The following is a 60948-nucleotide window of genomic DNA, read 5'->3' on the forward strand; positions in this document are numbered from 1 at the left end:
CAATATATACTTCTGCTTTAGATGAGTCTGTAAAGATTCTAGTAAGAATATTTTGATGCTTGAAGAGAAGAGTACCTAGCCAGTCTGTAATTTTAACAACAATGAAAGGTGTTTAAACTAAGAAGCACTGAACAGTGCAGTTTCTCTCTCTTGAAAACAATCCTTACTAGGGAAAAGAGGAAACCCAAGCCAAGACATGGAAGCCACATAAGTCCTTTTCTCTTTCCCCAAGGAGATGTGCCTGTGCTTTGCTGACCAGAGCAGATAGTATCATTCAGTTTCATTTCCAGACCAGTCCTTGAGTTTTCTGTGTAATGATAAGTTGTTTCACCTGTATGTGCTTTAGGAATTGCTGTTGTGCAAATAAGGTCTGAATATTCAGAGAGTTACAGTGCTAAAAGTGTGGAGCAACCTTAACACTTTGTCTTGTAATGAATGCTTTGCTTAAAAAGATCTACATATCAGTATAAACACAATAGGCCACACACTTCTAATTAGACATGGAAGGATGATACACAATATTTAGAATTATCTTTGCCTTATTTGGATAAAAGTATCCTCCACTTGGAGGGTATTATCTTTCTAACTTGAAATTCTTGTTGGGACAAGATCTATAACCCTTAATATTTGGCCCTGGGCAAGAGAGGACTCTAGGCAGATGTTGCCTTCACATCTGGAATCTTAGCAGGAATGGTAACAGCATCCTACCCTGATCACTGGAGCTGAAGCATCTGAACCGTGACAGGTGTTCTGCAAAAACTTATCTGAGATTTCAAAGGAGAAGTGGGCAAGCTCTGCCTCTTCTTTGTAATTTTGGAGCCTCCATGCATCTTCTTCTAGACCCGTGAATGTCAAAACACTCTGAAAAATCATATGCTAAGCCTGGGCTTACAAGCAAAATTGTCATTCGTACTTTCCCATCTTCTGCAGCAAGACTAGAATGAGAGACATGAGTGGAATTCAGACCTATGACCTTCCAAATATTCACAATGAATCCGCTTTGAAGGCAGCATTCACTTCAATCTCAGGACCACTTTTCTTGTCTTTGGTGAGACAGAACTACTAAAATAAGATGGTTAGAATGCCTTTCCATGTACCAACATAAACCACAAACACTTTCACACAGTTCTGTAACATCCATCTGACATCCAATCTACTTTTTGCTATGGTTTTAAACAAACTGAGAGGCTTATAAAGCTAGTCTAAGTCTCATGTGAATATTTATTATTCTAAACATCACCCAGTTATTTCATGCTTTGCTGGGGGCAGGTGAAATAGAAATGTTTCCTTTTTATAGCTACAACTTTGTCTTTCATTACATCATTAAAATGCATTGGAATTCAGCTTCTCTTCTTTCAAGACTTTAAAAAATAGTGAAGGAGGAAGGAGACAAAAGTTGGTGTTACATACCTTTCTAATATGCTGTTATTTGCAATGGTTTTAGAATGAAAAATAAGTAAAGATAATTTTAAGGGGGAAAATTACATACAAATAATTTTGCATATACTAACTGATTAACACATATTCACATGAGTTAGAGAAATAATCCTGTTTTATTTTAGACAAAAATAAGTTGCTTTATGCCACTCATACTAGGGGAATTTCTGTCTTTAAAAATAGGATTTTTGTCTTTTTGCAGGCATTTCCAGGTGGTCACATTCTTCCTTCATAATTGTCGTATGTGATACTTTTCTGATGCTCTTCAGCTATCTTCAAACATTGGATAATTTAAAATGGTGAAAAGATGGTGATGTTCTTTGAAACCTTGATTCCTGCACAGCCATGTATATACTACCCCAAATCCTTAAAAATCTGAATCAGCTTGTGGTAGACATGTATGGTACTCTGAAGTATATATCTGACCATTGTGTTGAGACTGAAGATTTCCAAAAACATAGTTGAGCTTTGAAAATCTGTGAAGATATTTGGAAATGTGGAAAAGTGCAGATACTCTACTAGTCAGGATGAGAAGAGAGCTATGTATGGATTAATGATGCACTAAGTGGTAGTCTATTCCATTAAAATCTTACTGGCAGAATAAAAGAATAGAGGATTAACTTGAACTATGAAGCTAATTTAATATAAGAAGAGAAAAATACCTTTCCTTAGTGTTTTATGAGTTTAAAGTCTGCCTGTAGCTTAACTGACATTGAAAGTTAGGCTTTCCTCGTACTACAAATAAAATGTTGCTGCAGTTATGCATGAGTACTTCCACTGAACTAACTCCAGATGAATCCGAGTTCTCTGTGAAAATCAGAAGGAATATATGTTGACATAATTCACAGTAAACATGGGTACTTATTTGGAACTCAGAAAGTTTTGGCCTAAGGAACTTAAAAGTAAGAAGAAGTGCTATTTTCTTTATTTAGCTTCTTCAGCCCACATTTTATTTTCCATTTTTCCCTCCATACTTAAAATCTATATGGGCATGATCCAGAGGTTGAAAGAAGCTATAAGAAAAGAGCCTGCAGTAGTTCTTACTGTAGATCAAAGGTACGCTACTGCTCTGAGAAGTATACTTTGTTGTGTTTAAACAGGGCAAAAGAATTCCAATTCAATTCCAATTTCAAGACTTCCGTGATCAGTATGTAAATGTTTTAATACACAGTCTTATCTTGGACAGAAGTTAAAAGGAAAACTGATGTTTTAAACTTACAGCAGACAGTTTACCCAGCTTTATAGTTAAGATGTAAAACACTGCCTAATGAAGTTAATATAATGAAGTTTATTTTAACATTTGTAAATAAAATCACCTCCAAATCTTGATTCTTGAGGACAGAGAAACTAAAAGCAGCAGCTCAGTGATGCTCATTTGCTGATTAAGTTTTAGAGAAAATAGTGACATGATTTTGAAGTGATCTGACTTGCACTGTTGGTACTGTGCACAATAAACCTGATTCAGGCACCACCCTTGAAGATGAGTTATGCAGCTCACTGGAAGTGGTCTGCATGGTAATGCCTTCAGCTCTAAGTGGTCAGTTATGCTCCTGAGACTTGCAAATCTTCGTTCAAAATCTGAAAAGTTTTGGCTTAAACCACAAAGAACGAGGGAAGTATGTAATCTGCTAAAATAAAACATTATTATAAATTCCAAGGTAATTATCCTACCTTGGAAAACATTAAATTAAAGCCCTCCCCCAAATTCACACAAACATAATCTGTCAGCATCATTCTTTGCTTGTCAAGGCTTTACATAGTGAAAACGCACAGATCATCTGAAATCAGGTCAGTTTGGTACTCTGAAAATGGTTTTAGGTTACATGATCATGATGAAATGAAATAATCAAAATTAAAATTGAAAAACATAAACCAAGTCTATTAAAGGAGAAGCAAATATATGTTACATATACATTTATTATATATACATGTGTATGCATATTACATGCAAATAAACTTTGCTAATATCAAAGATCATCAACTAGTACATCTCTTTTCTATTACTTCAATATCTAACAGAAAGACAATAAGATGAGCAGAAAGCAGAAAGCAGAAATATCTACTGATGATTTATTGATAGGTGAGATTCATTAGTCCCTACAAACACCATAAAAGTTGTAGATGAAATGGATGTAGCAAAGGAAGTTATGCTTACAGCAGTAAGAGCCCTATGAATGATAAATAAACCCCATGAACAACAATGAAACTCAAGAAGTAAAATTATACTGTGAAATAAATAGACTTTTTTTTAAATACCTTTTTTTCAGTAAAACAGATCTCAAGAAAGTTAAGAAATTTGTTTTGAAAAGTTATATTTTATTTCATTGTATTCCTTTTGGAGCCAGCTGCTTATGCTTGTAAGAAGGTAAGGAAGTTTGGTTTTAATAGCAACCAGACAGTAAGACGAGAAAGTTACCTTCCTCAGAATTCTCTCCAATCTTTCTTTTCCCAGAAACTGCTTAGGAAATGTCTTTATTACTCCTGGACTCTTACTTACATATGCACAGGAGAGAAGACTGTTGTAACAACATAATGTAGAAAATACTTTGTCTCAGGATAGGCAAATGACTGCTACTCATGTCCACCTCATCTGGTACAGCTTGGGGCACTGTGATTAAGTAGATTTTGAAACATCATTTTCAGGGACTGGTTCTGGCACACAAGCAATAAAGTAGTATTGCACTTAGCATAATTCTTTAAGGTAGTAACTTAAATCTAAGAGTAGGGGGAAAAAAAATCCAGCCTAAAAGGGTGGGCATGATAAAGATCTGGATGTTTGAATATAAAACATCCCATAACTATTTTTAAGATGCAGATTCCCTGCCATCATTGCAATAAAATGCTATTTGAATCACTTCTGCCATTGTGCCAGAAACGTTGACAAGCTTGGTATAAAGGGATTGTATGATGAACCAGGCACTAATGTCAGTGCGGAGCTTTCTTACTCCCTCTGACAGCTGTGAGGGCCTTGGCAAGGTCCACCTCCTGGACTTAAGAAAAGGAGCAACGCTGCCACCATTGCTACTTATCATAAATGAAGGCATACAGACAGTATTACTAGAGGGTCAGGGGGGGATGAACAGAAATAAAAAGGATGGAGAGAATGTGTAAGGCTGGACACCATTACTGCACTGAGAAATGATTATTCAGATATCCACTGGCTCTGGAGAAAGCAAGTAGAGTACTCTGTGGGTATTATTCTTATCCCATTCCTTGCCCTTGGTGATTATATATAGAGTCAGTTATCCAGAAGTGGCTTTCAAGCTGTGTCACTCTTGTCCACTCCTTCCCTACAGGATTCTCATATAGCTTGTGTGGTATGTGATGGATACATGGGCTACAGGAGACTGCTAGTTTGCAGCCCACAGACATGCTGAGACACACTAACAAGACTTGGTCTTGTTTTTATATTTGCTGATGATGGAATGTTTATCCTGTTGTCATGTTACTGTCCTCTAGTAACTGCAGTTTATTGTTTGTACTGTTGCTGACAGAAGAAGGATGACAGAACAGCAAGCAAAGGAAAAGAGTAACTGTGGGGTTCTCTTTCATGGGAGTGAGGAAGTGGTCCTTCTTCCATCCTGATGCTTCATGCTCCCTTTTAGTAGGTTGCTATATTGTCCTTAGAGATAAACATAGAAGTGAAACTCTTGCATCTGCTCCTTTTTTATTTGTAAATCTATAGCTTGCAGTGGAGAAAAGCTTCAATTGTTTATTAACAGCTGTGCTTATGCCCTGTAATTTGTCTCACAGAACAGAAGGAATAATAAACACGTAAGCTCAAAGATATAACTGGCAGAAGTGGTAGAAGTAGGTTGATTATTGGTAGGTAGAAGTTATTGCTGGTGTCTTAAGTCTGAAATGGTACAGCTGCTTTACCCTGGAGAGAGAAGAGGTAGTGGTGCTTATAAAAGATGCAACTGCTGATCAGGGTGAAATCTATGTTGCTAACCAAGCATATAAGAAAAAGACCTGACAGCAACAATAATTTTTGTATCTCTTCACAAGTGACGTACAAGAAGAGATTTAACAGGTCTTGCTCATTACTGTACTTCCTTTGAGCTAGGGTTCACTGAAAACACAAAAATATTAAATCCACCAGCTTTGTGCCAGCCCTGTGGTAATTAAAAATATTTGTTACCTAGTTACTGTTGGGAAGAACTGAGTAATGAAAAGATGGTGATTTATTCAAGACAAATCCTCTCTAGCACAATTAGGAAGAATATCCAAATTAAACACCAAAGTATCAGTATTTTAAGGACTACATGAGGTCACAAATTGAACTGATTTTAGTATCTAATGCAGGATGTAAAAACAAATCACACATAAAAAAGACAAAAAAATTACAAAAAAATTGCTCATATGAACCTCATGGGGTTTGATGAGGACAAGAACAAGGCCCTGTACCTGGGTAGGGGCAATCTCTGCTCTCATTACAGGCTGGGAGATCATGCAATAGAGATCAGCCCTGTGGAAAGGAACTTGGGGGTTACTAGTGGACAAAAAGCTAGACATGAACCAACAGTGTATGTTGCAGCCCAGAGGGCTGGTCACATCCTGAGCTGCATCAAAAGAAGCCTAGCCAGCAGATTGAGAGAGGTGTTTCTGCCCCTCTCTTCTGCCCCAGTGAGACCTTACATGGAGTACTGTGTCCAGCTCTGGAGCCCTTGATATAAGAACATGTAACTGTTAGAGAGGGTCCAGAGGAATGCCACAAAGATGATCTGAGGGCTGGAGCACCTCTCCTGCCAGGACAGGTTGAGAGAGTAGGGGTTGTTCAGCCTGGATAAGAAAAAGCTCCAGGGACACCATATGAACAGCCTTCCAGTGGCTGAAGAGGTCCTACAGAAAGACCAGGGAGGGACTTTTTACAAGGGTGTGGAGCAATAAGACGAAGGGCAGTGGTCTTAAACTACAGCAGGGTAGATTTAGATTAGGCATTAGGAAGAAGTACTTTACTATGAGGGTGGTGAAACCCTGGAAGAGCTTGCCCAGAGAGGTGGTGGAAGACTCATCCCTGGAGACATTCAAGGTCAGTGTTGATGGGGCTCTGAGCAACCTAATCTAGTTAAAGATGTCCCTACTCATTGCAGGGCAGTTGGACTAGACGACCTTTAATGATCCCTTCCAAGCCAATGCATTCTGTGATTCTAAAAAATCAAGGCCACAGATAGGCTTCCACTTCAAAAGGACTGCAATTGCTGATTGTTTCATTCCTTGTCTGTCTTTCATACTTAAATTGCAAACTCTTTGAGATTGCTTGACTTCCTCCATTATGCAGAGGAATAAATAGGAAGGGATTATGACATTCGAGCAGGTTTACTTTCCCTTTTTCATAATGGAAAGAATTAAGATCAAGGTGGGGATACATTTTTCTACACCGAAGAACAAGACAGGAATAATCTAGTCTGTATACAGTATTTAAAGCATTTTTTGCATGTTTAGTCAAGACCAGAAGCTATGGACTGTGTTATCTCTCATATTTATTCTGTTTGTGAATAATGATGCCTACGTTATATATTCAGGGGTATGGCAGATTCATATCTCTAGCATGTTGAAAATCGTTGGTTATTCATGACACTATTACAGGTTTTGTGCAACTAGGAAACTCCTTGGCTTGCAAAAATTTAGTGTGCTCCCAAACAGAAGTCTCTTTGTGTACATTAGCTGATGTTCCAAATGTTGCATGATGCTAATTTGAGGCCAAAGGCTTCTGTTTCGTAACAAATCTTGGGTGCAGCTCCTTATGTCTGAGGAGAAATAGGCCCGCTGAAAACTGCTACAAGTCTCAAGTTACCCTCCAGAACTGCATTGTAGCTAGACTGAGAAATAAGATGTGCAAGTTGTAACAGTATCTTTCTGAGTTCTACAGTAAGTTTTGTGTTGTACGGTCAAGTCAACTCATGCGGGTTAACTGCAAAATAATTTTTAAGTGCAGATCACAAGAAAACATAGATGTCCATCAGGATGTTTAACTGCTGATTTCAGAATTTAGAACTACTAGCAGAGCCTCTATATTATGCATAAATCCATGCTGCGTGCAGGCATTGCATTACCTAGCATTCTGGAGTAAGGCATGGCAATGCTGTGTTGTTCTGGTCAAGGCAGAGTGGAGAAACATCCATCTGAAGCATTAAGGTGAATGTAAGGATAATAGGTAAAATGTAATTTATTGGAGTTAGAATTCAGCCATTAATCAGAGAATAAACAGCCCCAATAAGGCATGCCATGTTATCTTTAATAACTAAATGGTGAGGTTTTTCCGCTTCTCATCTTATCCAAAAGTAACTCAAAACCTTGAAAGTGCTGGCCTTGCTCAAGCAGCGAAGTTGTCCCTTAACAAGAATGGTGACAGCACTGGTCTGCATTTAATTATTTTTCACACTGGTGCCTCCCAGAGTCCTTCACTTTCATATTTTGCCCTGTTTTAGTTGCTTTTCAAAACTATTTCACCTCAGTGCACATGCACATTCCTCAGACCCCATTGCCACTGACATTTCCCCTTGAATTTCCCAAGTTTCCTTCTCCTTTAAGGCTTGTTGGAGCTTTGGCACTGTGAGAGAGGTGTCCCTTAAGACTCTGTCAGACCAAAAGGATGTGTATGCACTGAAGTGTTTAGTAAATTCCTAAATTTGGGTTGATTTTTTTTTTCTTTACAGTACTTCAAAAGCATAGGAGGTTTCCTCTGTGAGTGGGATTTTATGGCAGGGAGGATTATTTTTAAAAGATGCAATTGTGCACCGTTTGTTGTTTTTCTTCCTACAGAAGACTGGAACATTCTGTGTAACATGAAGGTTACACTGCCAACAACTGGTAATAGTTTAGTAACATCCTCACTTTGACAATAAGGCTTGGTTTAGGAATTTTCCAGAGAACTGTCCCTAATTTACAGTAAAGGCTTTAAATAAATGTCAAATACTATCTTTATGAAATTCAGTATTAATTTATCTTTACATGTACACCCCTCAGCTGCACATTACAAGAGGATATTTAGATGACCTGCTTATCCCAGAGGTACCCTATTTACAAGGGGACAATGAATGCAGCTGACTTTCTCACAACATCCTTTACTGAAACATAAGGGTATAGAATCATAGAATCAAATTTGGGTTGGAATTCAGCCATTAATCAGAGAATAAACAGCCTCAATAAGGCATGCCATGTAATCTTCAATAACTAAATGGTGAGTTTTTTCCACTCTCATCTTATCCAGAAGTAACTCAAAACTTAAAAGTCATCTTTACCTCCCTGTAGTAAGCAGGGACAATTCTCAACTAGATCACGTTGCTCAGAGCCTTGTCAAGCCTTATCTTGAGTATCTCCAGGGATGAGGCTTCAACTCTCTCCCTGGGCAACCATTTCTCCACTACCCTCATGGTAAAAAATTTTTCCCTAACATCCAGTCTAAATCTACTGTTCTTTAATTAAAAGCCACTGCCCCTTGTCCTATCACTACAGGCCCTTGCAAACAGTCCATCTCCAGACTTCCTGCAGGCCTCCTTCAGGTACTGAGAGGTCGATATTAGGTCTTCCCAGAGCCTTCTCTTCTCCAGGCTGAACAACCCCAGCTCCCTCACTCAGCCTGTCTTTGTAGGAGAGATGTTGCAGCCCCCTGATCATTTTCCCAGCCCTCCTCTGGACCTGCTCCATCAGTAGCATAGGGTACATTGCATAGTGCAAGGCAGCTGATATGGTAAATGGCCAGGTCACCCAAGTGATACATTCAGTAAGAACTTGAGGCCATGTGCATACTGATACTATTCCATGATTATATGGAGCACCATTCAAAACTATTTGAAAGCTTCTTGGGGCTTTGCTTGTGCATATCCAGAGGGACAGAAGTCCTTCTAAGCTGCTTGTTACATCCTTCAGCAAAGACCTTACACCTCAGCAGCTGATAATGTATGTAAGGCAAGGAAGAATCTGCTGCTTGTAGGAGGACTGTCTCACTCAACCAGTGCTTCAGATCAGGGCAGTGATCCCGGTAAAGGGCCCATACTAATAATCAAGTGTGACAAGTCCTTAATAAATCCCAAAAGGGTTTTTTTTTTCTGTTTAGAATAGCATAGTTGAGATGGTTAAGTTAATGTTACACTTGAGCAATTCATACCAATTTCTGAGAAATAAGCATAATATACTCAGCTTTTAACCAACTTCTGCTGTATCCAAAATCAGACCGTCCTCAAAACAGCGTGACATGTATAGCTACATTTAGTTTCCCTTTCCTCATCTCATATTAAATCAGCATTCAAAGAGGTAGGCTTGTTTAAGGGCAGCAAAACGGCAGATTTCTGACAGCATTATATGTCCTTCTGGCAGAATTCTAAGGCCCTTCCCTGCAGGTCGGGGACTGAAAGCAAAACCACCCAGTTGTGGTCGAGTGGAAAGCTAGACCGAAAGTAAATTTTACTTCGACCTCCCCAAGGTTGTGGTCATGTGATGTCTCCTGCCTCTCCTCTCTCTCTCTCTCTCTCTCAGTCTCTTGGGAAACAGCCGCCGCTGTAGGTGTGTGTGGCAGGCGGGATCCCAGCTGGATGTGTGTACGTGCGCTCGCAGGGACTCGGGTGCGCTCCGACGAGACGCCAGCGCTTCTCAGTAGTTACAGACATGGAAAAGTATCCGCGGACGGCTGAAGCGGCGCCTGTCCAGTGAGGGCAGCCGGCAGAAGGACGCCTGAAGGCTGCGGGCAGCGATGTGCATTAATTTCTTACTAAACCCAGCAAGGAATGAGCAGGTAAGCTCGGGCACGGCAGCGATTTTCCGGCTGCTCTCTGCAGCGCAGGGGGCAGCACCGCAGGCACGCACCCGCGCCTCGCCCCTCGGCCGGCTCCCGGGGAGAACGCTGCCTGGGGAAGTTCTGGGGGTGCCGGGGGGAGGGGGCAGACAGCGAGAGTGCTGCGAGCTAGGGCGGAGCCGGCCCGAGTTTCGCGAACGGCTTCCCCGCCTCTCAGCTCCCCACCGGCCAGCGGCTGACCCGCGCCGCGGAGCGGTCGAACCCCCGCTGCTCTTCCACACGTGGGAACGGCGGTGTGGGGGCGGGGTCGCCCTCACCGGGCGCGGCGCGGCCCGGCCCGGCCCGTCTGTGCCCGGGAGGCCTGACCTGGCCCCGTCCGGCCCGGCGCGGCCCGGCCCCTGGCGAGCGGGCGCAGCTCCCACCAACCGCCAACACCTGCGCAGGGGTGGGGGCCGGGGCGCCTCGAGGCCCCGCCCCGCTGCACCTATGGGCGGCCGTCCCTCCCCGTGTATCCCCCGCCACCAATCCGCGCCTGCCTCCCGCCCCCTCCCTACGCTGTTTGCGCAGACAGCGCCGTTTCCTTAGCGGGTCGGAGAGCTGCCTGCCTACGATCTTCTGGAGCCCGATGTGACCCGCTAGAGAAAATGGCGGCGGCGGCGGGGAATCGCGCCTCATCGTCGGGATTATCCTCGGGCAGCGGCGCGGAGGCGGCCGCCGCCGCCGCCGCCTGCGGGAGCCTGAAGTGCGACACGGCCGCGGGGAGCGTCGCTGGGAGTGGCGGGGGGCTCCTGCGGGAGGCGGGTGGCGGCGGCTGCAGGGAGCAGCGCTCTGACTGGAGACGGAAGCAGCTGCGCAAAGTGCGGAGCGTGGAGCTGGACCGGCTGCCCGAGGCGCCCCTCTTCCTCTCCGCCGCTCCGACCGCATCCTCCTGCTCCTCTCCGGAGCCCCCCGATACGCTGCTGCTCCATTATCTGCCCGGGCCGCCACGGTCCAGCCCTGCCAGCCCGGCTGCCTCTCCCAGCCGCTGTGCCGAGCTCCTGGAGGCGCTGCCGGCGAGGAGTCCGGCCGGGACCGACACTGCCGTGGAGCGGAGGATGGAACAGTCTCCCCCCGCGAGGTGAGGGGAACTAACAGTGGTCGACTCCGGGGGCTGCGGGTGACAGCGCCGGTGACAGAGCTGTTCATGCGGGGAGGTCTCGGAGTGGGCTCCGGCGCCCCGTTCTCCCCTCGTGGGCGCTTGGCCACCGCCTGGCCGCGGGCCGGTAGCGGATGCGGGGGCGGCAGGAGTTGCCCGCGGCGCGCAGCGCTCAGGCGCGGTGAGCAGCACTCCCTTCTGTCTTCCCCTGGGGTGCGGGAACCCCAGGTACGTGGGTGCAGGAAGTGTGGCCACTGGGCCGGGCCGTCCTGCCGGCCTCTCTCCCGCAGCTGTCAGCGGCGCGGGGCTGCGCGGGGCCCAGCAGCCGTCGCCGGTGGAGCGGGTTGGGGCTGCGCGGGGGCGAGCCGCGGGGAGTAGGGAGGCTGACGTGTGTTTGTGAGTGGTTTAACTTGTTCTGGAGTCCGTAAAGGCTTGGAAGTAAGAGTTCGGGGTGGTGGCGGGGGCCGGATGTGTCAGCCATTGGGTCCCGGGGCCAGCCGAGCCTGTTGGCTCGTACCGCGGCTCTGCGGAGCCGGGGCAGGGTGCGGACTGCTCCGTACTTCAGGCGGCTGCTGTGCTCCTCCGCCTGGTGCTCACCCAGTCCCTGGCCTCCCACCGCACTGTTTCTGCGGTCTGCTAAACAGAAATGACTGTGCTTTAATTATTTAAAAAAAAAAAAAAAAAAAAAAAAGCAAAAAAACAAAACTACTTCCGAAATCTTAATTCCGACTTGCGGCATCGTGATATTGCAGAACTGATTTCTTCAGCTCTTGGCAAGGGAAGGAAAACGCTTTCAAGCATAAATGCCTTCTTTTTATCTAAGGGAAAGTAATTTTATGATGGCTCAGTCTAAATGATACAGTTCAGTGGTCTCATTTAGTGCCGTGGTGTTCGTAGCCCACATTTGCTGTTTGTATGGTTTGCTTGATAAGTCCATTTTCTTGAGGTTTCCGGGAAACGATATTACTGCATATTTGATACCTGTGGAAGTATTCAGGATGAAAGCAAACTCTAGTCCATGGTGAATCAGTTCAAGCACTTCAGAGCTGGTACTTCAGCTTTAATGTGCACTTGCTAGTCAGTGTGTGTGTGAGAAGGCCCTGCAGTAGTGAGAAATTCTGATGTGAAGTTGGCAGTTTAATACGGATTTCTCATAGGTTTCAAAGGATGTGGACTAAGCAGTTTAAAGACTGCTTTAGTCTGCTTTTTTATTAGTATCCAAGAACCTTACAGTTTGTCTGGCTAGTTCCAGTTTGGACACATTACTAGTGTATCCTTTTCAGTTTTGTCTTGTATCAATTACACTCAAAGGATATTTTTTTAAAGGTTGACTTACTATGGAGCTACTGTAATAACTGTTTTCTAGACTAATGTCATGTTTATATGAATTCTCTGCAGGTCAGGTGGGTTTTATTCTATTTCTAGAGCAGTGTAAAAATTCTTGGTATAGACTGGTTGTAACAGGTAAGAAATGCCTCTTAGAGAAAACTAAGTGGGAAATGTGTAGTGCTTTGGGTAGGTGAAAATAATGTATGAGTTTTAGCTTGTAACTTGTCTTATTATGTCTCCTAGTGATGTCTTTATCAAGTAATTAAATGCTAATGTACTGTAATTTGTAACCAGTTTCATGGCTTTCAGAGAAAATACAGAATTGGTGTTAGAACATGTTTAAAACACTTCAGTCTCATGGTGATACCAAGTGGGAGTTAGAATAAGTATTAGAGATTCAGGCAGGTCAACATATGTTGTATCAATGCTGAAAAACTGAGTCCACCCTTGTTAGTCAATCCTACAGCAGCAATGACATAGCAGCTGTGGAATTTTTTCCTTTCACATGGACAGTTTTGCTTACTTTTAAGTACCTGCATTTGGACAAGTCAGTGTTTTGGGTGTGTGTACAAGTTAAAGCCTTTCTAAATGCACTGACATTTGACTAGGAATGTTAACAAATCATAGAAAATACTAAATGCCAAGTGCTTTTCTCTTCAGTATTTTAGTGAGCTAGTCTGCTTTGAATTTATCATAAATACAGTTGAAAACACATTACAACTTTAATAGTGATCGTTCTTTAGAAATATCCTATAAATGCGTGTGTACAGTATCTCAGCAATTCTGTATATTGTGTTACCGGTAAACAGATGAAGCACTACTTTGTCAGGCCATATCAAGAATTAAAAACATCTCTCCTTTTTGTAATATTAATTGACTTGGGGAAGTTAGTTTGTATGTAACAGTAGGTTACACATTAAAGGTGTGCATGCAGCTTTTGCCCAGACAATTTAAGGGGCAAACCTGCTCAAAATAATGTGTTATATGTAAGTATTCCAGTCTGGTTTTATATACAGTAGTTTCCTGTAAGAATCTACTGCTAGTTAAAAGATTCTGTGCTTGTTCCAAAGTGCCCCTACAGTCTCTCTGATATTACAGTAACTTTCTTTTTCAATAGATTTTCTGTTTATACTGGAAGACCTGTATGGGCTTCAGAAAGAAGCCAAGAAGGGAAATTGATTCTGCTTTTAAGTCCTGAATGTAAATACTACCTTTTTTCTTAGTATCTCAAGTATTCTGTTTGGGGTAAGGGGTAATGGGTGTAAATTGGAGCATAGGAGGTTCAAGTTGAATATTCGAAAAAATTTTTTTACTGTAAGGGTGACAGAGCCCTGGAACAGGCTGCCCAGGGGGGTCATGGAGTCTCCTTCACTGGAGACATTCAAAACCCGCCTGGACACGTTCCTATGCGAAGTGCTCTAGGTGGCCCTGCTCTGGCAGGGGGAGCTGGACTAGATGATCTTTCGAGGTCCCTTCCAACCCCAAGGATTCTATGATTCTATGATTCAAGCCTGTAGAGCAAATATTCTCACTAAAAGCTACTAACATCTGTAAGGTATCTTTTTTATTTCACTGTAAGCGGAGAAGAGAGTTTCTATTAGGAAATGCAGCTACAGTGTAAAGCACTTGGACCTTTTATCCCATAAAAGTATATTGATTTGGCTTATATAGGAAGATCTACACAGTGAGATAACAGTAGTATTATTTTTTGTAACTTGAGAGAAATACGTGAAAGCAACACACACCTCCTTCTCTCCAACCTTAACAGTTTTCTTGGTGTAGGCGATTACTGTATCACTAAGTACAGCGTTAGTTATGCTGCTATAACTGTCTTCTTTTTAAAAATGAAAAGCAGAAAATGCTGTAATTAATTACTTCTGCATACAGTAACTCTGTACTATGTGACTTGCCTGAAAATCCAGTGTCTGAAAGTGTGCTAGGTATGACAGACTTGGCAGATATTTCAGCTGCAAGACAATCTTTGTTGATATTTATACTGTATTTTCTGCAGTTGCTGTTTGACACCTGCTAGAGACACCAAAGAGACATTGTGAAGCTCAACTTCTGGCTCTCTGTACAAGTGTACTTGTAAAAACCTGTCAGTTTTAACTCTGTTTATCAACTGTAGTACCTTTGACTTTCAAAGGACCTGAGTACTTTAACAGAGCACTGGACTGTGCAGTGGAGTGGGTACAGAGGAGAGCATGTACAGTGGAAGCACAGCATGGCCAAGGCTTAACTTGCTTTTTCTTACTATGACCTTTTTATTTAAATTGCGGTAACTTTCTGGTTTTGTAGTAAAAAAGTAGCTAAGGTTAAAAATATGGCTTAATTTTGACATTGGCTATTCTTAGCTACACTAAAATTAAGTTTTATGTGTTTTAACCAAGTCTGTAGTGCTGGATATTTTTAACAGGCTGCTTAAAGAAGCCACTAAATTTTCTGCTTCCAGTTTGAGCTGGGTACTACTGTAGGATAAAAGTCACTTTCTACCTCTTCTGGGCTCTGTGGCTTGAGAGTGCTTACCCTCTCTACCATGTCTGATTCTTATCAGTCTTAGTTATTGCAAGTGGTAGGGTTCTGCTTAAATGGTCTGATCTGGTATGGCAGTTTCTTTGTTCCTATGCAAAGTAAATTGATTGTAACTAACTGATCTGGAGCACCCTGTCTCATTGGATTTGCTGGTACTAAAGGTTCAGTCTTCACTGCCACTCAGTGGAGTCTAAGCACTGCTCAGTGTAATACAGGTGTGTAGATGCCTTATGCAAAGGTTGAATGCGTGGAGTCGGAGATATGAAGATAATTTTTTTCCTTTCATGATGGATTTGAACTTTATCTTTCAGTATGCTCAAGTGTTTGTTGTCATTTAAAGGTGATGGTGCATGAGGTCGGAATAGAAACAAGCAGCTGGGGGTTGGGTGACTGTGGGAATGCTTCTATTGGCTTTTGCTAGCTTCCATTATTGGTGAAACTTGGCTTAAGCTCATCTAAAATAGAAATCATACATTGCCACATAGCTTTAAACAAACTTGTAAATACAGTTTTAAGCAGCAGTGGTGAATTAAAGAACAGATCAGGTTTGAGTTTCTAATGCTAATGGTGTTCTCAGAGGATTCTCTGCAAAGACCCGAGCATTGTTTTATTTTACTTTTTACCTGTTCTGCTCTCACTTAAAATTCTAGAATTAGAGCTCATTCTTTTCCTTGAGGCAAACTGGACTGAAAGCCTCTAAGAGAGCTTCATTACTTGTCTCTAGGTGACTAGGAGAACGAGGTTAAGTGGAAAGTTGCTTTCTGTTGCTTCCCTCTCTTTTTATCTTTACCCGGAGGCTGAGAGTGTTGCCTGCAGGATAGTTCCGATTTCCTGTCTCACCATGCTGCAGAACTGGAGAATCCTGCTCAGTAGTGAATAGTCTTGATGAGGTTTTTTTCCTGCAAGAGAGGTTTAGGGTTTGGATTTTTGTTTGGGGTCTTTTTGTTTCTTGGTTTGTGGGGTCTGTTTTTTTTTAATTTTGGTTGGACTTTGGTTTTTTGTTTGTTTTGCTTGTTTTTTAGAATCTTAGAATAATTCCAGGTTGGAAGGGACTGAAAGGATTACTTGGTCCAACCATTGCATATAAAATGGAGGGTTTGGGATTTTGTTGGAGTTGTATGGTAGATTTTTTTAATATTTGTTGGAACTTGGCTGAAAAATGTCCTAAAAAACCAAGCAGCTTTATATACTTGATAGCTAAGAGTTATTTAGAATTGTTTACCTTCTGTCTGGAAAAATATTAAAGTTTTGAAATTATCTTCTTAAAAGCTGATATAGTCATAATTTTGCTCACAAATATCTGCTTTTTTGGTGGTGCTCAGCATCTGGTTAGCAATTTAAAGGTGTTCACAGAAAGTTGCTTGTTATTATCGCCTTGAAACTTAGAGTGTCACTGAGTATTTCTCTGTCTCTGCTGTGAGATTAAACTGGAATTTCAGTCAGTCTGACTTTGTTTCACACTGTCTTCCCATATTTTGTGCACCTGAAGTGTACACTGTTCACAGCATCAATGGAAATATTACATAATACTGTTCTTGTCTGTCTTGTTCTAGTATTCTAATGTGTAATGGAATGGCTTCTGGTATGCTTATTAAATCACAGAATCACAGAATATTTAGGTTGGAAGAGACCTCCAACCAAGATCATACAGTCCACCACAGTCAACTACTAAACCATGTCCATGAGGACCAGGCCCAAATGTCTCTTCAATTCTTACCTAGTAATTCTCACCAATACAGTTCACACTGGTGTTGATGCTGCGGTTTCTTATAACTTACGCAGGGTCACAGTGGCTGGTGGGAGCAAACTGGAAAACTAGTTGTCTGCTAGACCATAGTGGCAGATGACCAAATAGGCAGACTACATCTGACATTCTGTTTTCTGAGGTTTTTTTTCCATCCTCCTCTGAGGACCCAGTCATTTTGCTTTTGAGCAAACCAAAACGAGTCTTTGCTCAGCTGTCAGCAATGGTGGCCAGGTCCTTTTGTGAGCAGGTACTTGGCCCTTAAAGGAATACAACTAATACTTGGTTGTTTTGGTCCACAGATAATGCATTTCACTTATTTCTCTCAAATATCATCTTGCACCTTGAGGATTTCTTCTGTCCTGCATAACTGTCATGCTTGTATCTTCAGAATTGTTCCTTTTGAATTCTGAAAGTGCTTGGTGTAACTATTCTAAGTTTTGAAGGAAAAATAATCTAATATGTTATGCCACACAGAGAAACAGTTTTGGGATGTTTTTTAAAATAAATAGTAGATATTAGCTTATTAGCTCCCACTCTGTTGCCACTAAATGGCTGCAGAATTTTATTTTATTAATTCTTTGTATTCTTTAAAAGGGATGCTTCAGAGCTCAGTGAATAATAGGGTCTCCTCCTTATCTTCAGGTAATATTTAAATGTTCTGCATCTGGAGAGGCATACAAAGTGCAGATACCTCAAATGTGTGGTGAAACTTGCAATGATCTCCACTTTGCCGTACATGTAGATTTTACTGAGCTTATCTGAGTAATATGCTCCAGTAGGCAAGTGTGTGTTTGTTACCATGGTTAAGACAGTACTCTAAGTGCTTTGAATTATGACAGTACCTTGATTTCTGACTGCTGAAAATATACTTTGAAAAATCATGTGTAGTCAGTGTCAGTTTTTTTTGTTTTGTTTTTTTATTTTTCCCATGTTTTCAGACTCAGAGTTGCTAGGTATAAGACCAATATTCTTGTAATTCATCTCTTGTAACAAAAGTTTTAACTTTACCACCATTAGTCAGAATTTTAAGTGTTCCCTTAATGTAAATGACTCTATAAATTCATAACCTATGACTAAATAGTTTGCTCAATGTAAGAAAGTATTCCAGTTGTAGCTAGCATGGAAGCTCATCTTAAAACTGGAAACATTTTTAAAACTTTGCAAAGGACGTCTCACATTGAGGATCTGTATCGCTTATTAATTTTGCTGAATTGTTCTTAAAAACAAAAAAAAGGTGATAGCACCTGTAGTTGTGTAAAGTTCTTGGGCAGTTCAGACTTGAGTTAGAGATACGAGCAGCTGGTTTTCAAATAGAGCGGAGCTGGATGGAACATCTCTTGAAACTGTATTAATGTGTAAATTTATTTTTAACAAGTTATTTCAATTACGTTTGCCTACAGTTCCAGAAAATGAGCTTTTCTATAAATACAGAGCAGACATTAATTTGTTAAATGCAGAACTTACAGTTAAAACCTGTTTCTAATGAACAGCTTGGTACAGTAGGTTTCCTTTCTCTTGTCTGGATGTGCCAGGACACGGGGGTTTCTGTTGGATAAATGTGGAAACTTCTTCACTGCCCCGTGAAGTGGGGCTTCTATCTGCCTGCCCTGACCTGCAGGCTGCTGACCTCAGGCAAGGCTTGGTAACCATCAGAACTATCTTGCTCTTTGAACATCCAGGTTTTAGGCCAGGGTCTCCTATACTGGTACATAAGGCTTCACACAGGCTTGTACATGCCTTCTTCCTAAGTAGTAACTGTTGGCAAAGTGTTTGGCTTAGGTAATACAGAATTGCTGTGGTGGGTTACAGTGGATATTATGAGTGCCTATTGTTTTTAGGTTTTGCTGCAGATCAGGATGGCTCTATTCAGAGTTATTGTTGTCACTCGTATCAACCACGTTGTTGATAGTGAAGGATTCAATTCTTTAAAAAAACAATACAAAACCTTTTCTATGCATAAGTACTTCAATGACCAGTAGTTCAAAGTGACTTGGGAATGGAAAACATAGGGAAAATGGTTTAAAAGGATCAGATCAGTCAAAAAATCACAAATAAGAAAGGGTTTTCTTGTATCTGGGAGCTCGGCATTTCAGCCCTGAAGAATTTCTCAGGCCAAACTTTTTTCTGTCCACAAAGAATGAGAAGTCAGGGTTTGCAGACTGCACTCTTAAGCTCTCCTGCAATTTCTGGGTTTTTTTTTCTGCATCATGTGGCCCTCAGCTGCATAAATCTTGTTATGGGACTAGCAAGATGGACCATCTCAGGTGCTCCAAGCAGGGGGTGTCTCTAGTGCTTGGAAAAAAGGACGCAAGATCTGGTAGCGTTATGGACTGCCAAGACCTCCTGGTTTTAACAGAATCTCCACATACAAATATGTGTTTCAGTTTACATAAAGTTTAGCACTCAAGTTACTTCTGCCTAGGCCATGCTGATAGTGTTTTGGAACATGCCAAGTTGTGAATTAATCTAAAAATGGTGAGTTACTGTCATGATTAAAATTCCAATTCAAAGGATGCAATAGTGAAAACTGTCAAAAGTGGGAATGTAATTATTTTCCCTTTTTAATTTTTTTCTTCAATATACTTAGGACCTTGTTAACTGTAAATACCTATACTGAAGGAGCCGTAAGGTTTTGAAAGAATACTAAGTTTGCTTCGTCTGTTTTACTGGGAAATAATTCAGCTCTCTTTCAATTAATGTCTGTAATGGAAGGACAACTGAGCAAACTCACCTTCTCCAGTTACCATCAGTACAAAGCATATATGAAGTTGGAGATTGTGGAGCAAAAAGGGCTACAGATGTCCTTGATTTATGCAGTTAGTACATAGATAAACTGGGCTGAAAGAATGCCCAATGCAGGTGGAGGGCTGATTTGTAGTATTGCAGCATTTTCAGCTTTGTGAAACATTGTTAACTATCCAAAAGAGGTCTCCTGGTTATACTAGTTTGCAGCAGCTGTGCTTTGTCTCCCCTCTGTTGGGAGGACTTGTCCGGTGTTAGAGGACCAGGTACCTTCAGGAAGGACAGGCTCTTTTTCCATTTAGTATTTTTGGTTAATCTCAGGGCAAGAAGACACCATTACTTCTGGATTGCAAAACATTTTCTTATGCAGTAAGCATGACACATTAATTTTTGGTAGAGGTAAAAGCAAACCTATGGATTTTACCCTGAATAAATTTTTAAAACTTTTTTTCTTGCTTGGAGCCACAAATAATTAGCATGTAACATTAAGTGTAGTCAAAGCTTTCGTTATGGTTAAAATTGGGCAAGATTTTGGCATTTGTCAGTCTTGCATATTAAATCTCTCCTCAAGTTCATTTACAGTAATTTTTGGAAAATAAGAAATACTATGTAGAGCTTGCTCTTTTCCTCCCTGAGTTACCTTGAGACAACCAACACGTCACTTTCTCTCCTGATGGCTCAGTGTCCACTTCATTGCATTGTCTGCATTTTGGTACCTAAACGGAAATGGGAAATGAGACAATATCAGTCTAGCACTGTTAACTCCCTTTCCATGTTCACATAAATGGCATGTTTTTATAACTGGGAGGGGGTTAATCTGGCTCTCACAAAGGAAGTGGTTCATGCAGCTTGTTCTTACCATGGTGACTTTTGATAAGGATTTGTTGGGTTTCTGTATACTTACTTGCAATCACTACAGTAATCTGTAATTACAAGACTTAAAATGCTTACGTCACTCAGTTTAACTATATTAGTCCTTCAGAAGCTGCAAATGGGCAGACAGGGTATTAGAATTGAGAGCTGTGCTATTCAGTATTCATACAGAAGCTTGCTTATAGTTTTTTTGTAGCTGCATATCTAATGCTTAGCCTGGACATATTAAGCAAGTACATGGGAAGACTGCCTTCGGAAAGTGATGACCTTCCTTTGTATACTGTATCTGAATATTCATGTAATATTTTTTGTTAGAAATATGAGTGAAGCTGACTATGTAAAGACCTTTAGTTTTCTAGGGTAGGATTATGTGATGGTGTCCTGTGCAGTCCAGACCAAAGTCAGCTTAGTTCCTAACTCCATTTCAAAGTTGTTTATTTTCTGATACCTGTGTGGGCTTGGGCCACTGTCACACTAGTCACAAATTCCCTGGCAGTGTAGTGTAGCAATTAATTCAGTGGGTCTTGAAGCCTTCACCTTCTAGTTCACAGCCAGGTCCTTCCAGAACCTAGTATGAGATTAATCTCTTGACATATGTATTTCCACAAAGTCAATTAGTAAGACAGAAGAGCATGACTTGTTCCAAGTGCAGACTTTCCCACAGCTGTAGCTCTACCAGCATTAGCAGGAAACTAGTTTTGTGATTTCATAGTGATTTGAAAAGCACTTAGGTACCTATTTAAATAACTGAGATTGAATTTTCAGTTACTGTCCCATTTTTGAGTTGCTGCTATGTGATACAAACCCTCGTTTCTAAGAAGTAAAATGAGTCTGACATCTTGGTGATCACAAATTCTTGAATAATCTTTGAATATTTTATTCAGATTTAATAAGGAATTTATCTGTGTTAAAGAAATGTTTTTCGCATCCTCTTTTCTTAGAAATTTGTCTTTTAAAAGTAATTAAGAATAGGGTGCTTTTATTGACCTTAAAATTGACATATTACAGATGTGTTTCAATTCAGTAAACTCAAAGGATCACGCATTGATTTGATACAAGATTCCATTTGTCATATCTCGCTATCTGGCAATTCTACTTATCTAGAGCACTTCCCAGAGCTGCAAGAGTTGTGGAAGTTTTCCCCCACTTTTTTTGTTCTTTCAAAGTAAACCTTCAATTGTGTAGCAAAATAGAGAAAATGAAATTGGATTATGCATTTGTAATAATCATACAAATTCAGGAATAGTTTTCTTACTATTTCGTGTTAACACAAGTTGTTTTTACCTAAAACCAGAGGAGTCATAACACAGCAGGGTGGTCACAAATGGAAATGTAAACCCCCACAGCTGCCAGGATGGTCAGACTGCTTGGCAGTAACCAGTTTAATTTGTTGCTGTTATATTGTTTCATAGGCACAAAGGTTTCTTGGTAGCAGCCCGGGAATTATTTCAGATTCAGTTGTTGTGGTTGATTTCCTTTGGGTGAAAGATATTTCCTCTGTAACCACGGGGATAATTTCCTCTTTAAGTTGGTTCAGTGAAACTTTGCACTCATTCCCTATGTTCTTATGATTGTTTCATGACTAGAGTAGGTATTACTGCTTCAAGTCACAGTCCTAGCTTGTATTTCATATTTTTTAAATGCATTGCTAAAAAACCCAAACAACTAAAGCAACACTCTGCACTAGGTTATCATTGATCTTTATAAGAATTCTGATTTTAAATTCTCAAAGATTTTGTAAGTGTGAACAACAAGCAGCTTACTGAGATGACTATTTCCGCAAAAAAACATTTGTGAAATTTTTGGAGGAAAGCTTTACAGATTTGATCTTTCCAAGTAAGAATTAATGTTCTTGAACAAAAATACCTCTTAATTATGATTTCACTTAATTTTAAGTAGGACACTTATGGCTGCTTACAAAAAAATGTCAGTTTAAAAACTGTCTTATTTTTTCCTTTTGAATCAAGTAATTAGTTGCTCACTCTTTGTACAAGACTCATTAGACCAATACACAAAGACCCTAGACCTGTGCAAGTTTAGATTTTCACAGTGTGAAAATACTGTAACCTGAGTGTACAGAGACTTAAAGAAATCACTTGTAAAGAAGTGAGTTGTGCTTCATAAAATTCAAACATCAAAGAATGATTCAGTGTTTTGTGCCTTAGTTACATGCTGTTACTTGAATAGGATCACAAGCCACACCAAAACATTTAGCTAGCAACTTTTTTCCCCTATGCAGTTGGATTATCATTCATTGCAGTCCCATTTTCCTCACTGGTCATCTTTTTGTAAAGTAATTGTCATATACCTTAATCAGTGCTTCTTAAATACTCGAGTTTCAGAACACAGTCTTGATTTCTATTGTTGTTTTCTTGATTGATACACTTATGTCTGAAATGCTCATGCAGAAAAACCCACTTGAGTTACTCCATTTTCTTTTAAATATCAGTTAATGGGTCTGAATTTCTGTTGTTGGTATTTGATTTGTGCTTTCTGAAGGTGAACAAAGCTTCTGTTCTTTGCTCCTTTCTGTTTCTTTACTGTGCCCCTCTGCTTATGCAGAAAGTGAAGGTTGGATTTTAAATACAGCTGAAATATAGAAATGCTTAAATGTGAAGTCTAAATTTGGTAACAGCTCTGGGAGGTCTGTAATTTGTTTTAGAAAACCAAATTGTTTCTACGGACACTTCATATGACTTGGAAGGCTTTTGTATTGTGAAAGCAGGGAGGAGAGTAATCCAGAAAAGCAGTAACTTTGAGTTACTGCTGAACAGCAGTAACAGTTTTTAACCTTCTTTTTCAGAAATGCAATGCCCTCTTTTTCGGTGGGAACAAATTAACAGAAAAACAGGTTTATCAACCAGTTTGCTCAAAGTGATACGGTTTACTCTGGATTTTTTTTATCATTAAGTGCACAAAACTAAATATTATTTGCATTATCAATTTGAAGTTGAAAGTGGTTAAGAGTCTTCCAGGAATAGTCCCAAAATTTTACTTTTCTCAAAATTTGGAATTTGCTTTAGATGGCATTTGTTGAATGGTTTTGAAGAGAGACTATCTGGCTTTTATCCACCAATTTGAAAATTAATAAGGATTTTTAGGGTCATCATTTTAATGGACCAGAAATTATTGTTGCATGAAGAAATTATAATATGGTTTAATAAGAATGCAAGATTCAGTTGGTATTAGTTTAACTTTCTCTTAGACCACTGAAATAAAACAACCTGTAAAAACTCTAAACCAGATTGAGACACTTGTATGCGCATCTGCATTTAGTGCCTTCCTAATTTTAGGGCATTGTGGCGTTCAAAACTACTGGAGAATCTTTTTAAGAAACTGGTAAAAATTGAAGTTAAAGCTTGCTACAGGAACATATGCATTAGTTTCTGAAATTCCTGTTAAAATGAAAGAAATGTGTCCAAATGGTGAATTTAGTGTTGAGATGTGACTGAAGAACTCTCTTCTGGGTTAGCTCTGAAGTGTAATGGTAAATTTTGCAAACAATCAGGCTTTTGGACCCCTTTTTAAGAGAAAATGGTTGCTCAGGCAGCCTCAAAACTTGTAGCCTGTGTTTGTGTCTGACAGTGGAGTCCGGAGAGGAAAAGAGGCCTTGGCTTTACTGAAACTCTGGACTTGCCTTTGCTGCATGCTTATGTATATCAAGTATGCATCAGGTATTTTCCATTAATTGTTCTTCACTGAACTGAACAGCAGGGTGAAAGTTAAGGGAAAAATATTTCTGTAATAAAGGTTTGCATTATACTTGGAGAAGTGGATTTCTGATTTTTGGCTTTTTTCTGAAAGCATGGACACCCAATGCTAATTTAAATAGAGCTTTTCTTGCAGGAACAAAAATATGTAGTTGACTTTCAAATATAAGATGTTGACACACGTTTTCTTCCTTAATTACACCCGTGCCTGGGTATAATACTGTTTAAAACCCCTCTAATTTCTAAATTATTTTTTAATAGTGACTACTACCAAGGGGGACCTGAAAAGCACTTAGATGTATCATTTTCTGGGATATTTTGTTAAGGTTTTAGAAACCTAGAGATTCTAGAATTACGCAATTTTCATTGCTAATCTTAACCTGCAAATTGGGTTGGTATTTTCATCAGATGACCATTTACTTTACATTTCACATACAAGCTATAAAAGGTGTCTTATGTATACTGGCATAAAAACGCCATGCAGGATTTGCCATGAAGTGGAAAAACTGGAAGATGCTTTTAAAGAGTAATGGCTTAAAAAAAATGGGAACTAGATATGTAAATTCTAATCTAAATGTGTTTTACAGATTCAATCTAGTATTTGCTCCTTTTAAAAAAAATCTTTGAAGCTTCATTCCAAATAAATGGGGAAAAAAATTGAAGCAGATACCTTTCACTACCAGTTGGTGGCAAAATTTTGGACCTAGCAGTGGTAAGGATGTCTTTCAGGTGCTGGTTTCACAACTGAAATATTGATGAGTACTGCACTTCTAGCTCATGGGAAGGGGGAATAGTGTAATAGTTAGGATAGTATGTCAAAATTGCCTGTGTTAGAAATTAATTCACAAAAATGTCTCAATAGTGCCCAAGGATATTTTTCCAGATTGTGCAGAAAATCAGAAAAGAAAACCAGCACTTCAGTCACCTGTTTCAATTTGGTTTATTGCTTATAATAAGCAAGGCGTTCACTGTCAAGGTAAAGTGCTTCTGTGGCACAAATAGCAGTTATGAGATGCTTAAATACATGGAATAATGTGTAAGGAAAGAATGGATTTGTTGGCTTTGAGTTGGTTCAGGGTTGTTTGTGGTTTTTTTTTTTCAAGTATTGATGGGATGATAGAGATACCGGAGTGATTTCTTTTAACTTCCTTTGATATTGTTTCAAAGTCTTGTTTGTGATTTTTGTTTGTTTGTTTTTGTTGTGTTTACTGGATTTAGCATAAGCTGTTCCCTTCCTTGATAAGATCCAATTGTTTGATTGATTTGTGGGGCTGTCACGAATTCCAGTATAGCTCTAATGTCTTCAGATGGCAACCTATAAATCTGTTTCAGTATGTTTTACACTAGAAGCTTGGCTTTTAATGATCAATTTTCAAAACAAGTGAATCTTGTATGGATATGATTGTACTGAGTATATGAGACTAGAAAAAATTCAAACAAGAACTGTTCCACCCCCACACCACCACTCCAACCTCACACTTGCTGGACTTGAGCATTCTACTAAACTAGGCATAGGTATTTTGGGCAGCTGTTTCAATACACTTGAACTCTGCTGCCTTTTTTAAGGGAGAAAAACCATGGATATTTTGAGTAAATGGAAATAAAACCTCCAGATAACTAACTTATTTCACACATTCACATTGATTGTAGTTTTTGTTGGCAATACTTTTGACCACGGACTAGATGTCTTGCTCTGCTTTCTTCTTGGTAAGAACCTCTTAAAGTAATGCTGTTTTGTGGACACGACTACCTCTTTTGCTTATTGGGCCCTGGACTGAGGAGGGAGAATCGTACCTCCTATGGATAAGAGAGATCCATAGCCTGTGGGTATGTAAGTAGTTTACTATGTAATGCTCTTCTAAACTGGAGCTGTTAAGTTACAGATAGAACAACCACTACTACTTAACAGTAATATCTCCCAAGTAGCTAATGTTTTCTTTACTGTACCACTTTCAACTGGATGAATTATCTGTAAATTAAAAAAGATTTCTTCTTTTAAGAGAATTATTCTTCTGTTAAGAGAATTATTTTGAGATAAGTATTTGCATTCATTTGTACCTGTATTACAGCTCTCCCTTAAAAAATAATGATCTGAGTTTTTGCTTCTTGATGAACTTTTGTAACTACTACTGTGAAAGTCTTCTGAGGTTGCTTGCAGATAACAAGTATCTTTTACTATTAACATACCTAATGCAGCTGAATTTTTAGCGGATGGTGAGTTTGCTGCAGAGGATGCAAAGTAACCAGTCCAGTGGGTAAAGAACAATCCTGATCAGTGTATTCTGCAGTGTAAGGAAACAAAGTCCTGATCTCCAGCAAAACACTTCCTTTTGAGTTCTACCAGTTCTATTGTGGTAAAATTTTTTCTTACTTAAAGGCAGTGTCTAAGGAGAAGCTGAATTGTGACAGATTGTATTATAAGTGCAGTTGTGTGCTGATCATACCTATTATGTTTATTTAACCTTATATACTTTAAATTGAGTAAACTGTGTTCTACTGTGTTCTGTGCTGTTCAGAGCAATTCAGTGCAAAAGTAATCTAAGACTGTCACACATTTTGCTTTTTGTAGCTGTTGAAACAAACATCTGTATTTCTGCATTGTCCAACTTCGATGGTTTTTTGAATGTAACAACTTGTAGAAAAGGAATTGTTTCCTAAACCATGCTCTGCTGCTAGAATAGCACTTGAAAATAAATTTCCGTTTTCCAGAATCTGCCTCCAATTAATGGAGTTTCACAGAGACTTCTGTCTGCTACCACAGGATGGAGAAGGGTTTCTTAGCCAGAAAAGAGAAACTGAAAGCATGCAGCCAGTTTCTGCAAACAATTTTTTTCCATCTCCACTTGTGGAAGGGAAGGAGTCCTTATGAAGGAGTCCATTCTTTAACTTCCATTTGTATCTGTCTTTGTTTTCATGCTCTGTTGGGGCAAAGTGTAACTTAAATGTGTGTATGTGGATTATGGTCTTTTTTAGTATTTGTATCAGAGAGCATGAGAATGCATCTTTACTGGCTAATATTTGGTCTTGTTCTGTCTAGGCCATGGAAAGAAATTGCCTTTTTTGTTGTTGATGCCTTCAGCAATTTTAGGTTGTCTTTTGTTTTTGTTTGTCTGTAGTTTGGCTTCTCACTTTCCTTCAAACCATTTTCAGCATGCTGTTGAAACACTATCAACATCTGGGTACAGTACTCTGTCCCTGTCTGCCTGTTAAATGTTGGAAAAGTGACAGTCATTTTGGTAGCTTGGCAAAGCAGGAAATTATACACTTCTAATGCTTTGTCAAAAACTTCAATGCCTAGAGCAGGAGGAACTGCTGTGATATCTAAAAGTGTTCCAAGATATAAGCATGCAGTATTTCTGTGGGGAAACTGACTTAGCAACACTTTTTTTGGTAGTTAGTAGTGATTGGTAATAGGTATGCCCTACAAGTGATTTTTAAAAAATTTTTTAAATTTTTTTTTAGGAAGCCTGAGTGCAATCAGACCTTATGTCTGAAAGTTCCTTGAAAGTATAGTTACCTCAGGGAAGGTCTCCATGAAATGGAACTTGCCTTCCTTAGGCTCCTTTTCTGGAATGCATGTCTGTGGTAAAACTGACAGAGCTGTTTGTTGAATGTCTACTTTATTCCTTTCATTCTACTTTAGCTTCTTTTAGGATTTTACCATACACCATAGTTCTGCAGTTTCTCATTCTCTCTTCTCCAAAATGTCAGGGTGGTTATTTGGGATCTTCCAGCTGCCAGTTTGATTTGGATGAAACTTACTGAATATGCATTTTATAGCAATATTAGATGTCCTTCTTTTGTTTCTCTGCCTCCTTGTCTATCTCTCTAAAGGCAAAAGAAGTTTTAAGGAAAGCTAAGGTAGTAGATTATTTGTATTGCTAGAAAAATACTGTCTTTGTAACTCATACTGTATATTGGAGTCTGTAGTTTGCTTTATTTGGAGAAAAAAATACTTGTTTTGTAATTTAAGTATGGTTGTATATAATGTAATTTCTGTTGTAAGATTTTTTTGAACACTGAATGGGATTTCTTGTAGCATTCTTGTTTTAATGCTGGCAGTGTGACATGTAGGCAAGGACATGGAATGCCTGCTATTTATGAAAGCCAAAGATGTAAGAAACTTATTAAAAACCTAGCCTGGGCTTTATGGATCAATTAGTTTTCTCAGTACTCAAGAGAATACCTGAGTATGCTATTCCCTTTTGACATATCTAGAGGAGCATATTTGAAGATTACAACTTCTTAAAGATTCTGAAACAAGATTAAAACAAACTGGGAAGATGAAGGTATGCGTGTTTTTATGGGAGTTCTTTTCTAAGCTACTGTATTTCTGGGTCTTCAATTTTTGTATTTTCTAACCGTGTTTTTTTTCTCTGACTTATGTTTGTAGACAAAGGTGGTGTATTGATGGGAATAAATAAGCATCTTGGTCCATTTAATTTGAGGTGCCTTTGGTTTCTTGATTGCAGTGTGCATACAAATCACAAGGTGAAAACTTACAATCAGTTAAAAATGTATTGGGCAAATCCATGCGGAGGCATGCTCCTGAAGCCACATGTTGCTGGTGAACATAGAGAAGAATCTAGGGGGAGGAGCTTCTCAGATTTTTCCTGTAGTTTTACCACAGCATGCACAGTGACGCTATTGATACTGAGCTAGGAGGCCTTCTGGTTTGGTATTATAAAGATGCTCTTAGAGGGAGGAAGGTCCTAGTGGAGAGAGAGACGACACATCTGGAAACATTGTGAATGCACAGAGCCTACAGTTGCCTTTGAGCTCTATTCTTATATTTGTCTCCAGGCATACTGCCATGCTTCCTTGTTGTCCTGAAAAAATAGTGTTGTTCCTACCATAAATAGGAGACTGTTAAAAACTCTAACTCTATGTTTAAAACTTTTTATTGAGAGAGATATAAGTAAAGCAGCGTGCTGCAGCACACTGGGTGGCCGGGGAGCCGTAGCCCCACCACCGGCTCGCAAGCTCGATAAAATAAAACCGGTTCTTTTATACTTTTCATAAAGCCCTTCCCCTTAGTCTCTTATCAGTTTATCATTGGTTTTCGTTTTGCGGGCTTTCCCAGCACTGGTTCTTGCTTCGCGGGCTTCGCTCTGGTGCTGAGGGGCATGGTCACGTGACGTCCCTGTTTGGCGGGCCCCTGCGGTCGGCCCCTCCTCCCGTTTTTCTGGCGTTTCTTCCTTGTAAGTACGCTTAAACATACACCCCAAAACAACAGGATACAACATGCTATCTCAACAAACTGACCAAACAAACATTATTAAATTGAAAGATACACTCAACAAAACAAAAAATAAAAAAATAAAAAAAATAAAAAAAATAAACCCTTATTTTTCGCAGAGACAAATGAAATAGTTATTTTGCGGGACTAACTTCTTGAACAGACATACAATAGAAGTAGTAGTAATTGCTTTCATAGTGTTAAGCTTTCCAGTACGTCTCTTCCATGGCTGCAGTTAGTAAGCCCAGCTATCTTACTGACTAAATTCAGGTTGAAGGAAAAAAAGCTAAATATTTTGGGGGCTATAGTTCCTACTTCTGTAGCTTCATTTTAATAATAAAACTTTATTCGTTGTATGAAACTGTGGTCTCTGGTGGGGTAAATCCCATTGCTGCTTGTGTACTGTGAAGATGGGAGTCTTAAAAGACTGACCAAAGAAATGACATCCTTTGTATGTTTCTGCAGAATTGTTTCAGGACCATGTTATTAGTTGGATTGGAGATGTAATCTAGTTATACAGGTTTACATAGTTTGCTGTCCAACTTCAAGTTCCAAAATGTGTGGGATTTTTTTTATATTTAATTTTATTTTTTAAAGTGAAATCTACATCAGTGGGGAGCAATAGAATAATAATGTGGGGAACAGAAACTCCTCAAACTGGCATTGCTGCTGGGAGAACAGAGTATGAACTGTTTCAACAGGTTGCCTACCCAAGTTAGGGTAGCTTCTGGCCTGTTTTTCGTCTGTAGTGGCACATCTAGCTGTTTATTCACAGTCTAGGTATTTAAATTATGTTTCTAGGGTTGTTATCACTCTAATTTTAATATTAGTACTTGACCTAAGAGTATTCTAGCAACAAATTCAAGATCTTACTTGCATATAAATATTCTATGGGATCTTTGATTCTTATTTTTTAAATACTCAGTGTATTTTGATGCTTAAAAACATCCTAATGTATAAAACTCCAGTGTTTATGATTAGGATTTAGATCTATAATCAAGCTGAAAAACTTAAAGGACCTACAGCAGCAGTAACTTGGCTTTTCTTTAATGGATATGATAGATGGGGGGGTGATAAATGAAATTTGAATGTCTTCCTTAAAGGCACTTGTTTTCTTTTTTTTCCAGCTCTGGAAAAGTATTTTAAGCTTCTGCTTGTCACTCCTTAAATTTTTGAAAGCTGCTTAGTAGGGAAACAAAACTTTAAAATTTTACTTTTTGTGTGTTGTCCCATGGAATAAATTTTCCATAAGCTTTTTGAACCATCAGTTTTACAGATGCTCTATAGCACCTTCAGTTTGATAGCCCTCACTGGGTTTAAATTAGTTTTTAAAGTCTACATTATAAAGCTAAATTAACTTAGTATCTCTGTCGCATAACTGCTAATAGATTTGAAGATTGTGGAACTTGGAGCTGATTTATGGTGCTAAAAAATACAGTATTTCCGATCAGTTTCATGATCTAGTTCATCTCTGGCCAATACAGTAGTCTTTAGTGTCCAGTTTCTCTTTTGAGTACGTACTTTAGTTGGAAGATTAAGAATAAAATTGTAAGCTTTACCTGCTTTTTTGTTTGGTTGGTTGGTTGGTTTTTGGTTTTTTTTTAGTTTAGCATTTCTCTATAACTTTGTGTTTTCTAATAAGCAAACTAGGTAAATGTTGCATCTTGTGTTTATGCATGTGAGGTTTTAAAAGGTGAGTTACACAGGTTTTTCCTAGCCTCACTTGCGTATTTCTTAATAAATTTAGCTATAGGAATTTTAATTAAAAAGATGCCATGGCAATTCTTAAGCAAATTTTCCTTGGTTGTGGGTTCTTGGCATGGAGTCTTTCTTGCAGTTCTACTTTGCCTCAATTGAAAAGCTTGAGTGGGCCCTAGATTCACTGTGTCAGCTGCATGAAAGATTGTCTGAGTAGTCACAGATCATATGTGAGTGTAGGAAAATTGGTATCTCTGGTCTTAACTGGTAACTGATATCTTACCTGGTCAACGGTATACACCAAATCAGAACCTGTTAGCTTGAATGCTGACAGTCAGTTTCTGATGAAGAAAAGTTCAAGTGGGCAAGGTGTTTAAAAGAAGGATCTGCCGTCATGCACTTGTAAAGTACTAAATACTCCATTTACTTTCTCTATGATGACTGTCAGTATTATATACTTGAAAGAAGTCTCAAATAAAACCAGACTTGAATTTTAACTGTGTCATTGTTATTCTGTTTCTTAAATTCCGTTTTTAGTAGAATCTGTGAGTAAGTGTTGAAAATGTCTTCTCTGTCTGAAATATACATTTATCTCTATATTCCCATGCTACAGATAGTTATTTTAGAGATATACTTGGCTTCCATTCCGCTGAAAGTATCTTTGGTACTTATGTTTTAACCAATGCTGTTGAATACAGTTCTTCCAGTAAGGCAGTGAATTTTTTTTTTTAATTGTAGTTGTTTTTTAGCTTCCCCAATGCAAGGCTACTTCTAAGACAATGGTTGCATCTATTTTTGTGCTGTGGGTTAGAACAGGTCACTTTAATGTGATACCAGTTACTAGCAATAGAGAAAACAAGTGCTGTTGATATTTCAAAAATAGGTGTTTGAGGTTTTTAACAATTAAGTTGTTTTCTGTAGTTATTTTTAACTCCTCTGGATGTCTACAAAGCTTGTGTACCATGATTGCCTGTGTTTATTTGCTTGTGAGCTTTTAAATTCCATGGCTTCTACAATTTTTTTCTTCCTTCTGTGCTTCTTTTGTATCAATAAAAAATGACATTGTTAAATTCAGATGATTAGCAATAGTATATGAAAGTTTGAGTTACTGTTGCAACTCCTTTCCAGCCAAAACCCATAGTGATGTCCTGGGGAGGGAATCTCTGAATGGAATTATAAAATGGAATTCCTCTCATATTGTTTTTAATTAGAAAGGACACTTCAAGATCAACTCTCCAGTTATGGAAAATTTTCCTCTGTTATTCTTCAAATAGGTTTCTAGCATCAGTGAGAAATTGCTCATTGTTCTCCAAAACACATATTGTTGTCGAGATCTATAGTTCATTATTTATTTTAAAATACTATTGCAACTTATTTTCAGTGTACTTAGTGGCTTAAATGTCATACCTGAGTTTTGAGACAGATTCATTCCACCTACCCTGCAAGTGCATATGTAAATACACATGGGAAATAGTGAATACCAGTGTGTATGGAGCAGCCAGTGGGTTGTTCCACAGTGTAGGTTGTCGTCCTTTTGGTCACATCTCTTAATCAGTCCCTACTTTGTTAGGTATGGAATTTCCTTTAGAGTTCAGAGTGGCATGGTAATTCATGCAGTGGTGATACTGTGCAAACTTACAAAGGAATCACTTTATGCAGTCTTGATGGGAGGAGGATTTCTTGTAGCTCACAAGCATGGAAATGCTAAAAGTGCTATACTTTTAAAGTCATTTAAAAAAAAGTCATTTAATTTCAAACATAAATGCAAGAAATTAGAAGTAAGTAGACTGCTGAAAGGCAGAAGTGAAGGCACCACCTGTGGCTCCCCCACAGCGTTTACCTGATTTGAATTCAGAAAGTTATCTGATGACTTTTTGCAGGAAGTGTAAATTTGATTTTTTTTTCTTTAAATTTTAGTTAAAACTTGTTACTTTCCCTGTAATACTTACTGAAGCCTTTGGTCTGGAGAATCCAGGAGAGTGGTCAAAGTGGGGTGCAGGGATCTGTGCATACTGAGCAGTGGCTTTAGGAAGTAGGAAGATGAGAGTGCTTGGCAGCCTACAAAGCTCTCAGAAGGCTGGCAGTCATCAACTGGAAGTCAGTGTCCTAATGTTAAGGTAATGCAGACATTTTTATTCACTATCAAAGTGTCTTTAAGACTTTGCTCTGTATGTCCAATAGAAGTCCAGTTACTCTTTTACAAACCTAGACTTGGTCCACTTACCTCACTAGATAAAATTTAATTTTGCATATTTCATTTATTAATGAAACACTATTATTGTTTCAAAGTAAAAACTGTATCCAGATGACAGAATAGCTCTAACTTCTTAAATCCTTCATCAAATACTTTATAAATACATAACACTGCTTTTAGCTTCTGTTGCACAGTATGTCTTGATGGAATTGGACTATTCCTTTTCATACATAAGCATGTTTTGTGTAAGTGTAGTATCTGTCTATATGACTTCATGCTCATACATCTTTCTAGGTACATATGATGTTAATTTAAGCTTTTTATAATGGGGTGACCGTTGTTTGTAGACCTGTTTTTCTTAAGTACTTTCTTAGAAGAGAGTATGTTGTGCTTACAAGTGTTGAAGAAATTACATTAAACTGAAATTCAAATACAAAGCCTTACTGATGCTACCGCTCACATGGAACAGTGTCCTTCATCTAATCATTGTTAACAAGCTGGAGCTTTTGAAAGGTGATACTTCTCTAGTGTTAGGCTTTCTCACTGTTATGTGAATGTGTCTGCAAATTTTACATACAAACTGAAGGTATTCCTTTTTCTGTGTCCAGGACCGTATCAAAGAGATTTGACCTCACTGCATTTCTTCTTTGATACTATGTAATTTGTAATTAGTATCAAGCACTAAATTTCTAAAATGTGCATTGCTATAAATTAAAAGCTTAGGTGCATTATTGTAAATGAGATGAATGCAGCAAAGTTTTTTAATAAAATCTCACTCAGGAATTCACCGAGGAGAATAAGGAGAAAAAAAATTTTTTTTGTCTAAAAGTAGTCCATATAATTGTCCTTTAATGGGCTTTAGTGCTGCGTCACAAATCTATTTGGTTATTATGGAATTTTTTTTTTTTTTTTAAGTTTGCTAGCTACATTGATTCTTTGTTTTCTAAGTTACCCCTCAGTAAATAATCGCTTCCTCATGAGGTAAGATTATTGCTTTTATTTTCTCTTCATACTATGGATTTTAAGGAAGCACAAATAGGAATTGTTGAAACTACAACCATTTTTAGCTGCATGCTTGCAGAAGTTTTGAATGCCTTTTCTTGGAAATTTTTGGTCATGGTAGCATGTTACCTTACATAAATAAGCATTTGTAATAGTAGCTGCCATGGTTATAGGGTGCATTTACTGTATGTGTAGCGTGGTGAGATGAGTTGATAGATGTCTCTGAAAAGTCTCCTTGTTGCAGTGTTCTCCCCCCACAGCGCAGAGCACTCTGTGTGAGCCTGAGGAAAGAAGAGCCCAATTCTGGGTCTCCATGCAGAGAGACAGTTCACCTCTGATTTTATGCTGGCAGAAAATCGGCTGTCCACTGTGGATCATAAGTGCATGAAGAGTTCTAATATATTCCTATATAGTTGTATGTCTTCACCTAGCAGTTATGCAAAATAGGCTTGCAAGGAATTTTTTCCTTTATTTCTGCACCTCATGAAAGCTTTTTATGCCAGAGCTAGAAATATATGTGAAAATATTTAGTCCTCTGGCCTTTGGAGCAAAATTCAGTGTATACAGTAGTATTTGTAGGACGAGGATGTTATGAATGGGTCTCAGAGTCTCAGTGGCAGAGACAGATAACCTTTTAGCAAAGTCTAATGTTGAGTACAGCTTACTATTCTTATATTATAAGAATAATATTAATGATATTCCCCATGTAACTCAGACCATTTTTTCCCTTCTTTTCATATTTATTGTCCATATATTTATCAAAGTACAGCATAAGCGTAAAGACAAAGTACTAAATAACAAAATCAGATGCAGGCAAGGTACCTAAATTGTCATAAAAGATTAGCATACCGAGGTCCTGCTTTGTGACTCTTAAATGCTACTTCAGTGAAACAGTAAGTTGTTACAAAAAGCAAATATTACCATGGTGAGAAATAATTATTTTTATCAAAAAACATGACAGTCAAATCATTCTTTAGAAAGGGAGGGCAGCAAACCTGGTTTCCTTCTGCAAGACCAGAGATTGTTGGGTTTTATGACTTTGTGAATCTAGCTTTAAGTAATTTAACAACTTGTTTTTAAAAGAAGTTTGGTTCTTCATACATTTACTGCCGAAGGAGTCATTAAGACTTCATCTCGGAGTATGTTCTGTTTCTTTGCTAGAAATAATATGTTTACAAGTCTTTTTTAATTTGCTTCTTTATGTAGTCTAATTTTACGATCCTCTTTTGCTGAGAGAACTTAAAAATATCTTTCCAGCAGCAATCTGGGAACATTTGGTATACAGTAAGCAATTTCACCTTTAAAAGTAGGACATACACTTAAAACAGTATGAATGTTTTATTTTATTACATGAACATATAATCTGTAACGAAAACTTCATTTAGCATTCCTGTTTTCAGTTTATCCTAGTTTTAATCTCACTTCCTCATGCTTTCTTCATTAACCAGTTTCACTTCATGCTTCTGTTTTGGGATATAACAGCCTTAAAAGTCTGAATCTGAAGTTTAGTTTGCTGTCTGGTATTAGGCTGCGTACTACAAGTAAGGTATTAGATACTGTTCAGAGAGCAGTTGATTTAGGTGATACATGATCAAGTTACTACTTGCTTTTATACTTCAGCAAGAGGTAGAGGAGGGCTCTGGTGGGCTAATGTGGGGAAAAACTCTTCAACACATACCCTTGAGATCCTGGTGCAGATGAACTAATCACAAACTTGACTGTTAGCGGCCACTCATATTCCAGTCTTTTTAGCAACATTCATGCTGCTTTTGGAGTAAGGCCCAATAGTATGTTGTACCAGGTTCAGAGCAGGATTTGTGTATTCTGCAAAGTTGCTGTAACATGAATTAAGCATACTGAGTTATGTCTCTGTTAGGATACTGAGATTTGTCACACAGTAATTGGCTTATGAATCTTGGCGTAAACTGTATTATCACACTTCAATTATTAGTCCAATCACATAAACTTATGAAAATAATTAAGCTGCACAGTTACTTGTAGATTTGGATCTCATGTATCAATATAGATTATGTATTTCCTGTAATGTCTAGAAATTCTGCTTATTAATGGCATAAATTTTTAGTTTTATAGTGTTAAAATACCAAATTCCCTCTGGAAACATTTTAGTATGAAAGTGAAGAGTCTGAGAGAGCAGCTACTATAGCTGTCATTTTTACATCATTAAAGTACCACAGTTTGTGTATACCTTAAAGCATCTGTGTTGATACTGGGAGACTAACATCAGGAAGGATTAGAGTCCTTGAAGTTTTTGTAATAGTTTTTTCCAGATGTTTGATAGCCTTCTTAGGAGACATGCAAAAGAGAGAAGCCTGTTTCATCAGCTTTGCACGAAGCATCTGTTGCAAATAAGGCTGGTATTTCTTGGCTTGTTGTGTAGGAGGACTTCTTTTCAGTGGCTACTAAATAGTGCCAAAATATTGAAGTATGGCTAGGTGGCTTCAGGACAAGAAATCCAACCAATGTCTTGCATATTTCAGGTGGGTGGATTTGACTTTGTAAGTGCTAGAAAATTCAGGCAGGCAATTTACCTCTGAAACTCTACACTGAATCTGTATCAGAATCTGTCTTTAGAGAGCTGAGCCTTTGTCACTTGAGGGGGTGATTCTTCTTGACAAGGGCCTGTGAGATGGCATTGAAAGTGATGGGTCAGTCTGTGGAGTTAGAGCTCTGGCTTTGAACGTTGTCCTGTTAGCAGTGAAATGCTGTCTTTGACAAATGCATCTTTTGATATACCAGTCTTCAAGAGAGAGATCTGGTACAATTACATAATAGGGAGAGAAGGGGTGTAATCAAACTATGACTAAATAATGACTATTACCAAACCAGTAGAGGAGTAGACTCAGTAGTTGTATGTATAGACAATGGGGTTTTTTTCATGTTTTCATGTTCTGTACAGGTTTCTTTCTCTTTTTCAGAAAAATGTTGAATGAAATAATATTATGTTTCAACTTCTAGAACTACTTAAATGCAACTGTGCAATGGCTGTCACATGGGCTCTTAAGCTACAGCCTGGAACCCCAGGGCAGCAGAAGTTCCACAGGAACCTGATGAGTGTTACAGTTCTCTGTTTAATTACAACTTGGCAGCATTTATGATTTTTCTATAAGTACATTTTTATGTTACAAAAATAAAGATTGTGTATTTCACATATATTTGCAAGCTAACTTGATGTAAACAGAAGGGTGTTTCTAGTGTAGAATGCTTCTTAGTGATTTTTCTAAATGGCATTAGAAAGAGGCAATTTTTTCATGTGAGTTAAAGGCAAACAGTGTAGAGTATCACTAACTATATATTCCTTGTGAGCTTCAGGACTGTATTGGCCAGATGAAGAAACCTGACATTATTCTGAATGGGAGGTGATGAAGAGCTATTGGAAAAGCTGAGGCATCTAGGGGAAAGAAAAAGCAACTCTTTTTCCTTTAATGTTTGTAAGGTACTCTTAACAGAGAACTTAATTTCACACTTTCATAAAATTTGGCTTAAAGCCTTATAACTTATTCAGAAAGCCAGATTCATTAGTTTTTATGAAGCAATGCTGTCAGTGCTGTTCAATGCTGTCTTTATTATTATCCTTAATCCTTGCGTAAAGTCCACGCAAGGAACTCTCTATATGCCATCTAAGCTTGTCCCCAGTATTGTTGATATATATGGCTTTCACACCAAGCAGAATATATAATTCCTCCAAATTTGTTCCCTTTAATTCAGTGCTTTTCCATCAGACCCCAGGCTCTTTTCATCACAACCCATTGTTAAATTCATAGATTGTTCACACAGAGCTGCTGTGTGACCACTTTTGTTTCTGAATGTTTTCTGTGGTCACCCATGGTGACTACTTCTGGTATTGAAGTTACCTGTACTAACTTGCTTCAGACAGATGTTATAAACAAATAATTGCTGCTAATAACTTTTTCCTTCATATGATTAGGTATTTTGTGGAAAATAGTGGTCAGAGCTTCCCTCTTCTTGGTGAATTGACTGTTTCCTATTTCAGAAATTACCTTTTTCCTCTCTTCTGTTGCTAACAAAATCTGGCCCATTGTGACAATTAGATAAGGCTGTGTGCCCCCATAAGAGAGCAGAGAAGACAAGAAACCTGTTTTTAAATATTGAGAAGCACAGGAAAATGAATTTGAGCTACAACTCAGCTTTTGTGTACCATTTCATGCCCTTTGTAAGACAAATACTTGCAGAGAATTAGTACTAAATCACTGAGCTATTCAGAAGTAAATCTTTTCTGTGTATTTCACAATAGCTTCCTAAACACATGTATTGCATATCTGGTTTAAAGTATTGAATCAATGATCCATAGAAAACCAAGTTGTTAATAATCTAACTCTTCAGTTACTGTTTGCATGTCTTAGAGAAACAAACAAGAATGTTTTGCCCAAGATACTGCAGTAGACTGTTTCCATGCAGTACATTACTCTTACTGTATTTAGTTTTATAGTTCATGAAGCAAACAATCCAAAGTAATAATTACACTATTCAATGTGAAGACCACTGAGCTCAGGCATTAAAAATGGTAGTCATCACACTGTTGAGCTGCTCAGTGCTTTTAATTGCAATTTAGATCAATTTCTTGACTAATAATACAAGAGCTGCTGTCTCTTGCTTTAAAACTACTAATAAGTAGAATTTAAATGATCCTTAATGCTGCCTTTTTGGAGGGTCAAAGATTAAAACTTAGTTCATCTGGAAAAAAAAGCCTTCTATCTTTCTCCCTTGATTCACGTAAAGCTGAAACATTTAAGGGTACAACCCTTGCTTCCTAATGAAGCAGAGATATGGGCTGTTCAGGAATGTTCAGACTCCTTCATTCAAGGTATTAAGTTCTGAGATTTGTTTTTTGCCCCACTTCTTAGTCACTGCTGTTAAAATAAAGCACCACCTTGCAGTCACTTAAGCACATTATTACCCTGGCTCAGGAATAGGTTTTGCTGTATGAAGATCAGAATGCTCTGTATGCTGCAGAATGAAGTACTCCCTGAAATACACTGGATTTATGATTATTTTTGTGCTAAGGTGTAAAGATATGGAGACTGGCAACACTGTAATGCAGGAAAGATTCAGCCTGCCTGTCATGGATTGGTGATTTTGCTTTAGATATAGAAAATAATAATAAAAAAATACTTGCAGATTCTGGGCTGCAAAGTAAGGATGTCCTGCAGTATGCAGGAGCTTTGTTCAGTCACAGGAAAAATATTTTTTCCACAGTAAGAATATATTTAATAAATTTTCTTGCTAATCTTTACTTAAAATGGGAAGATTTCCTTCAGAAACTGTGTTCTGTGAAAAAACACATAGTCCTTAAATTCTGAAATAAGATTACGGTGTCTCTGAGCAAAAGCTTTTGAGGCTTGTCTTTTCTACCTGCATGGAGGAAAGAACAAGAGTTCTTTGTGCAGGCTAGAGTAGATGTGGAGCTGTCACATGAGGGGAAGATAGTTGCTTCTGCTTTTTAGAGAACAAGCACAGATTGTGAAGCCTGTGATGTTGTGTTACATTGTTCATGAATTCAAGGGCATCTAAAAGACTTGTTAAATGGTGGGAAGTTAATTACGGCTATATGAATAAATGAAATACTGCTGGAATAGCATTTCTGTCTGGTATACTATGTATTCATGCAGCTGGGATGGTTCATGCTGTGGAAAAACTCAAAAAGCCAGAGTAATGCTATTTTCAGCTTGTACTGATGTTATTTCAGAGCTGTACTGCTTTAATGCAATGATTTTTGTCTTTGAACTGATTTTTTTCACTGAGGGAAAAACTGTAAGGTTGACCCTTTTCACACAGTAGCTTTCCCCCTAGTTTAAACATTGAGGCACATTTTCCATTGGGACTCTACCTGCTGTCATAATTTGGTTTTAATTAATTATCACTAGTGTCTAAAATAATTTGTTAATAGCAGGTTTAGATGTTGCTTGAAGAAAATTGTTTTGTTTACAGTATGCATCTGCTTATTACATATCAGCACTGAACAGGAAGAGTTATTTCCTGCCTCAGAATACTAATGTTTCTTTGTCTCTACAATGAGAGAAAAAACCAAAACAAAACAGAAACCCCCAAATGTACCAACCAAACAAAAAAACACAAAAAAAAATACAAACAAAAAACCAAACAAGCAACCCCACAAACTACAACAAACAAAAAACAAAGAGCAAAACCTGCTAACTTTTCTAAGTAGGGATTTGTGGTATATGAATCTTAGTATACATTGCTGATGAAGATAAGAATTGTATTTTTAACATATTCCTACTGCAATAAATGTTACAGGGAATATAATGTAGTTCATACAGTGCATTAATGTAGTTTTAACTGCATAGCTAAGTATTTTAGAAGTTGCAGATGATGCATGAAAGCAGAAGTTTTAACTGAATTATTATATAGCCTTATTTTTTGAAATAAAATTTCATTTGGGCAGTTGGCTTATTCAGGCTTGCTTATTTTTAAGCATTCTTAACTTCAAGAAGATGGGTGGGGATCATGTGCTGTTGATTAAGAATGTGGGTTTCTTGGTGATTCAGCAGGTAGCTCAGCAGTATCAGGAAATTTCCACTGTTCATATTTGTTTTTCAGTGTCTAACAGTATTTTTTACTTGTTGTTGCCAGCCAGCAGTTATGAAAAGCTATTTTGCTGTTGATCAGAAAATTACAAGACCAGATGGGTTGCACTTACGTATTACAGATACAAACTTCTTGTGAACGTTGATTTTAATATAGCCCACTTGAAGAGCTGTTGAGTAATCAGTCACTCAAAAAGGCCACTCTAACCTTGCTTCATGACTTCTGTGTATTGGTTTACACATCCTCTTTTTTGAAGAGAAGTTTTTGTATGGCAAGATACACCACATACATAGTTTCATATTGTGTATCCTGTGAAGATGGAAAATGTTCCATTAACTTATATTCATTTTGTAAATTGTTTTGGAGATTACAAGCTTTATACTGCCAAGGAATGCTTGTGAAACCTTTGGTGACTGACATGACATAGAGGGTAGGTTTTGTATTGACCTAATATTTGCCAAGATATTACTTTTTACTGGATGTAAAAATGTTAAAAGCAGTACATACATTTTAAAGAAACAGCCTTCAAAAGAGGTACGCTGCAAATGGCAGGCTAGCATATTAGTCCTACCTTTTTAAAAGACTTACTGCAGTCAGAAGCAGTGTTTTAGCATCTAATGTATAAGGATGAGGGGAATAAGATGGCACAAAGTTTAAGAATGCTGTAGTAATATACATTAACTAAAATTAATATACATTAACTAAATTGTGTTTATGACTATGTAAGGTTTTTGTTTAATTTTCGTTTTTTGGGGTGTTTTTTATGGTTTTTTTTTTCCTGTAGTTGTGACATGGAGAATAAAGAAACCCTTAGGGGGCTGCCGAAGATGGATGACCGCCCAGAAGAGCGCATGATCAGGGAGAAACTCAAGGCAACGTGTATGCCAGCCTGGAAGCATGAATGGCTGGAAAGAAGAAGCAGAAGAGGTCCTGTGGTAAGTGGCAGTGATGGAAAGGCAGAATCTGGAACAACTATTGCAAATAAAAATAATTTATATCTCTTTCTCTTAGAAACATCGTTTTCTTGACAGTTTGTATACTCTTTATTATGGTCTGCTGTTGATTTTTCTATGAGCTGTTTACCAGGAAACCGTGTCTGGCTTTCTGAAATGTATGCATATATTAAGCTTTATTTTACAAGAAAAGGCATGTGGCTGTGGTGTTGGTTTTTTGTAATACAAATTATACTGGGACAACACTGCCCTCTAATGTCAGCAATAGAAGTAGCTATTAGGTAAAAACGTAAGTTTGAATACAAAACTGTGCTGTAGTGCTTTGTACTCCCTTGATTCTTAGTAGCTTCATGAATATAGTTTTCCTTAGTTTGAAAGGTTAAAGTTTTCTGTGCTTTGTAATAGAAGCATATGAAATTTCTGCAAAATAAAAAAACAAACAGCGATCTTAATAAAACCAGGAAGAAAAACTTTTTTTTTTTTGACTCCTTTACACAAAGTTCTCAACTCTGCTAAACTTTGGGTATCAGAGTATTCTATTGGCTTGTTGGCTAGTGCTTTTGTATAAATGTTTCAGAAGCAATTTTAAGAAACTGTATGTAGATCACTGCTATGAAGTGTAGTTAAAATTTTATTTAGTACCTCGAAGTGTGCGTTGGTCGCTGTGACTCCCAATGATCATAAGTGGCACAAATGGACATGAAAAAGGATTTTTACTTTTATGCTAGATACAGATAAACAAGATAAACCCTCTTAGATGTTAGAACCACAGGAATATGCAAACTTTGGATGTCTAGATAGTAGCTTAACTATGTAATGTTAGCAAAACATGTTTTGATTAACTTATTTTCCATTTGTGTAAAATGATAAATTTTTAATTCTAACACATGGTTTAATTACTGCAAGGTGGTGAAACCTATCCCTGGGAATGGATCAGAAATGAATAAACTCTCTCTAGAACCTCAAGCTGAAGGACAAAGCACTGCTTCTTCACCTACACAGAAAGGAAGACGTAGTCCTTCTCCTAGTATCTCCTCTTCATCATCATCATCATCTAGGACCGTTAAATCTGAATCACCGGGTGTTAGAAGAAAAAGGGTATCTCCAGTGCCTGTAAGTTACACACTGTGATGTAATTTGGCTGTATTTTGCAATATGTTGCTTATGGAGACAATCCTTCCTTTGTAGGGTAAAATGCTGATACAAAGGAGTTATGGCTGGTTATCACTTGAATGAGATGTGCGGAGTCTATCTCATGCTTATCATGTGTGGAATTTTATTCTCTACTCTGAAATTGTGTGTGTTCTTTTTAATTCTGTCCTGCCCTAAATTTTTATTTCTAGTGAATAAATGAAAGGACTGTACGTAGGCACTTGTGAAGATGTATATTCTCTTAGTTTGGTTTGGATAGAGGTATTTTGGTTTTCCCTGTAGTTCTATGTGTCTCCAGGCAGGTGTATTCTATTGAGGGAAGGGTTGTTGATTGGATTAAGGTTCCTGCAGAGTGTTTCTGGTATGCCAGTATGCCACTTGTGATCTCCTTCAGAACTGATCTTTCTGTACAGATTAGGGAAGATTTAGGTATGCTCATTATTAGAAGACTAAAATCTGTATTACATTCGAAAAGATTAACCTTACACATAAAAAACCCTTTTACTTTATTGCTGGACAGTGAGTCAATTATAACTTGCATTATAACTTAAAATTCAAAGTGGACATAAATCAGAGCAGAGGATTTGAAATTGGAAAGAGCCATTAATATGTCTCATGATGTTAGTAGTGTGAAGAATTTGCATGAAGACAATTCTAATGAAAGGTTTGGGTGATTGACTTTTGATTGTAGGGAAACAAAAGTAAATTGAAAAACAACTAAATAATCATGATCAGCGAGTTGCTTTAATTGTATAAAGGAGAAGAAGTTATACCCTTTTTCCTTTTCTTTGGATTTTCTTTAACTTTTGTTCTCCATTGGCTGTATAATCCCTTTTGTAAACCCAGTCATAGAATATCTTCATTTATGAAATATGTTGGCATTTAAACCTCATATAATCACGTCCTAATTTGAGTCATAAGTCTATGATTATCTTCTGATTGAGCTATACTTGATTCAGTAGTAATATGGTAAGGCAACTAATGTTGAAAATAGAAACAATTTAAAAGACCTTTGCCATCTTGTCAGACAAAACTTCACTTACAGCCTAATGAAGTTACAGTAGTTTCAGGCACTCTCTCGGTCATTTAGAGGGAAAAAAAATCCCCAGAACTAACACCTAAGTAACCTTAGTTTTGTCCAGAAAATATTTGTGATGGAACCTGTTTTGTAGTTTCAGAGTGGACGGATAACACCACCCCGAAGAGCCCCATCTCCAGATGGCTTCTCTCCCTACAGTCCTGAGGAAACGAATCGTCGTGTCAACAAAGTCATGCGAGCCAGGCTGTACTTGCTGCAGCAGATAGGACCAAATTCTTTCTTAATTGGAGGAGACAGCCCTGATAACAAATACAGAGTGTTTATTGGGCCTCAGGTAGACAACTTTTTGTGTTGTCTGCGGCTTTTATTATTTTATAGTTAATTTTGGAAAACTGCTCAGAACCAAATTCAGTAGTTAGTTGGCAACCTGTGATAACCCATTCTATAAAGTAATCTTTAAAGGTTGTAGTCCATGCTCATGAAGTATAATAATCAGCTTGTACTTGCTATGTATTTGATAACATACATTAATTTTGTCTAAGGCTTCTCTTAAAATAAATAAATAATCCTAGTTTGAAAGTAATTAGTATTTTCCTGCCTATTTCTCATACCTAGAAGTGGCTCTGAATTATGTGTCTTAGTATTTTTGGCTAAAATTTGGCCACTTCATTTTCCTGTTCAGTCACTTTGAAACACCTTATTTCTTCTATTCATGTTGTATATAAAAATGAAAAGAACATGGCATAATTCCTTTAATGGTGTGATGACCTCATTTTGGCTACTAATAAAATTCTTTTCATAGAATTTCATAGTACTAATGTGGTGATGTATTGGAGAACATCTAGGTTTTTGACTAAACAAAACCATCTCATTTAAGTTTGGTTGCCATTCTTGTTACGGATCTACAGTGATATGTATATATATGTTGTGTATATATATATATACAGCAACAGCTTAAGTTGATTTTTTATTTTAAAGTGAAAAAATGGTGAAAAAAAATCAATTTAAAATTGATGTAGTAATTGTCTGCTTTTTATCATATATTCCTAAGTAATATTTCAGGAATTCACATGTTCTGTAAGGCCATTGAAGATATTAATGCCTAAAAATGAAATATTTTGCATGAACTACTTTTTTTTTCAGGGGAAGGATAATATCTCTTCTGTGATTCACTGAATGTGAAAGATTGTTTGTATAACTATCAATTCAGTGGAGCCTTAGAATATACTTTTTTTTCAGACTTGTAGCTGTGGTCGTGGAACGTTTTGTATCCATCTGCTCTTTGTTATGCTGCGGGTTTTCCAGCTTGAACCGTCAGATCCAATGCTCTGGAGGAAGACACTAAAGAACTTTGAGGTAATCAATTTCTTACAGGTGTAATGCCAAATGTAAAATTCACTCCGGGTAAAAATTTTTAGGATAGTATCCTAAAAATGCTGAAGAATGTTGCTTTTCAACCCAGCATCAGTGTATGTTTTTCATAATATATTTAATCCAGTCTCAAGAGCTCTGTAACTAAAAGTATTAGCTGCAAGTAAAAGGTACAGTAGGAGTGAGCTGTAGTTTGGTGAGTGATTAAAATCTTGGATTGTCTACTCAGATTTGTATATCAGCTTCTTTGATTAGTTGAAAGATAAACAGGAGGGTCCTCAAAAGTAATTGTGTATATACTTAAAGCTGTTACTTATTTTTAATAAGCAGATGTTTTTCTTGTGATGTGTTTTTTGTGATCTGTTTATTCATAAGACTTATGAAATGACTGCTGCTGCTACTATTAATGCATTATTGTGAAGGTGAATAGATCTTTTTAGCAGTAGTTAAGCTTCGGTAGTACTACTTTTCATTACAGACTATTCGTAGTATAAATACAATGTTGCTATCTTTTTCTGATGTTAGGTTGAGAGTTTGTTCCAGAAATATCACAATAGGCGTAGCTCGAGGATCAAAGCTCCATCTCGTAACACCATCCAGAAGTTTGTCTCACGCATGTCAAATTCTCATACATTGTCATCATCTAGTACTTCTACATCTAGTTCAGAAAACAGGTTAGTATTTCTAAAGGAATTAAAAGCTTTATTCTGTAGTTCGCTTCTAATTTTAGAGGTTTAGAATCACCTACATTCTTTTTGTTCCAAGCTGCTTTCATTTCAAGCTATGTTAAGTCTGTATTTGCAAGCAGTTGTGTCAAGCATTCATTAGTTACTGTATTACAAAGTGGGCATGTTTGCTTTATAACTTCTGCTTGAAAAATGGTAAGTAGAATTCTCAATCTTTTTTTGACCCTTTATGAATTTGGGAGACAAATTTTGGAGACATGCTTGTGCCTATGGCAATATACTGAAAAAAAATTTGGGTAACTGCACTGTATGTATATGTAAGTGTGTATATATATATATAAACATAAGGAAGTGTATACTTAAAACCACAATTTAAAATGGATTATTTTAAGGAAACCATTAAACTAGTCTATTTTATATTTTATACATATTAAACAATTATACAATATTAAATAATGCCTGGTGTATCAATTTTAATTGTTTATTTGTGTTGGGGTTTTTTCCTGGATTTGTACAATTTGAGTGCTTGTGCATGTTCCTTTCCTTAATTTTGATAATACATTGGTTAATTTTTTAACAAGTGATTTGTGCATATGTTAGTGAGTGAACTAGACATCCTCTAGAGAGGTCAAACCTCAAAAGACAATCTAAACTGAGACATCCATTTGTGTGAAGTGAAACTTAATTTAGGGAGTATCTTGATACATTACTTTGTGATGAATATATTCAGACAGGTTTGTAATTCTGATGTACACATTGTGGCCTTAATTTCCATCATCTTGTTCTTTGAAAGAGCGAAATTGTGTAAATGCATAAAGATAGCGGTTAAATACATAATGTACTCTGGAACTACTTATCTGGCAATGCAGTTCCTTTAATGTAGATACCTTGGGTAGGAAAATTATTTTTTCTAATAGAGTTGGCTTCACTGTTTTATGAACTTCTCAGCATTAGTTCTCCATTTTGAGATGATGAAAGATTTTTCAGTTGTTCCCCAGTTGATTAGTTCCAAGTATTACTAGTATGGTGAGATAAGTTGCTGTGTTGTACGAATCTAATCTTGCCTGGTAGAAGTATTGGAGAACACTGAGCATCAGAATTACTGAGATAAAAGTTTATCTATTGTGTTCTGATAATTAATGTGACTTGCAGTTATTTTTGGTTTATTCCTCATTCTCCAAAAATAAGTTTTCAGTTAATACTTGTGTTTCTGTACATGCTGGGGAAATGAATTTTTCACTGTAAGCTCATTTTCGTGGATTTTTCAAGGAAAAAAATAGTGTCAACCAGTTGCCAGGAAATAGAAGTTAATGCGTGTGTTGAGGAATAAAATATATTTATATATATTTATTAATTTTACTTTCAAAATATGTTGGTGAGAATCTACAGGGTTCTTGCAAACTTTAGATACCCGCTAACTAGAACTGAAATTTTTGCTATAAATAGTAAGAGTTTTGCAAATTTAAACAATATTTCAGGAGATTAAAATCTGTTTTTCATTATATGCTGTTAAAGTTCAGAACAATTTTTCTGGTAAACTATCTCATTATATCCATTAAAGAAATTAATTGGAGGTAAATAAAATGGAAGCAACATGTAAAAGGGAAGATGCTTTTTTAAACATATAGGAAAAAAAGGCTGGACCTTCCAGTCTCTAATTGGTATCTGACCTCATTTGAAAATGCATGATATATTTTGTGACTTTCCCATTCACTTCAACAAGCTGTAAATCTGCACTTACATGCTTCTAAATGTTTGGTTGCTTCCATATTCAGATCGAGGTTTAGGAGAATGATTGATGAGTAGCCTTAAGTTATTCAGAAGTGACTTTTCCAAACTGGAAGATAATATTTTTCACTGTTAAAGCCTTTTTTGAGTTCCGTGCCACTTTTACAATCACAAATGTCTATTTTTATAGTATGAAGGATGAAGAAGAACAGATGTGCCCTATTTGTTTGTTAGGCATGCTGGATGAAGAAAGCCTAACTGTGTGTGAAGATGGCTGCAGGAACAAATTACACCACCACTGCATGTCAATATGTACGTTGTCATCTTTGTCTTGATAATTTCTAGTGACTAAATATGCATAAGTATTTTCATTGTTTGGTTTTTTTGATTTTTTATCTTGAAAGTGAAAAAGACAAGCCTGTTCTTATTGACAGTTTGGTATCATCTGGATGCTATTGATATGCCTTATTTTGTCAGTTACCAACAGGAGTAGTTTGTATTTTGATGCTTTGAGAAAGAAGTTAATTGCAGGGCTGGAGATTTGAGTCTCTTTCACCAAAGTGAAAAAATGGTATCCAGTTAGAACAAGACTGGAAAAAACCTTTTGGACCCCCGTGATTTGTCCTTAGAACGCGTGAAGGTCATCTGCTATCAGCTAGGATTACATAAGAGGAGCATGCTTACATACTGCATTAAATGAAGTAGACGCATAGTTACAGTTCACTTTAACAAATAATATTTCATCTCCTATATTTTAATACTTTTGAAAAAGTATTGCCTTTGTGGTACAAAAAGAACTGCATTTCAGGTCATAATTTTTATTATTAGTTTCAGTGCTAAACTGAAATGTTCATGCAAAAAATGTTTAAATGCCCATATTGGATGCTGCAAATGGCTCCATTCAGAAGCATTTTTGAAGCTAATGTTCTTCCATAGAATTTAGAAATAGTGATGCCATCTTCTAGTTTTATTTAGTGTAAAACTGCAGCATATGTTATCCTGTTGTTGTATTCCAGGGGCAGAAGAATGCAGAAGAAACAGGGAGCCACTTATCTGTCCTCTTTGTAGATCTAAATGGAGATCTCATGATTTCTACAGGTAATGATTCAGTCTGTATATAACAAATTGTCTGTTTCAGGATATCCTTAGTTGATATTCCTAAATATGATTGATTATTTACCTCAGTAAATGTCTTAATTTGTTAAACCACGTTTTTTGTTGTTATTTGTAGTCATGAATTGCAAAGCCCGGTGGATTCTTCTGTTCTCCGTGTGGTTCAGCAGCAAACTCAACAGCAATCTACAACTGGATCACAGAGAAGAACCCAAGACAGCAGTTTCAATCTTACCCACTATGGGGTCCAGCAGATCCCTTCTGCCTATAAAGATTTAGCTGAGCCATGGATTCAAGTAATTTTACTTTGTAAAATAAGTTTCAAATTTAAAAAACTGATTTTGAACTGTTTTGCTAGATTTGTCAGATCAACAATTCATGTTTGATTATTATTGGAAATAATCATATTTAACTTGTATCAGCAGATAACATTTTCCAGTCTTGTTTTAGCTGGAGGTTCATTTTAGGACTTGTATTAGAGGTCTATGTAATAAAATGTAGCATTCTTAGCTCAAGTTTTTGTTATCCAAATCACATAAACACAGAGTTGGCACTTAGTGGTACCCAAGATACATTGCAAGAGCCAAGTGACCTAAATAACCTCTAGAGTCTAGAGGTGGGTTCAGCTGAGCAAAAGTCACACGCTTAAGCGTGTGAGAGAACTTGTATTGCCTCTATTTCTGCTGCAATTTTTATCTGGTATAGCTGGACCTTGCTCGTATCAATGTGTAGAAACAATCTCCATACTGAATAATTAAAATAAAATTGGAAGCAAACAGAACCACCCGTGCAGTCATCATCCCACTTCTCTTAACAGTTTTTGGAGAACTGATGACTTAACATTTATGGTATTTCATATCTATCGTGGAAACTTAAGGCATTGTCCCTTCTGACATATTTTTGCTGTCAGACTCCTTAAGGTGACTTATCACCAGAAACTCTTAATTGCTGCTCTTAGATACTTAAGTTAGTATTCAGTTTGACTCCTGTAACACTGGTTTTTCTTTGGCAGGTATTTGGAATGGAGTTAGTTGGCTGCTTATTTTCTCGAAACTGGAACATACGAGAGATGGCACTTAGACGTCTTTCCCATGATGTTAGTGGTGCTCTGTTACTGGCTAATGGGGAAAGCACTGGAAATTCTGGAAGTAGCAATGGAAACAACACAAGTGCTGGTGCTCTGGGAGCAGCTAGTGGGTCATCTCAGACCAATATCTCAGGAGATGTGGTGGTGGAATCCTGCTGCAGCGTGCTGTCCATGGTCTGTGCTGACCCTGTCTACAAAGTGTATGTTGCTGCTTTAGTAAGTAGTTGTTTACTTATTGTTTTGTAGTAATTTCAAAGTTCATTTTTGAAGTGGAGGGAAAAGGAGATTTATGAAGTCAATAATCCTAGTAATTGTTGTTGAGCATCACTGATGATCTAACTTCTATCATCCCACTTTCAGATGATGGTTAAAAGTCTTTAACAAGAGTGAGATGGCACGACTCCACTGGCCAGGTGTAAAGAAATGCTTGCTACAGTGCTGTGTATTAACAATACATGTATGACTAGATTCTTTCCAATATCAAAGAATACATGACTGTTTCTAATCGTGAATGTCTTAGAATCATAGAATGCATGGTATTCTGTGTATAGAATATGCAGAAAGCTATTTTACTTTGAACACTTCATTGATACTTTGAGATCAGTTTATGTGAAACTATTTGCAAGTCCCTAAAAAATTTTGTTAAATTTTTGTTAAAATTTTGTTAAATTGTGTAACTAATTTGATTTGTATCTATTGCTTTTTTCCTTTCTCTTAGAAAACTTTAAGAGCCATGCTGGTATATACTCCCTGTCATACTTCAGCAGAGAGGACTAAACTACAGCGACTTCTCAAACCAGTTGTAGAGACAATTTTAGTTAAATGTGCAGATGCCAACAGGTAGGATGTCTCATGAAGTTCAAATTAATTTTGGATTTTTACTGACATGGCTTCAGACTTTTTTTTTCTGTTTATGTGGACCTAGGATACCATTTCTAGATAGTGGTAATGAAACGTGTGGATCCTAAGTATAAATGTCATTTTTGTTATGGTATGATTGCTACTAAAAAACTTTTGGCATGAAAGATGTAGATTTTAAAGACACCTGACTGTATTTTTCCAACATCTGAAAATCATAACTAAAGCTTTGCTTTCATAAGGCCTTTTTTCTCCCTTAAAAGTAGAGGGAGAAGTTGGGTGCAGTTTTTGACCTTGCCATCCATCTTAGTTGATACCTTCAGTATGGTTTTCATGACTCACCTTCAAGTAGTCAGCATGTACTGATCATATATGCATTCTACTTCAACAACAGCTGTTGTACATCTGTGCCATAAAGTATTAAAATAAGACTTTTATTTCACAGTATAATGTTAGGAGCTGGCTATTCTGAGTTAATGCCCTTGGCATTTCTGGCTTGGGTAGGCTTTTTTTTCCCATCTCAGCCTGCCCACTTTGTTCTGCCACACCATTTCTTGGCTTGCACTGCAAACTAGGTAGAGAAGTCTACCGGCTTGATTTTTTCCATGCACAGTTAGTTAGTTATGCTAACGAATATTGAAATGTAGTGATTAGAATGTTGTTTCTTGAAAGCACTTGCTAAAAGAGTTGGGGTTTTTTTGTTTTAATTTCTTACAGTCGAACGAGTCAACTTTCAGTCTCAACGCTATTGGAAATGTGTAAAGGCCAAGCAGGCGAGCTGGCAGTTGGGAGAGAAATACTTAAATCTGGTAATAGCTCTTCATTTATAATTCAACTATAATTGCAAGTGAATATACTGTAGTGTTTTCAATTGTAATATGCAGTATCAGCATAGCAAAGAGACCAGTGTTTCAGCAGTTTGGGAGGGGGTAATTTGGGCAAACAAGGTGTATTTGCCTTTTAGTTCTGACTATTTAGATCACAATTTAGATTGTGAACATACCTAATCTTTGTTTTATCAACTTTCTTGTAGGGTCCATTGGTATTGGTGGTGTTGATTATGTCTTAAATTGTATTCTTGGAACCCAAACTGAATCTAGCAACTGGCAAGCACTACTGGGGCGACTTTGTCTAATAGACAGACTTCTGTTGGAGTTTCCTGGTGAATTTTATCCCCACATTGTCTGTGGAGATGTTTTGCAGGCCGATACTGTAGTTGACAGGTATTTGCTTCCATTACATAACTGTTACTTTTTGTAGCTTAATGTGTTGTGATTTCTTCAAAAGAAAAGAGTGGTTTTAATTCCTTTAAACAATTAGTGTACATTTATATATACTGTGCTTACTTTGCAGAGTAAATTATCTCTGTAAAAATTCTGACCTGTGCATCAATTTTAATTCACCAGTGCACCAGCAGGTTTTCCTTCTACTTTAATACTGACAGCTAAATATGTTGTCTTGAAATGGATTTCTTGTCACTAACAATCAGCATATAAAATAGCTCTCTTCTTTTTCTAGGTATAAGAAACTTCTGTCCCTCTTAACTTTCGCCTTGCAGTCAATTGACAATTCCCACTCAATGGTTGGTAAACTATCACGGCGAGTATTTTTGAGTGCAGCAAGAATGGTGGCAAGAGTGCCCCATGTTTTTGTAAAGTTGTTAGAAATGTTGAGTGTGACAAGCTCAACTCATTATGCAAGGATGCGTCGACGTCTCATGGCAATAGCAGATGAAATGGAAATTGCAGAAGCCATTCAGCTAGGCATGGAAGAAATGCACTCTGGGGAATGTCAACATGAAGACTTTCTGCAGCTTCCTGTACCAGATAACTCTCCAGAAGCTACAGAAAGTAATACTCCTAACAACACTGTCCAGTTATTGGGAAAATGCGGGAAAGGTTTAGGTGATAAAAAGCCGAGCACCAGTCCAGAGGACATTTCTGAGACGCTGGCTGGCCTTGCTGTGGGACTTCCTGTTTCATCAGTAACCACTGAGCAACCAAAGCCAGCCATTCAAACAAAAGGAAAGCCCCACAGTCAGTGTTTGAACTCCCCTTCTCCATCCAGGCATTCCCAGTCACTATTTCCAATGCTTCTGTCTCCTTCAAACCCATCTGTACCAGCTGGCACTGTAACAGATGTCTCCAAACTCAGACCTCAGGGATATGTTCCCTGCAAAATCCCTTCACCTTCTCCTCAAGCACGACGGAAGCTTTCTCTCCAGTTTCAGAGAAACTGTTCTGAAAATAAAGAACCAGAGAAGCTTTCTCCAGTTTTCACACAAGCGAGGCCGTTGCCATTGAGTCACATACACAGGCCAAAGCCATCACGACCCAACACAAGTGATATGAACAAGCAGGGAGAAACCTTAAAAAACAGTATGACACTTGACTTGAATGATATTTCACAGTGTGATGGCAATAGTGCTAGCAGTGCTGTTATACCAAGTGAAGAGACAGTGTTCACACCAGTAGATGAAAAATCTCGATTGGATGTTAATGCAGAGCTCAATTCCAGTATTGAGGACCTGCTTGAGGCCTCCATGCCAGTGGGTGATGGCACAGTTACATTCAAGTCTGAAGTTGCAGTTCTTTCTCCTGAGAGGGCAGAAAATGATGATACTTACAAAGATGATGTAAATCATAATCAAAAATGCAAGGAAAAGATGGAAGCTGAAGAGGAGGAAGCTTTGGCTATTGCTATGGCGATGTCAGCATCTCAAGATGCCCTGCCAGTAATTCCCCAACTACAGGTTGAAAATGGTGAAGATATCATAATCATTCAGCAGGATGTAAGTATATGTATGGGAAAAATCTCAGTTGAGGTTCACTGCATCTATAAAGCAGTACTTTATACTTCTGAAGTTAAAACACAAATGTACTCAATACCCTTTCCTAGGAGCTAGAGTGATCTGCCAGATGAAGGTGCTAACAGAATCCTTCAGTAGGTATTAGCAAGTTGGAGACAGTATTTGGAAGATAGACATCATGTCACGTGCCAGCCTCTAAAATAAAATTAAAGAAAGCATAGGAGTGGGGAAACTAGGAAATGAGAAAATGTTTTAAGCAGGAGTAGAACTCTGTTAAGTCTTAAAGGGTGATTTGCTTTGAAGGTAATCATCCAAAACCATACTAGTTTCTGAAAGAAAAGGCAGACTTGGAAGAAGCCATGTTGTCCGCACATCTTGAGAGATAAAATGTGAGTTACTTTACAAGTCAGAAAAAAGATACTTGTTTGCAAATAGACAAAAGCACAAGAATTAAGAATAGAGAAAGAAGTGTATTGTTAGTTAGCCTTTGCATGAGGTAGCAACATGAAACAAAGTGGGATGAATAAAGTAAGTAGAAAGCAATGTGATTTTGCATGTGTTTACTATAGGTGCTAACTAAAACTTCAACAAGAGGTGAGATCAGGAGCAAAAAAAAAAAAAAGTTGCTTCTATTCATGTCCTTAAGTCTTGCTTTTCACTTTGGGTAGTAACATAGAGGAGACTCTCTGTTCTTGCATACTGTAGGACTGTGTGGATAATGGAATACACTGGTCTGCAACGTGTGTGGTGTCCAGTACTGTTAGGCAGAGTAGAGGCATATAAGCTTGGGTATTTCATAACCTTTCAGAATGCCTGCACTTTAGATGCATGCAAGTGAACATGGAATTGATTTGGAATTGAATTTACAGACGCCAGAAACCCTGCCTGGACATACCAAAGCTAAACACCATTACAGAGAAGATGCAGAGTGGCTTAAAGGTCAGCAAATCGGTCTTGGAGCTTTCTCTTCCTGCTACCAAGCTCAGGATGTAGGAACAGGGACATTGATGGCTGTAAAACAGGTAAATACTATGAATATTTCACTTTTTTGATGTTTTGCTCTTTAGTGTTGGTAATATTAAACGTAAAAGCTCTCTGCTTGCACAGGCTTCTTGTGTTCCTTGCTTCCTGTGCCCCCTGTCATGTGTTATCATGTTATACATAGTAAGTCTTTATGTGCATAATAGTGGCATAATATTTTCAAGCTTCTTTTTAAAGTGAAAAAAAAAAATAGGTATTTTTATATGACCATTTTCTTTCGCAATTCTGCACATGCATTTTTACTTTTCGGTAAGTTCATAAATCCATGACAGAGGTAGGAATGGAGCCTTGATTCCTAATTAATGCTCTATTTGCAAGATCTCTATTAAAAGTAGTTTCCCCTTACTTGTCAAGATTTTTTTCCTGCAACAGTGTAAGTGGAGTAAGTGTAGTATAATGCTTGCTTCCTCTGATCCAAAAGCCAAATTTCAAGCAAGTATTTTAATATTTAAATTAATAGATACAGAGGTGTGACTAAGAGGCTGAAATACACATGCCTCACTTAGGAGTTTTGAAGGTTCTAGATGCGAATACACCTTTCACACTTTTGAGATGCCTTAGGTCTGAATCAGTGATACCAACGTAAGAAGAACCTCAGTCCTAACATTTTTGTAATTCTAAAATGAGCTTACTCTGATGGAACTGAGCAATTTGAAGACTTCTAATCAGGAAAAAAGTGTCTGTCATGAGCTATTCCTTCTTTGAAATTCTCTTCCTTGTGAAAGAGTAGCTCTGTCCATGTAGTTGTTCAGACACATCCTGGAGAGATGATGGCTTAGTGGCCCAAGGGAAATTCTCTTCAGAATATAATTTCTTCAGATTTAGCATGGATCAGAGCTCTGGGGATGGATTGAGTTCCATGACAGGACTTCTGATCTGCTTCCCACTCCCATCCTCATTGGTTTGCAGTGGTGAGATTTAGTTATGAAATAGCCAGTATGATTAAACTGGTAGAAATCTTACAAACAGCAACACTGTTATAATCCCATTTCAGGTCCTAACTTCCTTTCTTCCTTTTCTTCAACATCAGGAAACTTTTTTTTTCATAGTTTAAACAGAGGAGAGTGAAGAGGAAAGTTTACTTACTCCATACTAGGAGAGTTTTTTATTGGTATTCGCTCAGATCACAACAGTTTGTTATGACTTGCTCACATGGCGATAAATTCTCAGCTGAAGAGCCTTGAGATAAAAGGATACTTGCTATTTCCAGATCTTGTTACTGTACTGAAAGGGGGGGATGTTACAAGACTGGTTATATGTAAGGCAAGACTGAATACTGTATTTCAAAACAGGTGACTTACGTCAGGAACACATCATCTGAGCAAGAAGAGGTAGTTGAGGCACTGAGAGAAGAAATTAGGATGATGAGTCATTTAAACCATCCTAACATTATTCGAATGTTGGGTGCTACATGTGAGAAGAGCAACTATAACCTCTTTATTGAATGGATGGCAGGTAAACAACTACTGTATCAAAGGATATTAAAATATCTGCTGAGCCCTGAGCTATATGTACTTTCATACTGTATTTTGCACCATGTCAGTTTGCAAATTTGTATTTTCGTTGTTATTGGTAACTAGTATAGATCTCTGCTTAGACAACTGTTTCAGTGGTTATAGTACTATCCTGACTGGCACATCTTTTTATTGATTTGGAATTTTCTATACCTAATCTGTCATACAGTTAAAGCAGTTGGAAATCCTGAACAAAAATTTTACTAATTTTCCCTCCATTTCTGAATATAAACAAGATTAGAAGAATTAGAAGCTTTAAGAGAAAGACACTTCAGTTGGAAATACATCAAACTGTATGACTTTCAGTGAATGTGTGTAATGTTATTATTTCAAATAATCTTGCCAGGAAGTTTAGAATACCTGTCACTTGTCTTGATCCCAGGTATTTCAATAATTGTGTGAGGTGATGTGCAAAAGCATTTAAGAACTTAAGGTAAATTTTTAATAGGCAGTAGGAGGGATGCTTCTGGAAAAATACATTCAAATCATAAATGTATGAAGTGGTAATTTAGTAAAAAATAGTGAAATATTTTCATCATTGTATAGAGTGGAGACAAGAAAGTCTGTCCTTTTTATAAGCAGGAACCCTATTAATTTTATGAATGGGCTTATATGTTCTTGGCATCCAGGTACCAGAACTAGATTTGATGGTTTATACATTCTTATTTCTTAGAAAGCATTGCACCTTAATTTACGTTCTTTGGCAGAAATCAATTAATAATATTAGAGCTAACAAGCAAAGCCTGAGTGTGTGCAGCAATAACTAATAGTGCAGATAGTATTTTCCCAAAACTAAGGGTGTTTTAACTTTTTTAACTATAATTTTTATGAAATAATATTTAGATAAGGAAATGCCATGAAGTTTCTTTACTTCATTCAAGCACAGCTTATATTAGAAAACTTTGGAGAGGCACAATGGGAATGCAAAACCTTGATCTATGTACCAGTTTTGGAAAGTACTTTTGGAAGGTACTTATGCCTTTAATGCGTACAGTGTCTGGTAGACAGTAATTAAGTAACGAAGTATGCAATCAAATAACCAAGGAGAAATCTAGTTATAAATTATAGATACCAAGTTCCAGTTTTAGGATGTAGTGCTGAATTGTACCAGTACAAAACGTAAGTGCTTAATTAAATGTTTTGGGTTGTTTTTTTTTTTTTCTTCTAGGGGGTTCAGTTGCTCATTTGTTAAGTAAATATGGAGCTTTCAAAGAATCAGTTATTATTAATTACACAGAACAGCTGTTACGTGGCCTTTCTTACCTTCATGAGAATCAGATAATCCATAGAGATGTTAAAGGTGAGAATTACTTAAGAGTGTCTTTTAAAAGGAAATAATCAGAAAGCAGCATTGATTGTGCCTTGAGACCTATTCTTTCTCTTGTATACCATCTCAAGAATTGTATTGTTGTTGAGTTTGATCATTCTTAAGAATATTTTAATTACAGAAGTGAATGAGAATGTTCATAGAATGCTTGGGAGTATTTGCTACCAGTGCTGATAGTTGAGAAAAAATAGTTTTCTCTATTTGTTTAAGTAAAATATGAAGTTGCCATATAGCTTTAAAGGTTGCTAATTAAATTAATGTAAATGTTTACACTGAAATTATAAAGTCTGTGAACAAACCAAGACAAAGGGGTCTGGTTTCTAATGTGTAGGAATATTGTAGTGAGGTTTTTTCCTTCATCTGAATTGAACATATATACAGGTATATGATGTTGGAGCAAAATGTGGACTACATTAGGAAATACCAGTCTTGCTAAGCTTTTCCCATCAGTGTCACTATTGTTGCCCATTAACTGGAGAGACACAGATAAGTAGCAGCATAGTGGTGGCAGATATTTGTCCCATGTTTCTTCTTAAAATAGGAAAGCTTTCAATTCCTCTGCAGTTCTCTTCAAGACAAGTCCAAGTTGCTCAAGGACGAAATAAGTTTACATCTCACAAGGAGCTGCAGGCAGTGAAAACCTCTAGGGTTTTGGTCACCATCTTCTTCCATTATTCCATAGCTAGGCAGTGTTCCAGAATCCTGTGTTTGCCCTACTGTGAAAGTTTGATTGCTTTTTGTAAATCTCTTGGACAGCCTCAAGCTGTGTGCAGTAGTATTCAGGCATAACAGAGAAGTGACATTATTAGACTTTGTCCTTGATTTTTTCCATTTCCTTGTTTTTGGGGGTGAGGAACATCAACCTATATATAGTTTTTAAATGGAGGGAAGAAGAATGTTCATCCTTTTGCCTTTAATAGAAAGCCAACTAGCAGTATTTTTATTATGCTGTTGACAGGTGCCAATTTGCTAATTGACAGCACAGGTCATAGATTAAGAATTGCTGATTTTGGAGCTGCAGCCAGGTTGGCATCAAAAGGAACTGGTGCTGGGGAGTTTCAGGGACAGCTGTTGGGAACTATTGCATTTATGGCACCAGAGGTAAGAAACCAGTTTTGGAAGTTACTTCAAAAAGTTTGTTTGAACTCTTTAAGATAATTCACACAGCTAAATAACAGAAAACTATTGTAAATGCTTCGTGTATATTTTAAAAGTACTTCTAAAGAATGGACTTATTCTAGCATGGTAATAATGACATTGCTTTCTCTTGTTTACAGTAGTTGTTTTAAGTATAATTTGTTGCAAGATACATCTATCATAAGTATTGTTATTAAAACCAAATGATCATTTGGTCAAAAGCTAATACTTTACTTTGCCCCTTGACCAGGTGTTTAATTTTCTTGCTCTCCACAAATGTGTGAGTCTTATGGCATTTACATCATTGATCATTCATTTAATCTGAAGAGTTAATCAGAATGTACTTGGCTGATGATAATTTTTTTTTTTCATCTGAATTACTTTGAAGCAGATAATTTGAGCTCTGGTCTGTCTGTTCAGGTTCTGAGAGGTCAGCAATATGGCAGGAGCTGTGATGTGTGGAGCGTTGGCTGTGTTGTCATAGAAATGGCTTGTGCTAAACCCCCCTGGAATGCAGAGAAACACTCCAATCATCTTGCTCTGATATTTAAGGTTAGATATTTTGTTGCTACAAATATTCTACAAAAAGCATTGACTAATTTCTTATTCAGCAAATAACTGATTCATTCACAGCAATGTGAATTTCAGAAGAGTATAGAAGTAAAGGGCTTGTTGCAATAGCTCTTTCTTGTGTTGGAGTTGTTAGTACAGAATCAATACTCAAGCCAATAGAATCATACTTGCTTCTTGGAAAGGGGAAAAAAAAGGCTACCAACACAATAACATGCAGGAAAATCTCTAGTCTAAGACAGAAATGCATAATATAGAGGCTGAAAAAAATACATAATAGAGTTTATCTTGACTCTAGCATAAGAACAATATTTGAACTCTTTCCAACAGCTCTGTAAAATGAGAGAAGTTTTACTGCCATAAAACATTTGTGTTTTCATAGTGGGGAATGCCCTTTGGTAAAAAACTGATGTTTCACGTTCAGATTTTGCTGCAAGCTATTTCCATTATGCCATACTATATATCAAATATTGCCCCTCCCTTTTCTAGATGATCCATTGTAAACAAACTACTACTGTTTACTGTTAAGTAGTTTGTTTAGAAAATATTCTAAGTGAAAAAAGTGATAAATATATGTCATCAGCTGAAAATCACTAGCTTGTGGAAGATCTTGAGGTAGCAGAGGGGTCTTAAGAATCACTGACTTCTAAAGTTATTTTCTCTTTGTTCAGATTGCTAGTGCAACTACTGCTCCACCAATCCCTACACATCTGTCCCCTGGTTTGAAAGATGTGACTCTTCGGTGTTTAGAACTTCAACCTCAGGACAGACCCCCATCAAGGGAGCTACTGAAGCATCCAGTCTTCCGTACTACGTGGTAGTTACTGATGTATGAGGCTCTTACCCTGAAGAAGATGCTACAGAATATACAGTAATGGTCTTGCAGTTCAGTTAACCACAGCAACTTGTATAATTCTTCTGGCTTTCATGATAGCTACAACAAGGATGTAAGGCCAGTTGAGGACCTTCCCTATGTGATTGACAAATCAAGATATTTAACTAAGCTCAATAAGCAAAATTTCACAACTTGTGCAGAGATTTGTAAACTGTGCCTTTTCAGACATCTGGCTCCACATGAGCACAGAAGCATTTTTACCTAAATCTGCATGATTATTTAGAGGATAAGTGATTCTTACTATATTTGGAGCACTTTTTCAGCCATATTATCAGCTGAGGGGCTCAGGATCTATTTTAATATAGCAATCACTCTTCCATTTCACATCGTGTAGATGTAATCAGAGTTCTGCGGTTAGTTTTCAGCACTGGTTGAAGTGCTGAAAGTTCTGTATCTGTTCCTTTATGATTACACAAAGTTCTTTGTGTAACTAATCCAAACTTTGGATACTTACATTGATGGATACTTTAAAAAAAAACTTCTTTAAAGTAAGAGCAGGCAGTTGCATTTACTGCTGGCCATGTAATTTCTTTTGAAATTAATTAAAGTTTGTTTTCATTGTATTTGTAACTTTCAGGGAAATGGGGATCTTTTAAAATAGTTTTTTTTAGAAAAAGGTGCAAGCTGTGTCATGGAACACCTAGCTGACACAGCTTCTAAAAACAGATTTACTGGAAATCTGGAATAAAATAAAATGCTACTGTTGACAAG

The 60948-nt window shown here is 37.6% G+C and overlaps 1 protein-coding gene across 3 annotated transcripts; it reads left to right on the forward strand.

The window, feature by feature from the left end:
• The first annotated feature begins 9044 nt into the window (after window positions 1–9044).
• Window positions 9045–60595, forward strand: MAP3K1 (mitogen-activated protein kinase kinase kinase 1). 3 transcript variants are annotated; one of them, XM_030467866.1, is made up of 21 exons: window positions 9045–9130; window positions 9931–10171; window positions 41742–41892; window positions 42817–43023; window positions 44235–44435; window positions 45341–45457; window positions 45998–46146; window positions 48077–48198; window positions 48903–48984; window positions 49118–49295; window positions 50012–50302; window positions 50805–50926; window positions 51662–51753; window positions 51978–52167; window positions 52463–53735; window positions 54623–54775; window positions 56087–56249; window positions 57477–57608; window positions 58594–58736; window positions 59193–59324; window positions 60014–60595. In XM_030467866.1, exons 2-21 carry the CDS (start codon window positions 10164–10166, stop codon window positions 60161–60163), a joined length of 4056 nt encoding a protein of 1351 aa, XP_030323726.1. In that variant the 5' UTR covers window positions 9045–9130; window positions 9931–10163; the 3' UTR covers window positions 60164–60595. The 3 variants fall into 3 exon arrangements, with proteins under 3 accessions (XP_030323726.1, XP_030323728.1, XP_030323727.1); XM_030467868.1 differs by lacking the exons at window positions 9045–9130; window positions 9931–10171 and adding an exon at window positions 10795–11288; XM_030467867.1 differs by lacking the exons at window positions 9045–9130; window positions 9931–10171 and adding an exon at window positions 11373–11534.
• Window positions 60596–60948: the final 353 nt, after the last annotated feature.

Source organism: Calypte anna, chromosome Z, assembly GCF_003957555.1.
Source record: "Calypte anna isolate BGI_N300 chromosome Z, bCalAnn1_v1.p, whole genome shotgun sequence".
In the NCBI taxonomy this organism is placed as follows: Eukaryota; Metazoa; Chordata; class Aves; order Apodiformes; family Trochilidae; genus Calypte; species Calypte anna.

Coding starts and splice junctions, on each gene's coding strand:
- MAP3K1 (XM_030467868.1), top strand. CDS start 10,816: ATGGCGGCGGCGGCGGGGAATCGCGCCTCATCGTCGGGATTATCCTCG. Junction 48,985..49,117: donor AGATCTCATGATTTCTACAG/GTAATGATTCAG, acceptor TGTTATTTGTAG/TCATGAATTGCAAAGCCCGG. Junction 56,250..57,476: donor CTTTATTGAATGGATGGCAG/GTAAACAACTAC, acceptor TTTTTCTTCTAG/GGGGTTCAGTTGCTCATTTG.